Source organism: Pseudophryne corroboree, chromosome 6, assembly GCF_028390025.1.
Source record: "Pseudophryne corroboree isolate aPseCor3 chromosome 6, aPseCor3.hap2, whole genome shotgun sequence".
In the NCBI taxonomy this organism is placed as follows: Eukaryota; Metazoa; Chordata; class Amphibia; order Anura; family Myobatrachidae; genus Pseudophryne; species Pseudophryne corroboree.
This window is the reverse complement of record NC_086449.1, coordinates 21,101,246-21,173,334: the sequence shown is the minus strand read 5'-3', so window position 1 is coordinate 21,173,334 and position 72,089 is coordinate 21,101,246. Positions and strand designations below refer to the sequence as shown.

General features: G+C 48.7%; 1 protein-coding gene across 1 annotated transcript; it reads right to left on the bottom strand.

Annotated features, from left to right (window-relative positions):
- Positions 1-33,248: 33,248 nt before the first annotated feature.
- LOC134935903 (uncharacterized) lies at positions 33,249-70,778 on the bottom strand. The gene is made up of 2 exons (XM_063930755.1): positions 70,672-70,778; positions 33,249-34,824 (listed from the first exon to the last, which is right to left on the bottom strand). The coding sequence occupies exons 1-2, from the start codon at positions 70,772-70,774 to the stop codon at positions 33,407-33,409; spliced, it is 1,521 nt and encodes a 506-aa protein (XP_063786825.1). The 5' UTR covers positions 70,775-70,778; the 3' UTR covers positions 33,249-33,406.
- Positions 70,779-72,089: the final 1,311 nt, after the last annotated feature.

Sequence of the window (72,089 nt, the reverse complement as noted above, 5' to 3'; positions counted from 1 at the left end):
CCGATATATCCTCCACATCAAGCTTTCCTGAGATTTGCAGTGCAGGATTATCATTACCAATTTCAGACATTGCCGTTTGGGCATTCCACGACCCCGAGGGTCTTCACCAAAGTGATGGCGGAAATGATGGTGCTCCTACGCAAGCAAGGTGTCACAATTATCCCGTACTTGGACGATCTCCTGATAAAGGCGAGATCGAAGGAGCAGTTGCTAAGAAACGTGGAACTCTCCCTGACGGTTCTGCAACATCATGGTTGGATTCTAAATTTGCCAAAGTCTTTGTTGATTCCGACAACTCGGCTGCCTTTCTTGGGCATGATCCTGGACACGGAACTGCAAAGAGTGTTTCTTCCAGCGGAAAAAGCTCTGGAAATCCAATGCATGGTCAAGGAGATTCTGAAACCGACAAGAGTGTCGATTCATCAGTGCACTCGAGTGCTAGGGAAGATGGTTGCGGCTTACGAAGCCATTCCGTTTGGCAGGTTTCATGCCCGGGTGTTTCAGTGGGACCTGCTGGACAAATGGTCCGGGTGTCACCTGCACATGCACCGGAAAATAAGTCTATCTTCCAGGACCAGAATTTCTCTCCTGTGGTGGCTGCAAAGTTCTCACCTTCTAGAGGGACGCAGGTTTGGAATCCAGGATTGGGTCCTGCTGACTACGAATGCAAGCCTTCGAGGCTGGGGAGCAGTCACACTAGGAAGAAGTTTCCAGGGAAAATGGTCAAGCCCGGAAACTTGTCTCCACATAAACGTTCTGGAGTTGAGAGCCATTTACAATGGCCTTCTGCATGCGGAACACCTTCTTTGAGGTCTATCTGTCCTGATTCATTCGGACAACGTAACAGCGGTAGCGTACGTAAACCGCCAGGGCGGAACAAAGAGCAGAGCGGCGATGGTGGAGGCCACAAGAGTTTTCCGCTTGCCGGAAAAGCACGTGAGCGCTCTGTCAGCAGTCTTCCTTCTGGGCATGGACAACTGGGAAGCAGACTTCCTCAGCAGACACAATCTCCATCCAGGAGAGTGGGCTCTTCATCAAGAGGTATTTGTAGAAGTGACCAGGCGTTGGGGAATTTCTCAAATAGACATGATGGCGTCTCGCCTCAACAAGAAGATTCCGAGGTATTGTTCCAGGTCAAAGGACCCCCAAGCCAGTGTAGTGGACGCCCTGGTAACTCCGTGGGTGTTTCAGTCGGTATATGTGTTCCCTCTACTTCCTCTTATTCCAAAAGTGTTGCGGATCATAAGACGAACAAGGGTTCCGGCAGTACTCGTCGTTCCAGATTGGCCACGGAGGGCCTGTTATCCGGATCTTCAGGAATTGCTCATAGAAGATCCTTGGCCACTTCCTCTCAGAGAGGACCTGTTACTGCAGGGGCCATGCGTATTTCAAGACTTACCGCGGCTGCGTTTGACGGCGTGGAGGTTGAACGCCAAATCCTAGCTCGAAAGGGTATTCCTGGAGAAGTCATCCCCAATCTCCTTAAGGCTAGAAAGGAGGTCACGGCGAAGCCTTATCACCGTATTTGGAGAAAATATGTGTCGTGGTATGAAGCCAAGAAAGCTCCTACAGAGGATTTTCAGCTGGGTCATTTCCTCCATTTTTTACAGGCAGGCGTGGATGCAGGCCTGAAATTGGGTTCCATCAAAGTGCAGATTTTGGCTTTATCTATTTTCTTTCAAAAAGAATTGGCCGCCCTTCCTGAAGTTCAGACTTTCGTGAAGGGAGTGCTGCATATCCATCCTCCGTTTGTGCCACCCGTGGCACCGTGGGATCTTGACGTGGTGTTACAATTTCTTATGTCTCACTGGTTTTGCGAAAGGTTGAGTTGAAATTTCTCACTTGGAAAGTGGTCATGCTTTTAGCCTTGGCGTCCGCCAGACGGGTGTCGGAATTGGCGGCTTTGTCTCACAAAAGCCCATATTTTATTTTCCATGAGGATAGAGCGGAATTGAGGACTCGTCAACAATTTCTGCTGAAGGTGGTTTCTTCGTTTCCTATTAATCAACCTATTGTGGTTAAAAAATTACACCTGCGTGAAATTGCGCTTTTTAAGCAGCAGAGGAGTGGTTGTCCAAAAAAAAGGGTGTTACCCTCACCCAAAAACAAGTAATCTAAATGAAGGTAATTTTTGGATATCCTCTCTCCTGCGCTCTCCTGATTCCGGGGGGGAAAGGGAGGGGGGTGTTTAAACAAGGATTTTGAAATTAAATGGGTCCTTGATTGAAATTATCCTCCTCATTAAGATCATAAGACATAATCTAATGCTATAGCCAAAAGAATTGGTATGAGTTATCTAACCATGCTTTTTTTATGTTTCCTTTTTCTCTTTTTATGTTTATTAGAAAAGTATCATTTATTGATTCATTGCATTGGACTATTTCATCAATATAGATGAATTGGACTCTATGGAATCGATTGACATTTATGATATATGATGTTATAAACCCATTCCGATTATACAATGTATGGTAAATGAAAATGAGCAAGAGAACGTCTTTTTTCCAGTAACCATCATGGCGATTTCCAAACTTCCGCCCTTCTTTATTTACGTTTTTCTGTAACAAATGGAAAGTACTCTATGCTGTATATTCCCTGCTGGTATTCGAGAAATGGCCGCCGGGGAACTTCCGGGCTGGGAGATCACATGACCGGATCACTGTTAAAGCAATGCGGGCTTCATTTACGTAAAGGACGATGATCACGTGACCGGATGTTGTCACCGGGTGGATCGTCTCTCTTCTGGAATACGGAACCATTAGAGGAGGAAAAACGGAAGAGTGACCAGTACACACAGGGCACTTCCGGCCTCCATTTTTTAAGTTTTATTAATTTTATACAGTTTAATGGATTTTATCATTGGCAATTTTGGTTGAATATGATGTAGGATTTTATATAGTTTAGTACATGGATGTTAAGTTAGGAATTAAAGGACTACTATGTATGTAAACAATTTTAATTGTAAATGAGAGTGGCTCCTTCCAGCAATTAGGAATATCAATTCAGTTGGGTATAAATAACTGGGGAGCTGGACCATGTGAATATGCCTTGACAAAGATCAACGGATTGATCGAAACGCGTTGGATGATAGAGAGGACCAGTGGCAGACTGACCAGACGAGGAGAGGATGGGGTGCATATTGCTGGAGCTGACTTTTCCCCGGGGTTGCAGAACATCTTTACAGCTCTCCATTTGTGCACTTCAGAATTCCAAAATCTGGTAGGATGCCACCCTCATAAATCTTGGATGTTAAATGGATGTATATCATCTTTTTATGTGATGGAGAAATTTTAGCATCGGACAATTTCCTATTAATTAATGAAATTTATTTTTCCTCTTGTTTGAGTGATATTTTCTACACACGAGTAGTGGTTAAATTTCACTGCCAATCTCTCAGTACTAATGAGATAATTATATGTACATATTGCACTAGATGGTTTTTATCTTTCTTTACATGTATCATCATTGGAACTATAATCCATATCATTATTGGCAACAAAACTTACTGTGAAGACGTTGGGACACAAAAAAAGTTTCTGCCTTTGAGATAAGTAGAAATTTCTTGTATTTACCAGTTAGACCAACCTATTGTGGTACCTGTGGCTACGGATGCCGTGACGGTGCCAAAATCTCTCGATGTCGTAAGAGTTTTGAAAAATGATGTCGCCAGAACGGCTCTTGTTAGGAAAACGGAGGCTCTGTTTGTCCTGTATGCTTCCAACAAGATTGGAAATCCTGCTTCCAAGCAGACCATTGCACGCTGGATTTGTAATACGATTCAGCAGGCTCATTCTTCGGCTGGGTTACCGTTGCCGAAGTCAGTAAAAGCCCATTCTACCAGGAAGGTGGGCTCATCTTGGGCGGCTGCCCGAGGGGTCTCGGCACTTCAACTTTGCCGAGCAGCTACGTGGTCGGGTTCAAATACTTTTGCTAAGTTCTACAAGTTTTATACCCTGGCAGAGGAGGACCTCATGTTTGCTCAATCGGTGATGCAGAGTCGTCCGCACTCTCCCGACCGGTCTGGTGCTTTGGTATAGACCCCATGGTCCTTTTGGAGTCCCCAGCATCCTCTAGGACGTAAGAGAAAATAGGATTTTAATACCTACCGGTAAATCCTTTTCTCCTAGTCTGTAGAGGATGCTGGGCGCCAATCCCAGTGCAGACTGTTACTTGCAGTTGTATTGTTAGTTGTTGTTTTCGGTTACACGAAGGTTGTGTATCGGTTATGTTAAGCTTGTTGCTGTTTTTCGTTCATACGGTTATCTGGTATTCCTGGTAATCCAGTTGTACGGTGTGTTGTGGTGTGAGCTGGTATGTATCTCACCCTTAGTGTAACAAAAATCCTTTTCCTCGAAATGTCCGTCTCCCTGGGCACAGTTCCTATAACTGAGGTCTGGAGGAGGGGCATAGAGGGAGGAGCCAGTTCACACCCATTCAAAGTCTTATAGTGTGCCCATGTCTCCTGCGGATCGCGTCTATACCCCATGGTCCTTTTGGAGTCCCCAGCATCCTCTACGGACTAGGAGTAAAGGATTTACTGGTAGGTATTAAAATCCTATTATTACATCCCACAGTAGTATCACTTTACCTTAAACGTTACTCCTCACAGTAGAGCCCCTTATTCACACTATATCACACTGAATTGCTCCTTATTCACATTACACCACACCCTATTGCTCTTTATTCACATTAGACAACACAGTAGTGCCCTTTCTATACGCAACGCCACATAGTAAGGCACCTTATACACATAATGCCACACATTAGTAATGCATTTATACACATAATTCCACACAGTAATGCCCCTTACACATGATACACATTATTAATGTACTTATAAACATAATGCGCCACATTACACATTATGACAACCTTTATTAATGCCCTTTTACACATAATGTCCCTTACACATATGCCACATATTATTAATGCCCTTATACACATTATGACACACATAGTGCCCCTTACACATTTGCTGCACATTATTAGTGCCCCAATATTTATTATTATTTATTTATTAACAGTTTCTTATATAGCGTAGCATATTCCGTTGCGCTTATGTGCACATAATGACACACAAACAGTAGTACCCTGTTACACATATGCCGCACATTATTAATGCCCTTTTACACATAATGACACACATAGTGCCCCTTACACGTATGTTGCACATTATTAATGTATTTTTACATGACACAAATAATGCTCCTTACACATATTCCGAACACTACGGCACAACCAACCCACTCACATGCACACAGCACTCACACTGCAACTAACACTGTGACCTCTGCCTCTGCTTGGATACAGATGTGCCCTCATAAATCTTGCCTCAGTGCTAACATCGGGCACCTTTTTTTATGAAAATGCATCTTATTTGCATTGCTATGTGGCTAGGATGCACAAGCAGCTTCTGCTGATTAAACTGATATGCAGCATGCCTATATACTGTGTGAGCCTGTGGCTGTATCTGCATATGAAATGCTACACACAGGATATAGACATGCGCATATCATTTTAATCAGCAGAAGCTGCTAATGCACCTAGGCATATCAAATGCCATAGGAAATTGCCTAGTTTGCCTATGCCTATGGCCGGCTCTGGCTGGTGCAAACAGGGGGTGCTGGATAAACAGGGGGTGCGGAGACTTGATAAAGTGCAAAAAGCTGCTATTTATTTCAATAAACAGAACCTTTTTGCACTTTTATCAAAACTGAGTGCCTGTATATATATATATATATATATATATATATATATATATAGCATGTGGATGGCGGCACTCCAGGAACTACTTAGTAGCAGTAAGAATAGGTGACGAACACCATATGAAGCAGTTAATGTTTCAGTTTATTTACTAAACTTTCGTCAATACCAGCATCAGAGATCAAGTGCCAGCCTCTTTGCATCTATCTATCTATATATATATATATATATATATATATATATATATATATATATATATATATGTATATATATATATATATATATATATTAGTGATGAGCGGGTTCGGTTCCTCGGAAACCGAACCCCCCCGAACTTCAACCATTTTACACGGGTCCGAGGCATACTCGGATTCTCCTGTATGGCTCGGTTAACCCGAGCGCGCTCGAACGTCATCATCCCGCGGTCGGATTCTGTATAAGGAGCCGCGCGTCGCCGCCATTTTCACTCGTGCATTGGAAATGTTAGGGAGAGGACGTGGCTGGCGTCCTCTCCGTTTATTAATGTTGCTGCAAATATTTGTGCTTATTGCTTAATTGTGGGGACTGGGGAGCAGCTGTATTATATAGGAGGAGTACAGTGCAGAGTTTTGCTGATCAGTGACCACCAGTATTATACGTTCTCTGTCTGAAAAACGCTCCATATCTGTGCTCAGTGTGCTGCAAATATCTGTGCTCACACTGCTTTATTGTGGGGACTGGGGACCAGCAGTATTATATAGGAGGAGTACAGTGCAGAGTTTTGCTGACAGTGACCACCAGTATATATTAGAGATGTGCACTAGAAATTTTTCGGGTTTTGTGATTTGGTTTTGGGTTCGGTTCCGCGGCCGTGTTTTGGGTTCGACCGCGTTTTGGCAAAACCTCACCGAATTTTTTTTGTCGGATTCGGGTGTGTTTTGGATTCGGGTGTTTTTTTCAAAAAACCCTAAAAAACAGCTTAAATCATAGAATTTGGGGGTCATTTTGATCCCAAAGTATTATTAACCTCAAAAACCATAATTTCCACTCATTTTCAGTCTATTCTGAACACCTCACACCTCACAATATTATTTTTAGTCCTAAAATTTCCACCGAGGTCGCTGGATGACTAAGCTAAGCGACCCTAGTGGCCGACACAAACACCTGGCCCATCTAGGAGTGGCACTGCAGTGTCACGCAGGATGGCCCTTCCAAAAAACACTCCCCAGACAGCACATGACGCAAAGAAAAAAAGAGGCGCAATGAGGTAGCTGTGTGAGTAAGCTAAGCGACCCTAGTGGCCGACACAAACACCTGGCCCATCTAGGAGTGGCACTGCAGTGTCACGCAGGATGGCCCTTCCAAAAAACACTCCCCAAACAGCACATGACGCAAAGAAAAAAAGAGGCGCAATGAGGTAGCTGTGTGAGTAAGCTAAGCGACCCTAGTGGCCGACACAAACATCTGGCCCATCTAGGAGTGGCACTGCAGTGTCACGCAGGATGGCCCTACCAAAAAACACTCCCCAAACAGCACATGACACAAAGAAAAATGAAAGAAAAAAGAGGTGCAAGATGGAATTGTCCTTGGGCCCTCCCACCCACCCTTATGTTGTATAAACAGGACATGCACACTTTAACCAACCCATCATTTCAGTGACAGGGTCTGCCACACGACTGTGACTGAAATGACGGGTTGGTTTGGACCCCCACCGAAAAAGAAGCAATTAATCTCTCCTTGCACAAACTGGCTCTACAGAGGCAAGATGTCCACCTCATCATCATCCTCCGATATATCACCGTGTACATCCCGCTCCTCACAGATTATCAATTCGTCCCCACTGGAATCCACCATCTCAGCTCCCTGTGTACTTTGTGGAGGCAATTGCTGCTGGTCAATGTCTCCACGGAGGAATTGATTATAATTCATTTTAATGAACATCATCTTCTCCACATTTTCTGGAAGTAACCTCGTACGCCGATTGCTGACAAGGTGAGCGGTGGCACTAAACACTCTTTCGGAGTACACACTTGTGGGAGGGCAACTTAGGTAGAATAAAGCCAGTTTGTGCAAGGGCCTCCAAATTGCCTCTTTTTCCTGCCAGTATAAGTACGGACTGTCTGACGTGCCTACTTGGATGCGGTCACTCATATAATCCTCCACCATTCTTTCAATGGGGAGAGAATCATATGCAGTGCCAGTAGACGACATGGCCGTAATCGTTGGCAGGTCCTTCAGTCCGGACCAGATGTCAGCATCAGCAGTCGCTCCAGACTGCCCTGCATCACCGCCAGCGGGTGGGCTCGGAATTCTGAGCCTTTTCCTCGCACCCCCAGTTGCGGGAGAATGTGAAGGAGGAGATGTTGACAGGTCGCGTTCCGCTTGACTTGACAATTTTCTCACCAGCAGGTCTTTGAACCCCAGCAGACTTGTGTGTGCCGGAAAGAGAGATCCAAGGTAGGTTTTAAATCTAGGATCGAGCACGGTGGCCAAAATGTAGTGCTCTGATTTCAACAGATTGACCACCCGTGAATCCTTGTTAAGCGAATTAAGGGCTCCATCCACAAGTCCCACATGCCTAGCGGAATCGCTCTGTGTTAGCTCCTCCTTCAATGTCTCCAGCTTCTTCTGCACAAGCCTGATGAGGGGAATGACCTGACTCAAGCTGGCAGTGTCTGAACTGACTTCACGTGTGGCAAGTTCAAAGGGCAGCAGAACCTTGCACAACGTTGAAATCATTCTCCACTGCGCTTGAGACAGGTGCATTCCACCTCCTATATCGTGCTCAATTGTATAGGCTTGAATGGCCTTTTGCTGCTCCTCCAACCTCTGAAGCATATATAGGGTTGAATTCCACCTCGTTACCACTTCTTGCTGCAGATGATGGCAGGGCAGGTTCAGGCGTTTTTGGTGGTGCTCCAGTCTTCTGTACGTGGTGCCTGTACGCCGAAAGTGTCCCGCAATTCTTCTGGCCACCGACAGCTTCTCTTGCACGCCCCTCTCGTTTTTTAAATAATTCTGCACCACCAAATTCAAGGTATGTGCAAAACATGGGACGTGCTGGAATTTGCCCATATTTAATGCACACACAATATTGCTGGCGTTGTCCGATGCCACAAATCCACAGGAGAGTCCAATTGGGGTAAGCCATTCCGCGATGATCTTCCTCAGTTGCCGTAAGAGGTTTTCAGCTGTGTGCGTATTCTGGAAACCGGTGATACAAAGCGTAGCCTGCCTAGGAAAGAGTTGGCGTTTGCGAGATGCTGCTACTGGTGCCACCGCTGCTGTTCTTGCGGCGGGAGTCCATACATCTACCCAGTGGGCTGTCACAGTCATATAGTCCTGACCCTGCCCTGCTCCACTTGTCCACATGTCCGTGGTTAAGTGGACATTGGGTACAGCTGCATTTTTTAGGACACTGGTGACTCTTTTTCTGAGGTCTGTGTACATTTTCGGTATCGCCTGCCTAGAGAAATGGAACCTAGATGGTATTTGGTACCGGGGACACAGTACCTCCAACAAGTCTCTAGTTGGCTCTGCAGTAATGATGGATACCAGAACCACGTTTCTCACCACCCAGGATGCCAAGGCCTCAGTTATCCGCTTTGCAGCAGGATGACTGCTGTGATATTTCATCTTCCTCGCAAAGGACTGTTGGACAGTCAATTGCTTGGTGGAAGTAGTAAAAGTGGTCTTACGACTTCCCCTCTGGGATGACCATCGACTCCCAGCAGCAACAACAGCAGCGCCAGCAGCAGTAGGCGTTACACGCAAGGATGCATCGGAGGAATCCCAGGCAGGAGAGGACTCGTCAGAATTGCCAGTGACATGGCCTGCAGGACTATTGGCATTCCTGGGGAAGGAGGAAATTGACACTGAGGGAGTTGGTGTTGTGGTTTGCGTGAGCTTGGTTACAAGAGGAAGGGATTTACTGGTCAGTGGACTGCTTCCGCTGTCGCCCAAAGTTTTTGAACTTGTCACTGACTTATTATGAATGCGCTGCAGGTGACGTATAAGGGAGGATGTTCCGAGGTGGTTAACGTCCTTACCCCTACTTATTACAGCTTGACAAAGGCAACACACGGCTTGACAAATGTTGTCCGCATTTCTGTTCAAATACTTCCACACCGAAGAGCTGATTTTTTTGGTATTTTCACCAGGCATGTCAATGGCCATATTCCTCCCACGGACAACAGGTGTCTCCCCGGGTGCCTGACTTAAACAAACCACCTCACCATCAGAATCCTCCTTGTCTATTTCCTCCCCAGCGCCAGCAACACCCATATCCTCCTCATCCTGGTGTACTTCAACACTGACATCTTCAATCTGACTATCAGGAACTGGACTGCGGGTGCTCCTTCCAGCACTTGCAGGGGGCGTGCAAATGGTGGAAGGCGCATGCTCTTCACGTCCAGTGTTGGGAAGGTCAGGCATCGCAACCGACACAATTGGACTCTCCTTGTGGATTTGGGATTTCGAAGAACGCACAGTTCTTTGCTGTGCTTTTGCCAGCTTGAGTCTTTTCATTTTTCTAGCGAGAGGCTGAGTGCTTCCATCCTCATGTGAAGCTGAACCACTAGCCATGAACATAGGCCAGGGCCTCAGCCGTTCCTTGCCACTCCGTGTGGTAAATGGCATATTGGCAAGTTTACGCTTCTCCTCCGACAATTTTATTTTAGATTTTTGAGTCCTTTTTTTACTGATATTTGGTGGTTTGGATTTTACATGCTCTGTACTATGACATTGGGCATCGGCCTTGGCAGACGACGTTGATGGCATTTCATCGTCTCGGCCATGACTAGTGGCAGCAGCTTCAGCACGAGGTGGAAGTCGATCTTGATCTTTCCCTATTTTTGGAACCTCAACATTTTTGTTCTCCATATTTTAATAGGCACAACTAAAAGGCACCTCAGGTAAACAATGGAGATGGATGGATACTAGTATACTTATGGATGACGAGCGACTGCCGACACAGAGGTAGCTACAGCCGTGGACTACCGTACTGTGTCTGCTGCTAATATAGACTGGATGATAATGAGATAAAATTAAAAAATATATATATATCACACTAGTACTGCAGCCGGACAGGTATATGTTATGTAATGACGGACCTGCTGGACACTGTCTGTCAGACTCAGCACTGCAGACTCCTAAAGTAAGCTACTAGTATCAAGAAGATAGAAAAAAAAAAACCACGGGTAGGTGGTATACAATTATGGATGGACGAGAGACTGCCGACACAGAGGTAGCTACAGCCGTGGACTACCGTACTGTGTCTGCTGCTAATATAGACTGGATGATAATGAGATAAAATTAAAATATATATATATATATATCACACTAGTACTGCAGCCGGACAGGTATATATTATGTAATGACGGACCTGCTGGACACTGTCTGTCAGCACTGCAGACTCCTAAAGTAAGCTACTAGTATCAAGAAGATAGAAAAGAAAAAAAAAACCACGGGTAGGTGGCATACAATTATGGATGGACGAGCGACTGCCGACACAGAGGTAGCTACAGCCGTGGACTACCGTACTGTGTCTGCTGCTAATATAGACTGGATGATAATGAGATAAAATTAAAATATATATATATATATCACACTAGTACTGCAGCCGGACAGGTATATATTATGTAATGACTGACCTGCTGGACACTGTCTGCAGAATGCGTTTATAAAAACACCACACGACGAGTGTTTAACTTTTTCAGGCAGACAATCACAATATACTGGTGGTCAGCAGACAATCACAATACTGGTGGTCAGTGGTCACTGGTCAGTCACACTGGCAGTGGCAGTCTGGCAGCAAAAGTGTGCACTGTACTTAAAATATGTACTCCTGCTATAACTGCTCCCCAGTCTCCCCCACAATTAAGCTGTGTGAGCAGTGAGCACTCAGCACAGTCAGATAATGATATACAGTATTATATATGATGCAGCACACTGGGCTGAGCACAGATATGGTATGTGACTGTGTCACACTGTGTATCGTTTTTTTTCAGGCAGAGAATGGATTAATTAAACTGGTGGTCACTGGTCACACTATCAGCAGCAAGTAGTACTCCTCCTAATAATATGCTCCCCAAAATTAGTGTCTCTCTCTAGTACTCTAGTCTAAACGGAGAGGACGCCAGCCACGTCCTCTCCCTATCAATCTCAATGCACGTGTGAAAATGGCGGCGACGCGCGGCTCCTTATATAGAATCCGAGTCTCGCGATAGAATCCGAGCCTCGCGAGAATCCGACAGCGGGATGATGACGTTCGGGCGCGCTCGGGTTAACCGAGCAAGGCGGGAAGATCCGAGTCGCTCGGCCCCGTGTAAAAAAACCTGAAGTTCGGGCGGATTCGGATTCCCAGGAACCGAACCCGCTCATCACTAGTATATATAGCAGTACGGTACGGAAGGCCACTGCTCTACCTACCTCTGTGTCGTCAAGTATACTATCCATCCATACCTGTGGTGTATTTCGTTGTGCGCAGTATATATAGTAGTAGGCCATTGCTATTGATACTGGCATATAATTCCACACATTAAAAATTGGAGAACAAAAATGTGGAGGTTAAAATAGGGAAAGATCAAGATCCACTTCCACCTCGTGCTGAAGCTGCTGCCACTAGTCATGGCCGAGACGATGAAATGCCATCAATGTCGTCTGCCAAGGCCGATGCCCAATGTGATAGTAGAGAGCATGTAAAATCCAAAAAACAAAAGTTCAGTAAAATTACCCTAAAATCAAAATTGAAAGCGTCTGATGAGAAGCGTAAACTTGCCAATATGCCATTTACGACACGGAGTGGCAAGGAACGGCTGAGGCCCTGGCCTATGTTCATGGCTAGTGGTTCAGCTTCACATGAGGATGGAAGCACTCATCCTCTCACTAGAAAAATGAAAAGACTTAAGCTGGCAAAAAGCACAGCAAAGAACTGTGCGTTCTTCTAAATCACAAATCCCCAAGGAGAGTCCAATTGTGTCGGTTGCGATGCCTGACCTTCCCAACACTGGACGGGAAGAGCTTGCGCCTTCCACCATTTGCACGCCCCCTGCAAGTGCTGGAAGGAGCACCCGCAGTCCAGTTCCTGATAGTCAAATTGAAGATGTCACTGTTGAAGTACACCAGGATGAGGATATGGGTGTTGCTGGCGCTGGGGAGAAAATTGACATGGAGGATACTGATGGTGAGGTGGTTTGTTTAAGTCAGGCACCCGGGGAGACACCTGTTGTCCGTGGGACGAATATGGCCATTGACATGCCTGGTCAAAATACAAAAAAAAATCACCTCTTCGGTGTGGAATTATTTCAACACAAAGGCGGACAACAGGTGTCAAGCCGTGAGTTGCCTTTGTCAAGCTGTAATAAGTAGGGGTAAGGACGTTAACCACCTAGGAACATCCTCCCTTATACGTCACCTGGACTGCATTCATCAGAAGTCAGTGACAAGTTCAAAAACTTTGGATGACAGCGGAAGCAGTCCACTGACCACTAAATCCCTTCCTCTTGTAACCAAGCTCCTGCAAACTACACCACCAACTCCCTCAGTGTCAATTTCCACCTTACACAGGAAAGCCAGTAGTCCTGCAGGCCATGTCACTGGCAAGTCTGACGAGTCCTCTCCTGACTGGGATTCCTCTGATGCATCCTTGAGTGTAACGCCTACTGCTGCTGGCGCTGCTGTTGTTGCTGCTGGGAGTCGATCGTCATCCCAGAGGGGAAGTCGGAAGACAACTTGTACTACTTCCAGTAAGCAATTGACTGTCTAACAGTCCTTTGCGAGGAAGATGAAATATCACAGCAGTCATCCTGCTGCAAAGCGGATAACTCAGGTCTTGTCAGCATGGGTGGTGAGAAACGTGTGTCCGGTATCCACCATTAATTCACAGGCAACTAGAGACTTGATTGAGGTACTGTGTCCCCGGTACCAAATACCATCTAGGTTCCATTTCTCTAGGCAGGCGATATTGAAAATGTACACAGACGTCAGAAAAAGAGTCACCAGTGTCCTAAAAAATTCAGTTGTACCCAATGTCCACTTAACCACGGACATGTGGACAAGTGGAGCAGGGCAGACTCAGGACTATATGACTGTGACATCCCACTGGGTAGATGTATTGCCTCCCGCAGCAAGAACAGCAGCGGCGGCACCAGTAGCAGCATCTCGCAAACGCCAACTCGTTCCTAGGAAGGCTACGCTTTGTATCACCGCTTTCCATAAGAGGCACACAGCTGACAACCTCTTACGGAAACTGAGGAACATCATCGCAGAATGGCTTACCTCAATTGGACTCTCCTGGGGATTTGTGACATCGGACAACGCCACCAATATTGTGCGTGCATTACATCTGGGCAAATTCCAGCACGTCCCATGTTTTGCACATACATTGAATTTGGTGGTGCAGAATTATTTAAAAAACGAGAGGGGCATGCAAGAGATGCTGTCGGTGGCCCGAAGAATTGCGCGCCACTTTCGGCATTCAGCCACCGCGTGCCGAAGACTGGAGCACCAGCAACCAGTCCTGAACCTGCCCTGCCATCATCTGAAGCAAGAGGTGGTAACGAGGTGGAATTCAACCCTCTATATGCTTCAGAGGATGGAGGAGCAGCAAAAGGCCATTCAAGCCTATACATCTGCCCACGATATAGGCAAAGGAGGGGGAATGCACCTGACTCAAGCGCAGTGGAGAATGATTTCAACGTTTTGCAAGGTTCTGCAACCCTTTGAACTTGCCACACGTGAAGTCAGTTCAGACACTGCCAGCCTGAGTCAGGTCATTCCCCTCATCAGGCTTTTGCAGAAGAAACTGGAGACTTTGAAGGAGGAGCTAAAACAGAGCGATTCTGCTAGGCATGTGGGACTTGTGGATGGAGCCCTTAATTCGCTTAACCAGGATTCACGGGTGGTCAATCTGTTGAAATCAGAGTACTACATTTTGCCCACCGTGCTCGATCCTAGATTTAAAACCTACGTTGTATCTCTCTTTCTGCTGAGGTTCAAAGACATGCTGGTGAGAAAATTGTCAAGTCAAGCGGAAACGTGACCCGTCAACAGTTCCTACTTCACATTCTCCCGCAAAGGCGGACATCTGGTCCGGACTGAAGGACCTGCCAATGATTACTGACATGTCATCTACTGTCACTGCATATGATTCTGTCACCATTGAAAGAATGGTGGAGGATTATATGAGTGACCGCATCCAAGTAGGCACGTCAGACAGCCGTACGTATACTGGCAGGAAAAAGATGCAATTTGGAGGCCCTTGCACAAACAAACTGGCTTTATTCTACCTAAATTGCCATCCCTCCAGTGTGTACTCCGAAAGAGTGTTTAGTGCCGCCGCTCACCTTGTCAGCAATCGGCGTACGAGGTTACTTCCAGAAAATGTGGAGAAGATGATGTTCATCAAAATTAATTATAATCAATTCCTCCGTGGAGACATTCACCAGCAATTGCCTCCAGAAAGTACACAGGGATCTGAGATGGTGGATTCCAGTGGGGACGAATTAATAATCTGTGAGGAGGGGGATGTACACAGTGAAAAGGGTGAGGAATCGGAGGATGATGATGAGGTGGACATCTTGCCTCTGTAGAGCCAGTTTGTGCAAGGAGAGATTGATTGCTTCTTTTTTGTTGGGGGCCCAAACCAACTAGTCATTTCAGTCACAGTCGTGTGGCAGACCCTGTCGCTGAAATGATGGGTTATGTCCTGTTTATACAACATAAGGGTGGGTGGAAGGGCCCAAGGACAATTCCATCTTGCACCTCTTTTTTCTTTCATTTTTCTTTGCATCATGTGCTGTTTGGGGACTATTTTTTTAAGTGCCATCCTGTCTGACACTGCAGTGCCACTCCTAGATGGGCCAGGTGTTTGTGTCGGCCACTTGTGTCGCTTAGCTTAGTCACACAGCGACCTTGGTGCGCCTCTTTTTTTCTTTGCATCATGTGCTGTTTGTGGACTATTTTTTTGAAGTGCCATCCTGCCTGACACTGCAGTGCCACTCCTAGATGGGCCAGGTGTTTGTGTCGGCCACTTGTGTCGCTTAGCTTAGCCATCCAGCGACCTCGGTGCAAATTTTAGGACTAAAAATAATATTGCGAGGTGTGAGGTGTTCAGAATAGACTGAAAATGAGTGTAAATTATGGTTATTGAGGTTAATAATACTATGGGATCAAAATGACCCCCAAATTCTATGATTTAAGCTGTTTTTGTGTTTTTTTTTGTAAAAAAACACCCGAATCCAAAACACACCCGAATCCGACAAAAAATTTTCAGGGAGGTTTTGGCAAAACGCGTCCGAATCCAAAACATGGCCGCGGAACCGAATACAAAACCAAAACACAAAACCCGAAAAATTTCCGGTGCACATCTCTAAATTATATATATATAAAACGCCCTCATAAAATCCTGCATTTGCCCCTGGAGGATGCTCTACCTGCCGTACTGTGTAAAAGGGGGGCTCTGTCTGCCGTCATTGGCGTATCTATAATGGGTGCAGTCTGCAGTGTGTGTGAGGCACACCCTGCACACACTGCACCCATTTGCTTTATACTTACCTCTCTGAAGTCCCCCGTCGAAGCCATCCCTTTTCGGCAGCGTAATAGAGTTTGAACACTAGGGGAACAAACTCTATTGCTCCTGCTGAAAATTCCGGAAAGATGCACGCTACCATTTTTCCAGAGTTTCGCAAATGCGCATTAGCAAAATCTTCGGGAAAATAGCCGCCGCGCCGTGTTCCTGGAGGTTTGTGCATGCGCAATATGGTCTGTTCTCAGACTCTATTGCCGCTGCTGCAGAGAAGGATGGCACCGCCGGGGGCCTCCGGAGAGGTATTACATCCTGTGCGTCAGTCAGAGAGGAGGGGGCCCCTGAAGCAGAAGGCTGCACACGGGCCTCCTCCTCTCTTAAGACGCCCCAGTCTGCCGTACTGTGTAAAATGGAGCTCTGCCTGCTATACTGTGTTAAAGGGGGCTCTGTGTCTCTTACTGTGTTTATGGGGGACTCTGCCTGCCGTACTGTGTAAAATGGGGCTCTGCCTGCCGTACTGTGTAAAAGGGGTCTCTGCCTGCCGTACTGTGTAAAAGGGGTCTCTGCCTGCTATACTGTGTAAAATGGGGCACTGCCTGCCGTACTGTGTAAAAGGGGGCTCTGCCTGCCGTACTGTGTAAAAGGGGTCTCTGCCTGCTATACTTTGTAAAAGAGGGCTCTGCCTGCCATACTGTATAAAAGGGGGCTCTACCTGCCGTACTGTGTAAAAGGTGTCTCTGCCTGCCATACTGTGTAAAAGGGGGCTCTGCCTGCTATACTGTGTAAAAGGGGTCTCTGCCTGCCGTACTTTGTAAAAGGGGGGCTCTGCCTGCCATAATGTATAAAAGGGGGCTCTGCCTGCCGTACTGTGTAAAAGGGGTCTCTGCCTGCCGTACTGTGTAAAAGGGGTCTCTGCCTGCTATACTGTGTAAAAGGGGGCTCTGCCTGCCGTACTGTGTAAAAGGGGTCTCTGCCTGCTATACTATATAAAAGGGGGCTCTGCCTGCCGTACTGTGTAAAAGGGGTCTCTGCCTGCCGTACTGTGTAAAAGGGGTCTCTGCCTGCTATACTGTGTAAAAGGGGGCTCTGCCTGCCATACTGTGTAAAATGGGTCTCTGCCTGCTGTACTGTGTAATAGGGGGGCTCTACCTAGCATAATGCATGATAGGGGCTCTACATGGTGTAGTGTGTGTAAGTGGTGCTACTGTGCGGCATAATTTGAATAATGGAGATTACTGTGCAGCGTAATATGAATGGTATTATTTTGTGACCACGCCCCTTCCCGCAAAATTTTTGGCTCTGGTCCTATTTTAAATATATTGGGGGGGGGGGGGGGGGCGATGCTGTTTCTTGCTAAAATGTATGGACTCATGAGGAGAGTGACAGACAAAGGAAACAAGAAAGCAGAAGGGGCACATGGTAGACATAGGAGAGGCGAGCAAAGGTTGTTCAACATATACTGCTATATTGTGAATAGAATCTAAAATTAGGAGGGGGAGGGCACTGCTGTGGGCATTGTGTGTGTAAGTGGCTCTGCTATTGTGGGCATTGTGTGTGTAAAGGGCACTAGTATGTGGGGCGGGCAATGTGAATAAGATTGTGCTACTGTGAAGCATTATTTTGAATTAAAAAAGTGTAAACTGGCGCTTATGTGTTTCTCCAATGATAATAATGACTGTGGATCAATTTCAATAAAAATAACATAAAATTTATTACCTGTACATCACAAACTAAAAACTAAAAACATACTGGGCATATATATCTAATATAAAATTGAGGCATATCTGGAGCTGCGAAAATGTTTAAAGATGGCTGCTTTCAGTGTCCACAAAAGGATCCCGGACTAAGTGCCTTGTGCAAAGTTCTCTGGTGAGAGGAAGTATATACAGCTGGTATTACCCGTGTGGATGGAGGCTTCCAGAGGTATGGTGATTTTTCAGCAAGCAAGCTGTGGCAATGGAACCACCTGGGTCTCTCTCATCAATGCTGTGTGGATAGACTCCTCAGAGTTCAAAAAAGGCAGGTTTGAAAGTCCATATCTGGATCAGACTTGAAAGTGGAACACTTGTAATGGTCGTCGCAGCTTCAACACTTAACGCGTTTCCCTAGGTAAGGTCACCTAGCTTCATCAGAAGTATGGCTCCAACTGATTTTTGGGATCTATTTATACCCCATTTAATGACCTGATGCCCCACAGGTGTGATGTAAGAATAATCAATCATCTACAGTCATGATAAAAATACAAAAATTCCACAGATAGTATACTCATAATATATATATAAAAGATTGGGAGGCAAACCCACATGAAAAAGAACTTTAAGAAACAACAAATCATTTGGGATGGGGATTCACACTCTGCTACACAGTTCATTCAGTCACTATCACGTAATAAGTATAACCTCACTTTCACTTCCCAGTTTCACACCACCAAAATTAATTTTTTAGATATTGATTTAGAGATTATCAATAATAAAATAGTCACGTCCACATTTAATAAAAAGACTAATACCAACTCCTTTTTGCACTTTAATAGTGCACATCATAAACCTTGGAAGCAAAATATTCCTAAGGGACAACTTATCCGCCTTAGAAGAAACTGCTCCAATTTTACCACTTTCATTGAACAAGCGGAGACCCTACTCACTTCCTTTAGAGAGTGTGGGTATCCGGATAACATTTTACAAAAAGCCTTTACGGAGGTTTCTGACTTGGATAGAAACAGTCTCTTACAACATCATCCTAAAAGAGAAGAAGACCCAACTAAAAAAGATAGGAGTTCTGCATTTATATGTAAATTCAACAGCTGTGCAGGTCAGATACGTAGCATAATAAATAAAAATTATAAAATTTTGAAACAGGACCGCATCTTGGTGGAGACACTTCCTCAAGTTCAAACAAAAAAACACTCTTAGTGCAGCGCCTAACGATAGTATAGATAAAATAATAAACTGCTGAGACACTGCGCTTGCCTTGACCACTATGTGAAGAATGGAGAGAGTAGACTGAAACAACAAGAGAGGCTGCGCTGTGTGTCAGTAGTTAAGTACAAAAAGAGCAAACGTGTACTATAAAGGTATTAAATTTATTAAAAATGACATGTGGTTAATAAAACAAACTTAAAATAAAAGCACACCTGTATCTGTCTCAAAGGTATATGGAGTAGTGATAACTGGTATATGGTATATGGCAATAAAGGTCCAATATAAAGTTCAGAAAAAAGAAACTCAATGCGGTGCAGTCCCAGAGAAATGGTTACCTCGTATATGTCACCCGGCAGATGGTGATGTGTGTGTATAGTACCTCTCCGATTGGGCTGGTATAAATTTCGGCCGAGCGTCCCCGGCCAAAACAATCCTGCTTTGCCCAAATTGTTGCACAGCGGAGGGACGATATCTAGTAGACAGCCTGTCAGTAGTCACTCGTCGCGGTGAGGAGATGGTATAAGCTTGCGGCTGGATGGAAGCAAAGTCCGGTAATGCTCACCAGTTGCAGTGGTGAGATGGACGGCAGCCTGTACGGTGACGAGCCGGTAATAGGCTGAAATTGGAAACCAAGGAGGGTTTGCACGGCAGTGTAACACCTTGGACCAGGTGTGCTAGTTTGGAGGCGGACGAGTGACTACTGACAGGCTGTCTACTAGATATCGTCCCTCCGCTGTGCAACAATTTGGGCAAAGCAGGATTGTTTTGGCCGGGGACGCTCGGCCGAAATTTATACCAGCCCAATCGGAGAGGTACTATACACACACATCACCATCTGCCGGGTGACATATACGAGGTAACCATTTCTCTGGGACTGCACCGCATTGAGTTTCTTTTTTCTGAACTTTATATTGGACCTTTATTGCCATATACCATATACCAGTTATCACTACTCCATATACCTTTGAGACAGATACAGGTGTGCTTTTATTTTAAGTTTGTTTTATTAACCACATGTCATTTTTAATAAATTTAATACCTTTATAGTACACGTTTGCTCTTTTTGTACTTAACTACTGACACACAGCGCAGCCTCTCTTGTTGTTTCACTTCCTCAAGTTCCACTCATTGTCTATCGAAAAAACAGGTCTTTAAAAACTCTTTTAGCTCCAAGCTTTTTGAAAAAAGTAGAGAATAAAGACTGTACTGGAAAACAAGAAGCAGGCTCTGAATGGTTGACAAAAAAACCTCTGGGCTTTTTTCATTGTGGCAAAAATAAATGCCAAGTCTGTCTCCATACATTAAGGAAAACTGTGTCAATCGAATTACCAAATAAAATAGATACTCACTTTATTAAATCATTTATAAACTGTGACTCCTCCTATGTAGTTTACCTCCTCTGGTGCAGTTGCAATCTATACTATGTGGGCCGTACCACCAGGAAACTGCGTACCAGGTTTATGGAGCATAAAAGAAACATTGCAAAAGGTTTTTTTCAACATAGTGTGTCTCGACATTTTTACTCCATACATCAGAAAGATCCCAGCTGTCTCTCAATTTTGGCATTGGAACATATAGCCCCTACGGGGAGAGGGGGTGATAGATTTTCGTTATTATGCAAGAGAGAAATATACTGGATGCTTCAGTTTAATTCAGTGCACCCCTCAGGTCTAAATGAGACAATGGAACTGAATATAGTGGTTTAGTATTTATTGAGTATATTGGACCATCTTCTCATGTGGATCCCATGCTCACGGCCACTCTCGAGACCAATAGGTACAGGTGACAAATCTGTGTCACCTGTGTGTGGTCTGTATGGCCTTGGAGACTCCCACGTAACCCTGGACGGGACAGTGTTTACACCTGTCAGCACGTCTAGGATTAGCGGTCATTCAAAACTTCTTTTTGAGTGTTTAGGAACTCCTGCCAACTGGAGTCACTCCAAGGCTGTACAGCCACCCTAGGTTTTCGACAGGGCTGTGAGGATTTGGGTCTAACATGTTTTAGAAATTCTCTCAGCATTAAATGTATATATAATTGCCTTTTAGACTCAATATGAGTCAGTTTCTTTCATTTATCATATATAAGTAGACATTTATGAATGGGACTACTTTCCCTATAACCATAATGTATATCACCATTACAATATAACCTAGCTATTTCTCATTCTAAGTGATATGAGCACTGTAATGTTTGTCACTATTTGTCATGTAATACCTGGCGGGTACAATGATATTCTAGTACACGATCATGTGGGCGGTATAATGGTATGCTGTTAAGGGACATTGGAATTATTAGAAACGAGCTACTAACCAATGTGGGTACAATGACCCTATTATATTAAATGTTTATATTCATTTATAATTGTTTCTTGATTAGCCCTTCAGTGGGAATATATGTCTGCAGCTATATAAATGGAAAGTTTTTTGGTCACATGACAGCGGGTGGATGGTGACATGCACCACGTCGGTGCACGTTCAGGTTACCTAGCAACCAGCCCTACAAACACGTGCCCTCCGGAGTTCCGATCACGTGACAGCGGCGTCACGTTGTGCACACTACGCGGATACACGCATGAGTTGCCTAGCAACCGGGACGCTCCAGTAAAGCCTATTGCACGTGACGCCGCTTGTCACGTGACCCGGAGGGAACACACAGCGCTATACGGAGCCACGGAGATAAATCTCCCCATTTATATATATAAGTCTGTGGATATTCATGTAAGTTTTATATTCATTATGGGGACACCTTCATCCCAGCAATTGGGGGAGGGAAGTCTCTGGAATTAATGTATCCGATCACAAGTGGCTGTCTATAATAAACAGGGGGTGAGTCATGTGACTACTCTGACCTCTGACCCTCCAGATCATAAAGATTTATTTTATGGATTTGTTGTTTCTTAAAGTTCTTTTTCATGTGGGTTTGCCTCCCAATCTTTTATATATATATTATGAGTATACTATCTGTGGAATTTTTGTATTTTTATCATGACTGTAGATGATTGATTATTCTTACATCACACCTGTGGGGCATCAGGTCATTAAATGGGGTATAAATAGATCCCAAAAATCAGTTGGAGCCATACTTCTGATGAAGCTAGGTGACCTTACCTAGGGAAACGCGTTAAGTGTTGAAGCTGCGACGACCATTACAAGTGTTCCACTTTCAAGTCTGATCCAGATATGGACTTTCAAACCTGCCTTTTTTGAACTCTGAGGAGTCTATCCACACAGCATTGATGAGAGAGACCCAGGTGGTTCCATTGCCACAGCTTGCTTGCTGAAAAATCACCATACCTCTGGAAGCCTCCATCCACACGGGTAATACCAGCTGTATATACTTCCTCTCACCAGAGAACTTTGCACAAGGCACTTAGTCCGGGATCCTTTTGTGGACACTGAAAGCAGCCATCTTTAAACATTTTCGCAGCTCCAGATATGCCTCAATTTTATATTAGATATATATGCCCAGTATGTTTTTAGTTTTTAGTTTGTGATGTACAGGTAATAAATATTATGTTATTTTTATTGAAATTGATCCACAGTCATTATTATCATTGGAGAAACACATAAGCGCCAGTTTACACTTTTTTATTCTGAAATATTTTCAGGGACTGACAATCCCTTCTGGCAGCTGTGACAGCGCGTCTGGGCCATTTTCTTTCCATTATTTTGAATTGGTGGTACTTTTGTGTTGCCACGCCCCTTCGTTGTGAGGCCACACCCCTTTATTCGGTGCGCGCGCCTTTGGCGCTCACTAAGCAGATGAGTTCCCCCACCTCTCCAGGACCACTTTAAGCCCTGATCCTGTTATTGCAAATGCACAAGGAATAGATGTGAGCAGCGGCGTCTCTAGAGAGGAAGGGACCCGTGTGCAGGCTCCGTGTGTGGGTCCCCTCCTCTCCCGTAGCCGTCACGCCGCTGCTAGCGCTCCCAGCACTGAGACTCTGGCACACTCTGGCCACTGCACCATTGTTACGAAGTCCTGCGCATGCGCTGTGACTCTGGCACTGTGCCAAAGTCTCTAGCATGCAGTGCGCTGGCAGCGGCGGTGACGGCTACGGGAGAGGAGGGGGCCCACATACGGTCGCCGATGGATGCCGGAATGGTAAGTATAAAAGAAACGGGTGCAGTGTGTGCGGTGTGAGCCATCCTCTGGATCCAGGGGCCCATGTGCACCTCACACACTGCACCCATTATAGAAATGCCAGTGGATGTGGGCGTATACTGTATTTGGTTCTTCATTGTGTAACCACCTCTCCATGAATATTGCTTTTGATGGAAACTGTAAGGGTTGCAGTGATGGGCCTCTGAGTTTTCCCAACCTATGAAATTCAGTATATTAAAGCTAAATATTGTATTTTTTGGGATTCCATCCTTGGGCTTACCAGTTTGTGGCTGGTTGCTGTTATGGCAGGAGTACCCCTTGCTGTATGTGTCCCCATGCTATAGGGTCAGCTGTTCCAGCTGGTTCAGCCTTGTGCTTATTATTGGAAATTACGGGGGACCCCCGCATACCATTTTACCCCCAATATTTTTCAATACCAGAGAAGGATCGTTGGCCCTGGCTGCAGGGGCGGATTGGCCATATGGATCACCATGAAGAATCCTAGTAGGCTGGTACGCCTGTGGGACCTGTTTTGTGTGTTGTCATGTGGTCGCACCCACCACATGACAGGCGGCCCACCGCATTCAGTGCACTGCATTGTCCCCATTCATTCTGTTATTCCATCTCTGCAGTACAGCAACTCTGCCATCCAGTGATGCCACCATAGCTACATGGTATGTAATACATCTTGTGCTGCCCTTGTCGGGCCACTTCTACAACATTTTACAAGGCCACTTTTAGTTTCCAATCCGCCCCTGGTCTCAGGCACAACTGCAGCAAAAGACGCAGGGAAGGTCAGGCCCTGTGAGGAGCCATCCCACCCCCCTCAACAGACCCCAATCTGCATCAGACCACACCCCCATTTAAAAAAAAATATTTATACAGTACTTTTACAGCATTTTACATAAACAGAGCCTGGAAAGATCATAGAGATCTGTGAATTGCTTTCAGTCCAGCACAGATTGACGATGGATTGTTGTTGAGTTTGTGGTGGCATAGCGGGCTGAAATCCAATGGGTACTGGCAGCGGTTGAAAAATAGCAGTCAAAACCCAGGCATAGTAAATACTGTTTTTTATACGGCAATCTGGCGTCGAAGCTTTCTGACTTCAAATTGACAGCAAAACCAGCGCTTAGTAAATACCCTTTTTTCTTTTGACTCAAGATACAAAATAAAAAATACTCCCCTTGTGGCGCACTCTTTAGGAAGAAAATTGAAGAAAATACAGTAATAGGAAGGCAGGAGGTGATCTAGCCGGTCTTGTGGGTGAAATGCCGCGTTTTCCTGCTATTTGGAATCTTTTAAGCAGGGCGGTCTGTCTCCCTCCAAGACCTGATCAATGAGCTCTCCCAGAGACTGCTACAGATGACAGGGAACTGGGGTTTGTGTATATACACAAGCACTTAGGAGACAGATCTTAAGTGAGTGTTAATGCTTTTTTATATGCTACTATACTTTGACCTCATATAGATTAGTACTATGGGGGTGATTCCGAGTTGTTCGCTCGCTAGCTGCTTTTAGCAGCATTACACACGCTAGGCCGCCGCCCTCTGGGAGTGAATCTTAGCATAGCAGAATAGCGAACGAAAGATTAGCAGAATTGTGAATAGAAATTTTTTAGCAGTTTCTGAGTAGCTCGAGACCTACTCCTACACTGCGATCAGTTCAGTCAGTTTCGTTCCTGGTTTGACGTCACAAACACACCCAGCGTTCGGCCAGCCACTCCTCCGTTTCTCCAGACACTCCCGCATTTTTGTTATGCACACCAGTGCCTGCAGGAAAGTACTGGTGTCAGGACTGTTATGCACTCCAGTGCCTGCAGGAATGTACTGGTGTTTGAACTGTTATGCAAAACAAATGGACTTACAGACAGACTGGGGAATATGACATAACGTACACAGAAGGTGATAGGGTAACAAAATACACACAAAGTGAACAGAGAAGCCCAGAGGCTAAGGAACTGGGTATCTCCCTTGTATTAGAACTGCTCAGATGAGAAAAGCAAGATGTTGTGTTTTAATACGTAGAGAACCCGAAATGCTGTTGCTAAGGGCAACAGCAAAACCCTAAAGGGTTACCAACGGGTTTGGCAGTAAACTCCTTGGTCAGAGATGGAATGATAGACACAAGGAGAGTCTCCACAATCCTAATTCTCACTTGCAGTGCACAGGTTCAGCTTACTGCCACTAAACTGACCCCTGACACCTAGCAAAGTGAGACAGGATTAGACAGGCAAGTCTTAGAATACAGCCGCAAACTTGCTAAGTTCACAGAGTAGTAACAGAACCCCAGCAAGCTAAACGACTGACTCCAGTCTTACTGCTAGGTCTGGATTGGCAGAGTGTAATACCAAATCCCCAGGCCTATTTGCAGTAAGCAACAAACAAATACAAAGCTACACAGTACTGGCTAACTTTCAGAAACTGACTAACCAACAAAGATTCAGCAGCATCTGCTTACCCTGAGAAGAGGCCTTATAAAGCAGGTGCTGTCCACGCCCCACTCAGACCTCACAGACTGTGAGCACAAAAACCAGCACCGGATCCCCTGCCATGCACAGAGCCTATAACCACTGCACAGCAAAAGACCCGAACCGGAGTATCAGCTGCGCTCAGGTCACTCCGCTAGCACTTGTCTCCCGGTTGCCATGACGACGTGGCAGCACAGGGCAGGAGACCCTAACAGTACCCCCCCTCTGACGAGGGGTCAAAGAACCCCTACCACCGGGTTTATCGGGGAACTGCGAGAAGAAAGAGCGTATCAGTCTGGGGGCATGAAGATCACAACTGCGCACCCACGACCGCTCCTCCGGGCCATACCCCTTCCAGTGCACCAAAAATGACAGCCGACCCCGAACCACCTTGAAGTCAAGAATCCTTTCAACAACAAACTCCCTCTGGCCACGTATCAGAAGAGGGGAAGGTCTTCCACTGGAAGAAGGATTACTAATCGCCCGTTTTAAAAGGGAACAATGAAATGTTTTATTGATACCCAAAGAACGGGGCAGATCTAACTGAAATGCCACCGGATTGATAACCCTGGTGATCTTATAAGGGCCGATGAACCGGGGGCCTAACTTATGAGATGGCTGTCTCAACTTCAAATTCTTGGTAGACAACCAGACGAAGTCTCCTAATTTGAAGCTGCAGGGTCTTTTCCGCTTATCAAAAACCCTTTTGGTCACTAATGACACAGACACAAGGGCTTTCTTCACTTTCCGCCAAATACCTCTAAGGACCGAAACCACAGAGGAACCACCAGGCGTGGAGTCCAGGGGGTCAAAAGAATTGGCCTTAGGATGATGCCCATACACACAAAGGAAGGGAGAGATCCCTGTAGCAGAGTGAGCCGCGTTGTTATAGGCAAACTCCGCCATGGACAGATGAGCAACCCAGTCAGTCTGACACTTGGAGACATAACACCTGAGGAACTGCTCCAAGGACTGGTTCACCCTTTCAGTCTGCCCATTAGACTGCGGATGGTAGCCCGACGACAAGCTGACAGAAATCTGGAGATCGGAACAAAATGCCCTCCAGAATTTGGCCACAAACTGGGATCCGCGGTCAGAGACCACATCAAGTGGCAACCCGTGGAGACGCACAACATGCAGCATAAATAATTCAGACAGGCGTCTGGCCGATGGCAGCCCAACCAGTGGAACGAAGTGCGCCATCTTCGAAAACCTGTCAACGACAACCCAGATGGCTGTCATCCCCGAGGATTTGGGCAAGTCCACCACAAAATCCATTGAAATGTGGGTCCATGGCTTAGATGGGATAGAGAGTGGATGTAATGGGCCAACAGGAACCCCTCTAGGAGTCTTATTTCGGGCACAGATGTCACATGCCCGAACCCACTGATCCACATCCTTAGCCACCGAGGGCCACCACACCGCCCTAGATAGCAACTCCCGAGTTCTGGCAATACCCGGGTGACCTGCAGACTTCTTGGCATGGAATTCCAGGAACACTCGCTGTCTTAACCTAGGAGGCACAAACAAAAGACCTACCGGAAGGTCTGGAGGAGCCTGCTCCTGTGCTCTAAGGACTAATGATAAGAGGTCCTGGGTAATGCCCACTTTAATACATCATGGGGAAACAATGGGCAACGGCTCCTCGGTGGTCTCCTGGATTGGAGCAAAACTCCGCGAGAGCGCATCAGCCTTGATGTTTTTTGACCCAGGGCGATATGTTATCAAAAAATTAAAGCGAGCAAAAAACAAAGCCCATCGTGCCTGCCTGGCATTGAGACGCTTCGCTGACTCTAAATATGCCAGATTCTTATGGTCAGTGAGAATTGAGACCACAAACTTAGCCCCCTCAAGCCAGTGTCTCCACTCCTCGAGTGCATCCTTAATAGCCAACAATTCCCGGTTACCCACGTCATAATTCATCTCGGCAGGCGAAAATTTACGGGAAAAGTAAGCACAGGGATGAAGGCGATTATCAGACACTCCCATCTGAGAAAGCACTGCCCCAATACCCATCTCAGAGGCATCCACCTCCACCACAAAAGGACGCTCTGGATCTGGGTGTCGCAGCACCTTGGCCGAAACAAATGCCCTTTTGAGACGGGCAAAAGCCGCTTTAGCCTCACAAGACCAGTGAGCAACATCCGCCCCTTTCTTAGTGAGTGCCACCAAGGGCGCCACTATAGACGAAAATCCAGCGATAAATCGTCTATAAAAATTCGCAAAGCCCAGGAAACGCTGAAGCGCCTTCAAACTAGTGGGCTGCACCCAATCCAGGACTGCCTGTACCTTGGAACCCTCCATTTGGAAACCTTCTGGGGAGATAATATATCCTAGAAATGCGATTTGCTGAACTTCAAATTCGCACTTCTCCAGCTTCGCCCCAAGCCGGTGGTCTCTGAGTTTCTGGAGGACTAAGCGTACATGCTTCCGATGTTCCTCCAGGGAATGGGAGAAGATTAGGATGTCATCTAAGTATACAACTAAGAATCTATCCAAATATTCCCTGAGCACATCATTCATGAAATCCTGGAAGACTGCCGGGGCATTACAGAGCCCAAAAGGCATCACCAAATATTCATAATGCCCTGAGTGGGTATTAAAGGCAGTCTTCCATTCATCCCCCTCTCTTATTCGGATTAGATTGTACGCACCGCGTAGGTCAATCTTAGAAAAAATGGTGGCAGTACGAAGCTGGTCAAACAAGACCGAAATGAGAGGCAGTGGGTATGAGTTTTTAATCGTGATACGGTTCAATTCCCTGAAGTCGATGCAGGGTCACAACGAACCGTCCTTTTTACCCACGAAGAAGAACCCCGACCCAACTGGAGACTGTGAAGGTCTGATAAATCCCTTAGCCAAGTTCTCCTGAATGTACTCTGCCATAGCCTGAGTCTCAGGACGTGACAGGGAGTACAACCTGCTCTTGGGAAGCTTAGCATTTGGCAACAAATCAATGGCACAGTCATAGGGGCGATGGGGAGGTAGTACCTCTGCAACTTTTTTGGAGAACACGTCCGCAAAATCTGCATAACACCCTGGCAATCCTGGCAAACTTAGCTGCGAGAGCCTGACTGGAAGGCTCAAGCAACTCCTGAAACAATCAGTACCCTAACTAAGAATCTCCCCAGAGACCCAGTCAAATTGAGGATTGTGGGCCCTTAACCAGGGTAACCCCAACACCAATGGGGCAAAAGTACAGACAGTCACATAAAAGGACAATTTTTCAGAGTGTGTGGCTCCAATAAACAAAGAAATCTGGCTAGTGCAAGAGGTAATTTTACCTTGGGATAATGGTTCCCCGTTTAACCCACAAATCTCAATTTCCGATGCCAAGGGTACTAAGGGAACAGAGTGTTTCAGGGCGAATTGGCAGTCCATAAAAACCCCGTCGGCCCCACTGTCCACAAAGGCCTCAGTCTTGACAGTTTGACCGAGGATCTTCAAGGTCACCGGAATGATAAAAGTCTTCTTGGGAAATTCTGACTTCTGGCCTGACAGGATATTTCCCATCACCCTCAGGCCCTGAAGTTTTCCGGCTTTTCTGGGCATGATACTACCACATGACCTTTATTCCCACAGTACAAACACAACCCCTGCTGTCTCCTCCGCGTCTTCTCACGCGAGGAGAGGCGGGTAGCCCCAATCTGCATAGGCTCCTCGGAAAATTCCTCAGAGTCTGAGGATCCCTTGGGAAGGAAGGAAATCTCAGTCTCCCTTTCAAGCCTACGCTCTCTCAGCCGTCTATCCACCCGGATGGATAACTGCATGAGCTGATCCAAGCTATCAGGCAAGGGATATTGTACCAGTTGGTCCTTTATCTGGTTAGAAAGACCTCTTCGGTACTGGTGTCTCAGGGCTGGGTCATTCCACTGGGTATCATGGGCCAACCTCCGAAACTCCGTACAGTAAACCTCAACTGGCCTTCGCCCTTGCTTAAGGATCGAAATCTGAGCCTCGACTGAGGCCGTCTTGTCAGGGTCATCATACAACATGCCCAGTGCCGTAAAAAAAGCATCAACACTTTTAAGCGACGGACAGTCAGGCTGCAACCCATATGCCCAGACCTGTGGGTCTCCTTGTAGCAAGGAAATCACTATGCCCACCCGCTGAATCTCCGACCCAGAAGACTGAGGCCTAAGCCGGAAGTATAGCTTGCAGCTCTCCTTGAAACAAAAGAACTGCGAGCGATCTCCAGAAAAACGATCCGGGAGATTTACTTTCGGCTCCTTAACCCCTGCAGGTGCTGCTGCTGCGGGAGCTCCACCAGCAGCCTGGGAGGTGTGCATTTTAATGGACAAATCATTAAATTGTCGAGTCAGGACCTGCACCTGATCGACCACCTGTTGCAACGTATTTTGAGGGGTATGCTCCATATTCCCACAAAATTTCAACAGGAGTATTAGGCTGCTGAATATGTTATGCACACCAGTGCCTGCAGGAAAGTACTGGTGTCAGGACTGTTATGCACTCCAGTGCCTGCAGGAATGTACTGGTGTTTGAACTGTTATGCAAAACAAATGGACTTACAGACAGACTGGGGAATATGACATAACGTACACAGAAGGTGATAGGGTAACAAAATACACACAAAGTGAACAGAGAAGCCCAGAGGCTAAGGAACTGGGTATCTCCCTTGTATTAGAACTGCTCAGATGAGAAAAGCAAGATGTTGTGTTTTAATACGTAGAGAACCCGAAATGCTGTTGCTAAGGGCAACAGCAAAACCCTAAAGGGTTACCAACGGGTGTGGCAGTAAACTCCTTGGTCAGAGATGGAATGATAGACACAAGCAGAGTCCCCACAATCCTAATTCTCACTTGCAGTGCACAGGTTCAGCTTACTGCCACTAAACTGACCCCTGACACCTAGCAAAGTGAGACAGGATTAGACAGGCAAGTCTTAGAATACAGCCGCAAACTTGCTAAGTTCACAGAGTAGTAACAGAACCCCAGCAAGCTAAACGACTGACTCCAGTCTTACTGCTAGGTCTGGATTGGCAGAGTGTAATACCAAATCCCCAGGCCTATTTGCAGTAAGCAACAAACAAATACAAAGCTACACAGTACTGGCTAACTTTCAGAAACTGACTAACCAACAAAGATTCAGCAGCATCTGCTTACCCTGAGAAGAGGGTTTATAAAGCAGGTGCTGTCCACGCCCCACTCAGACCTCACAGACTGTGAGCACAAAAACCAGCACCGGATCCCCTGCCATGCACAGAGCCTATAACCACTGCACAGCAAAAGACCCGAACCGGAGTAGCAGCTGCGCTCAGGTCACTCCGCTAGCACTTGTCTCCCGGTTGCCATGACGACGTGGCAGCACAGGGCAGGAGACCCTAACAATTTTTCCTTGACACGCCTGCGTTTTTCCGCACACTCCCAGATAATGGCCAGTTTCCGCCAAGAAACACCCACTTCCTGTCAATCACACTCCGATCACTTCAACGATTAAAAATCTTCATTCGGGCGTGAGTAAATTTACTAAGTTAAGTGTTAAAATACTAACCGCATGCGCACTGCGTACCATGCGCATGCGCATTTTTGCCTTAATCGCTCCATTGCGAAAATCGGCAACGAGCGAACAACTCGGAATGACCCCCTATGTATGTTTTACATCTGTACAGTATACACTTTCTATTGTGACCTGACATAATTTTTTCCATTTTTTATGTACGTATGTGCTATGCACCGCAAGATACCTGGCTTGAGTGTGACGGCAGTTCCCGGGCAGCTCTGCGAATGTCGGGAGTCTTTATTTGCTCAAAACCATTTTATTTGTATCGCCATGAAAATAAGACGCACAAGCAGACACTGCAGAGCTAAATTATATGCGGCACACAATCAAAAATATTCATCATTCAATGTTATCATAAAATGAGTACTGTAATATTACTCTATTAAAATCTCTGCATATTCATTTTCAAGTAGCCTCTCATTTGTGTTTCAGAGGGGGGGTAAAATTTGAAAGGGTGTGTGACCAGACGGTTCCATACGAAAGCCCTCATCGCCTCGCGTCCCGCCCCCAGTCACAGAATGGAGTTTTAGGTCACGCGGGACCTGGCCAATTTGGGGATTCCCGCTCACCGTCACTAACCGCCTGTTACTGACTCCACCCATTGCGCAGTGGGCGGGTACTATGCTGTCACCATCAGACTCCTCCAAGCCGTGGCGTCTGGAACCACGTTTCTGCTCTGAATGCGTCGACATAATGTCTTACAACCCCTGTGTGGTGTTGACGAATCCCAATCGTCGCTTGCCTAAGCACAGCATGGTAGCAGGTGGAGGGCGGAGCTTGGAGACACTGGGTGTACCCTGGACAGCCGGAAAACGGAGCTAGGTTTCGCCTAGCCCTGCAGGTCACAAGATGAAGCGGTCATCTTTCCTAAAATAATTCTGAAAATAACTCAGTAATACAGCAAGACGTTTACAGCAGAGAGCAAATGGTATAATACACCAGGAGGCTCACAGGCCTCCTTTTTTTATCTCAATTCTACACAGTACCACAGGGGGTATGACCACCCTGTTGTTCTCAACCGATCATTGTTTACTCATTTGCTGTGCATGCCTTGGCCACATGCACAGCTACCATTGTCCCCTCTGGACAGTGGGGAGTGGTCACTCTCCTTTGACCATCCCATACTGGAGGAATGGTATCCACACTGGTGACGTTCAGTCTGGGCTGGGGGAAGTTTTGCCACCTAAACTCACTTCCAGTAATCTGCCAGGGACTGAGCTCACCAATGGCAGCCTGAATTCGGGCTCCAGAGATGGACAGCCTAGATCCCTGGTCAGGGTTTCCTGCTCGCTGAGGGTGATCCCGATGGAGATCCAGAAAACCAATCAGCTTGTTGGGAAGCTGAGCTACCCCTCCCCATACTATTTTCATGTGGGAGGCTAGAGGGGAAGGCATTCCATTTTTGGGGAAAAGGTCTGGAGGAACCCAACAGCCTGCACAAATAAAATACATTACAAAACATTTTTAAAACACTCGGCGCATAGTACCTATACACTTTAAAGATGGTGCCCAGAGCCAGTGCATTTTAAGACTGGTGCCAAGTGTCCATTGTTCTCTGAAATGGCGCAGGGAACATAAGGGTTAACCCCTTAAGTGCCGTGGCCGCCTTTGTCCATGTGGCCACCAGGGTCCCCGGCCACAGGGTGATTTTGCCAAAATAAATAAATAAGTAAATAATATTGTGTGATTTTTTTTTTTTCACTAGAAATGAGTTTGGGGGATTTTCTATTATGTATATGTCACAGTTAGTCAATCTCTAGTATTTACATTGCTGCTGTGTTATAATTACTGTATTTCCCTGGTCATTATCTATAAATATATTCACTGTATTTTAAGAATAGCACTCTGCAGGGGATCAGTATGAGATCCCATCTGGCGGTCAATGAACTGCCTCCCCTCTCGAGTATCACACTAATCTCAGTGAATGAACTGTGCGTTACTTGTAAATTGTGTTTAAAAAATATCAGAATTTTTTTTATTTTTTTTTAATTCCTCAAGTGAATCTTTGAATGAAATGAAACAGTTTATTTTTCCCCACACATTTATTTTTATATTCACTAGTAATTGTGACAATTTTCATATTTCTTTGGAAAAACATCTTGCTGATACAAAGCACAACTTTCATATTCTTGATTGGAAATTACAGGACAATTGGCCGTATGATTCAATACATGGCAGCGATCAATTTGTCTCTTCCAGTATTGAACGGTATTTAAAATTCTCACTGGCAAGATCCACATGGTATCGATGACCTGTGTCAAATTGAGAAGGTCTGGCAGGATAGGCTTTATAATCTAACTCAATCTGATACAATGCAGGATCACATCCACCTCCTGACAAACGAGCATTGTATAGTCCATAGAGGTCTATCCCTCCTGTGTTAACACACTCCACCCTCCATCCACCACGGTTTCCAAGACGCCCAGTAGATTCCCCATTGGAGAATCCTATGGTTACTTCAATCATATCACAGTTATTAGCACAGAATTTTAGGGATTTGGCACGTTTGTTATTTAATCGGACCTCATGGAGGGCACCACCCCCCCTGTTTCCTATAAATGCCCCGCTATGGGTACTGTAAAGAACCTGGAAACCATCTAAAATGTTCCATTCACGAACATTGAAGCCAGTAACTTCACCATTCCTTGTGTTGTCATCTCCTGGTGTAAACAGGCGAAACTTATCATTCCGTAGAACCTGAACACTGGGTGAGATAGGACCAAACGATGCTTTAGACATCGATGCAGGTATGACTGAGGGATTATCTTCGTTCCCAGGGATGAAGTTATCCAGGTAAAAACTTGTTACCAAGATCTGTAGGATTTCTCCATTCTGAACACTAAACATGTTTTTCTTTACTGCCTCACATATCTTTCTAAAATAATTCTTATCATTAGGGCCATTCAGACCAGAATGCAAATAATTAGCTGATTCTTTGGTCAGCTCATCATAGACATTCCCATATGGCTCAAATCTAAAAAACGGTGGGATGGTAGTGGGAGGTGTATGTAGTCCTATATCTAGAGTGATTTTTGCCTTTCTCCACTCTACCCATTTCAAATAAATTGTGTTTATGGAATCTTTGTATGTAGAAATTTGGTACTCCAGATCACTTTTCCAGACCTGACTGTTGTCCTGACAATACATTTCCTTTCCATGAAGAAGCCTCTCCTTTAATATTGTAAGGTGTTGAGTACTATGTGTGACTAACAGAGGGATAAGTTGCACAGAGTTCTTAGAGTCAGTGAGCTTGAAGAATAGCTCATTGCTGGCATGGACCATGGTTGACATTAATGAACCCTTTTCTCTGATTTGAGCTTCTACGTACATCTGCATCGTCTTTTGTAGAGCACGAATCTCATTATTTCTCTCCTGAAGCTCAAATTCGAGGATCTTCTGATCTACCAATCCTTCCACTTGATCTTTTATGAGGCTCCAGATATCTGGTTCAGACGATGGCCAGAAAACCTTTAAAAGCATACTAATTATTTGTCCAACTGGTATGCCCTCTACAGGGGGAATCTTGCCGGTGATGCTGATCATAGCGTCTTTTATCCTGTCATTCCATGTAGAACCCAAACCACTTTTGCAGTGGCTGCCTACAAAAAAATGGAAGTATTGCATTAGTCTATTTTTAAAGAATAGAATAGTCAAATTGGAGACTCCCCCCCGCCTCCCAAAGAAAAAAAGAAAACCGCTGAAGCCTTCACACAAATATGCACATACTGACATTATTGCCCTCCATCCTGATTTTGGTTTGGCTTTCCGTTTACAGTTTTTAGTGAAATTTCCAGCAATGTGACCAGTGGCAGATTTTACCAAGGGTCAACAGGGCCAGTCAATTTTTTCACCCAAGTTACAGGCTGCCTGGCAATGACAGTGGTATCCCATTGGTAGCACTCCTTGCTGGAATGGGAGTTTTTTTTCCACCTGGGACTCCCAGTCCAGGACTACAAACAGCAGAAAGTTTGCTTCTATGGGGATTATGGCAGCCCTAGTTGGCTTCTCTGGGCCACAGTAAGCCTGGTGATTCTGGACTTGTGCTCATTTCAGACCAGTGCCAGACCCCCCGGGACATAAAGGTAGGATCTGCCGCTAACTGTGATCCATCATTGTGAACTGAATTTTTTGTGGATAGTTGTAAGTTTCCACAAATACTGGTACAATGGGGGTTTTAAGGGTCAAATCCCAATCTGCTGGTGATGTGCAATGGATTTAAATCATACTTGATGACATTCTTGCTGCCCCATCTGGAAGGAGGCAGTTAGCTTGGCATGGATGGGGGCGTGGTGCGGCATTTTGGGTGCTTGGTGGAAAGGGAGGGGTGGTGGTGCTGGTAGGGGCAGAGCAGGGAGCGTGTCCGCCAAATAGTGTAATTGCAGACCAGACCCCGCTACACAAGGCCAAGATTACAGGTATTGTGAGTCAGGGGGGTGGGGCCACGATGACACAATTCACTGACACTGGACCACCCAGGCTGCAGGAGGTTGTGTGCAGCTGTGGGGGTTAAAGGCAGTTTGCGGCTGTCCTGGAGACTTACCACTCTTCCGGGTGGGGGCGGGAGTGCCACCTGATAGTCAGGAGCCTCCCCGAGCTGTTCTGGGAGAGTAGACAAGTATGGTTTAAATCCTACACATCTCCAGAAGATTTTAGTATCTCTCATGGCAAATAAAAGAAGAAGAAAAACAATGAAAAAAATATGGAGCGCCCCCATTCCCTTCGGCAACAATCTCGAGTTATTCAGCATCATGCCCTGCTCTCTTGCGGAGGATGTGATGACATCATGAATATCAAAAGTCGGCATGTTGACAATACATTTTTCACTGACTTGTCAACTAAAACAAACCTCAGCCTAACCCTAACCCTAAAAGTAGCTGTTGACAGTCGGCCTGTAGACATTCACAATGTTGAAATACTGCTCATGTCAACATTTTGAATGTTGACATGCTGAATATCTGGATGTGATGCAGTATACCGACGGTCGGGAAGCCGGCGTTCATATGACCGACAGGGGCAAGGTAATTATTTTACCCATCCCCTGCCCCTTACTCTTACCCGCCTGCGGTGGCAGCTAGGGCTAAGATTTGGGGGTTGTGGCTAGGGTTATGTCTCGGGGGGTGGCGGCTAGGGCTAACCTCCCCCACACTAGTTCCTAACACCCCCCCCCCCCCTCACCTCAGGTCCTAACCCTAATCATCACCCTGATACTTGCCTTTGGGATATCGGCATTCGGTGTTACGGCACCATGATTCCAAGTGGTGTTGGGATTCTGGCGTCTATCACATGACCACCGGCATCCCAACTGTCATGATGCTAACAGCATCCCAAATATATATACGGTCTTGTTCTCTCTGTTTTCCAAGACTAGGTATTCATGCTGATTGACAGACAAAGGCGTTCACATTTTCTGCGGGCGCCCGCTCCCTTTTAACAATTTTTGCAGTTGGATCACTTATTGCGATCCAACCTGAAGCAGGACCATAATTTGCAATATATAGAGCACATGATTTCTCAAAGCAAAATATAATATTCTCCAAATACATAGAATCAGCACATTCATTCATTATAAATAATTTTCGTTTTTCAGATACTATACGACTGATAAGTCTGATTAGCAAACTTGTAGCAGTACAATGCAACAGAATATACACTATCTATATTATATCTTCTACTATTATTATTATCCTTTATTTATGTGGCACCACAAGGGTTCTGCAGTGCCAAATTACTGAGTATATAGACAGATAATCAAAATAGGAAACAGTGACTTACAGTTGAAGACAATATAGGACAAGTACAGGGTAACTAAACATAGCGGCATCAGCAGACAACACAGACGTGAGTATCAGTTGGCAGAAAACTGAGGGATTTGGTGCAGTTGAAGATTATTAAAGTAAGAGAAGAATAAGCACATGAGGGAAAAGGGTCCAACTCATGAGAGGAGGGGCAGACAGACAGGGGTGACCCAGATGGGGTATACAGAGAGCATGGGACTGAGGATTAGGATTAGATTTGGCTGGGTTTGGTGAAGAAGTGGAGAGTGTGAGGGTGATAGGTAGGGAATTCCAGAGAAAGGGAGCAGCACGGGAAAAATCTTGGAGGTAGGAGTGGGAGAAAGTCATCAGTAGGCAGGAGAGGTGGCGTGCATTAGCGGAGCCAAGAGGATGGGTGGGAGTGTAAAGGGAGAGAAGGTCAGAGAGGTAACTGGGAGAGGAGTGGGTGAGGGCTTTGTAGGCTAGTGTGAGAAGCTTGAATTGAATTCTGAAGTGGAAGGGAAGCCAGTGAAGGGCTTGTAGGAGAGAGGAGGCGGATGTAGTGCATTTGGTGAGGAAGATAAGTCGGGTTGCAGCATTGAGGATAGATTGGAGTGGAGATACGTTTATGTCATGGATGCCAGTCAGGAGGATATTATAGTAGTCTAGTCTGGAGATGACAAGGGAGTGGAAAATGGTCTTAGTTGCATCCTGGTTCAGGGTCTGATCCTGGAAATATTTTTAGATCACAATGGCAGGTTTATCAGAGGTGCTGAATGTGTGGTTTGAAGGAGAGGGAGGAGTCAAGGATTACTCCAAGACAGCGCATTTGGGAGGCCAGAGGAGATAGTTGTTGCATCAATTGATAATTAAATTGTGGGAGGTGAGGTTGTGCGGGAGGGAGGGAAGATGATCAGCTCAGTCTTACACATGTTAAGTATAAGAAAGCGCTGGGACATCCAGGAAGAGATAGCAGAGAAACAATTGGAGATACGATCATCAGCATAGAGATGATATTGGAAGTCAAAACAACTGAGTTCACCTAAAGAGGACGTATAGAGAGAGAAAAGCAGAGGACCAAGGACAGAACCTTAGGGGACACCTACAGTTAGTGGAAGTTGGGTGGAGATGGAGTCATGAGAGGAGACAGAGAATGAATGGTCAGTGAGGTAGGAAGACATCCAAGAGAGGGTAGTATCACGTAGACCAATGGAGTGTAGGATTTGCAGAAGGAGAGGGTGGTCCACTGTGTCAAACCCAGCAGAAGCAGAGAGGTCAAGAAGAATAAGCAGAGAGTAGTGTCCTTTAGATTTGGCAGCATGGAGGTCATTGAAGACTTTTGTGAGGGCAGTTTCAGTGGAGTGGAGAGAACGGAAACCATACTGGAATGGGTCAAGCAGTGCGTGGGAGGAAAGAAAGGAAGTAAGGCGATTATAGACAATACGCTCAAGGAGTTTGGAGGCAAAAAGGGAGGAGAGAGATGGGTCGGTAGTTGGAGAGAGTGTTTGGATCAATGGTAGGTTTTTTAAGAATAGGAGAGATGAGTGTATGTTTCAAGGCAGAGGGGACAGTGCCTGATGAGAGGGAGAGAATGAGGAGGTGGGCAAGGTGGGAACAGGCAGAAGGAGAGAGGTAGCGGAGGAGGTGGGAGGGGATAGGGTCAAGTTGGGAGGTGGTGGTTGTGGGGGAAACAGATGAGGGGCATGACTTCCTCACCAGAAACGTGGGAGAAAGATGTCAGAGTTGGAAAGAGGAGTGGGGAGGGGTGATAAGGGATAGGAGTTGGCTGGTTGCTGAAGGTCTGGTGTGATATGATGTGCTGACTTATGGAGTAAATTTTGGATGTACACACTATGCTATATTATAAACAATTCATCATCATGAGACGATTCGCCACCAGAGGCGGAACTACCATTGGTGCAGCAGGTGCATTACACCGGGGCCCTGAGGACTATGACCGCAGACCATTGTGAGCAATGTCAGATGAGTGGTCCAGTGCATAGAGAGCAAGGTGGGACTGAGGGACCTGCCCTTTACCTTAGGTAGGCAAGGCTGACTATATCTTTGGGGTAGCCCTGCATTCTTCTAAAGTGTGAAATATGTTGTTTAATGCTAATGTGTTTACAAAGCCGGAAGTTATTCTAAAGGAATTCTTATAAACTGGACATTTGGGCAGCTGCTGTAAATGGAGAATGAGGTTTAATATAAAAAAAATGTAAAGTTATGCACTTTGGGACTAAAAACAATCAAGCAACATACAAATTAAATGGGGGAAATGTAGGGGAAACGGTAGGTGAAAGAGATTTGTGGGTGATCATTGATAATAGACTTAGTAGCAGTACACAATGGCCCTCATACCGAGTTGATTGCTCACAATGCGTATTTTTGCAGCGCAGCGATTAAGGCAGAACGGGGCTAATCTGCGCATGCACCTCAATGCACACGCGCATCATACGGGTACAACGAGCATCGTGGTTTTGCACAGTTTCTAGCGACGCTTTCAGTTGCACTGGCGTACGCAAGGAGATTGAAAGGAAGTGGGAGTTTCTGGGTGTCAACTGACCATTTTCTGGGAGTGTTTGCAAAAACGTCGGCGTGGCCGGGCGTTTGCTGGCCGGGTGTCTGACATCATTACTGTGTCACTCATCGCAGCCATCATTGCACAGGATAAGTAACTACAGGGCTGGTCTTGTTCTGCACAAAATGTGTTTGCATGCGCTCAGCTGCACAGGTGTTCCCACTCCTGCAGAGTGAAAATACACTCCCTGGTGGGCGGCGACTATACGTTTGCAGGGCTGCATACCTCCTAACATTGCTGGTACCGAAGGAGGGACATCAGTGCGCGCCGGAGGCGCTCTGTCGAAATTAGGTGGCGTTGCCTAACGGAAAGTGGGCGTGGCAAGCAAGTGCCACGATCGCATGCCATGCCCCGTTTTCATCATTATGGGGAATGGACAGTGCTGTGAGTGCATACGCACAGCGTCTATTCACCCCTGCTCTCCTCAGAGCAGCGAGTGACGGGGGGGGGGATCTCCCAACTTCCCCCCCACCCACGGGACACTGCGACCCGCATCTGGGATAGCGGGACAGACCATGAAAAACGGTACTGTCCCGCCAAAATCGGGACAGTTGGGAGGTATGCGGCTGCTAAAAGTAGCTAGTGAGTGATCAACTCGGAATCAGGGCCATTGTCATAGTGCAGCATCAAAGGTAAGGGGTTCACTACGGCTGGCCGGTGGTCGGGCTCCCGGTGACCAGCATACCGGCGCCGGGAGCCCGACCGTCGGCTTACCGACAGTGTGGCGAGCGCAAATGAGCCCCTTGCGGGCTCGCTGCACTCGCCACGCTACGCGCGCCACACTATTTTATTCTCCCTCTATGGGGGTCGTGGACCCCCATGAGGGAAAATAAGTGTCTATATGCCGGCTGTCGGGATCCCGGCGCCGGTATACTGAGCGTCGGGAGCCCGACCGCCGGCATACAGAAGACCACCCAAGGTAAGAAAGGTATTAGGATGCATAGACCGGGGAATGGAGATAAGTGATGAGAGTGTAATCCTGCCGCTGTATAAATCATTGATACGGCTGCATCTTGAATATTGGGGGTAAAACAGAGTAGAAAGCAGCAGCAAATGTGTTTGCAGATGGGTAAAACCATGGCCCTCATTCCTAGTTGTTCGCTCGCTAGCTAGTTTTTAGCAGCAGTGCACACGCATAGTCGTCACCCATGGAGGAGTGTATTACAGCATAGCAGGAGTGCCATTGCCTGTGCAGCTGAGCGCCTGCAAACACATTTTGTGCAAAACAAGACCAGCACTGTAGTTACTTATCCTGTGCGATGATTGCTGCAACGAGTGACACGGTAATGACGTCAGACATCCGCCCTGCAAACGCCCGGCCACGTCTGCGTTTTTCCAAACACTCACAGAAAGCGGTCAGTTGACACCAAGAAACTCCCACTTCCTGTCAATCTTCTTGCGACCGCCAGTGCGACTCAAAGCGTCGCTAGATCCTGTGTAAAAGCACGTCAGAAAACATTGAACAACACACATTAAAAATTAACAACATCATTCAAGCCTAAAGTAGAAAAATAAAACACTTTAAAAACGAATAAAAATCAATGTAAAGTAGATTACAATAAAAAAAAAATCAATCACATATAGTTTTAATTCCATAATAAAAAAAAAACTCAATCTCATTTTTTTTAATTAGGTGATTCAAAAAAATTATTAAAAAAAGGCAATCAATTTTTTTTTTTCATTCCACGATAAAAATTATATTTTAAAATACATACATTTTCTAGTGCGGCGGCCGCCGTGCTTATCACTCCAGGCTCGCTGGGTGTCCTGGGCGGCTTCCCCCTCCGGTGGGCTCCGGTCCTCGGTGTGCGGACGCGCTGTGGCCAGCGGACTCCCGGCTGGTGGGTGCCGTCAATAGGGCACAGAGGCTCAGTGACGCGATCTACTCCTCCCGCCAATCAGAGGAAGGCAGGAGGTTTAAAAGGAGATGACGGGCAAAGCCTGGCCGCCTGAGTATCGTCGCTACAGATTCAGAACTACCCCCTGGCTCACGCTGCAGGACTGTAAGGAGTGTTCCCAGCCCTCTGAGTTCCAGTCTCTCCAGCGATACATTGTCTTCCAGCACTGCAAATGTGTTCCAATCTCCCAGGACTACAAGTGTGTTCCCGTCTCCCAGCACTGCAAGTGTGTACCAATCTCCCAGCACTGCAAGTGTACCCCCGTCTCCCAGCACTGCAAGTGTGTTCCCGTATCCCAGCACTGCAAGTGTGTTCCCGCCTCCCAGCACTGCAAGTGTGGTCCCGTCTCCCTGCACTGCAAGTGTGTTCCAGTCTCCCAGCACTGCAAATGTGCTCCAATCTTCCAGCACTGCAAGTATGTATCAATCTCCCAACATTTCAAGTGTGCTCCCGTCTCCCAGCACTTGCTAGTTCCAATCTCCCAGCATTGCAAGTGTGCTCCAGTCTCCCAGCACTGCAAGTATGTATCAATCTCCAAGCATTGCAAGTGTGTTCCCGCCTCCCAGCATTGCAAGCGTGTTCCCGCCTCCCAGCACTGCAAGTGTGTTCCAATCTACCAGCACTACAAGTGTGTTCCAGTCTCCCAGCACTGCAAATGTGCTCCAATCTTCCAGCACTGCAAGTATTTATCAATCTCCCAACATTGCAAGTGTGCTCCCGTCTCCTAGCACTGCAAGTGTGGTCCAATCTCCCAGCACTGCAGGTTTGCTCCCATCTCCCAGCACTGCAAGTGTGCTCCAATCTCCCAGCACTGCAAGTCTGTTCCAATCACCCAGCACTGCAAGTGTGCTCCCGTCTCCCAGCACTGCAAGAGTGTTCCAATCTACCAGCACTACAAGTGTGTTCCCGTCTCCCAGCATTGCAAGTGTGTTCCAGTCTCCCAGCACTGCAAGTGTGTTCCAATCTCCCAGCACTGAAGGTTTGCTCACGTCTCCCAGCACTGCAAGTGTGTTCCAGTCACCCAGCATTGCAAGTGTGTTCCAGTCACCCAGCATTGCAAGTGTGTTCCAGTCACCCAGCATTGCAAGTGTGTTCCAGTCTCCCAGCATTGCAAGTGTGTTCCAGTCACCCAGCATTGCAAGTGTGTTCCAGTCACCCAGCATTGCAAGTGTGTTCCAGTCACCCAGCATTGCAAGTGTGTTCCAGTCACCCAGCATTGCAAGTGTGTTCCAGTCACCCAGCATTGCAAGTGTGTTCCAGTCACCCAGCATTGCAAGTGTGTTCCAATCTCCCAGCACTGCAAGTTTGATACAATCTCCCAGCACTCTAACTGTGCTCCATACATGCCGACATTCTGGCTGCTCTCTGCGGGAGAGAGCAGCCAGGTCGGCTTAGCAGCGGGGCAGGGGAGAGCTGTGACGCGGGGAAGAGGTGGGGAGGAGGCGGACCGGAGGCTGGACGGGGCGGAGCTTGGGCGGGACGGGGCGGAGTTACGGCGTGACATCATTTAAGCCACGCCCCGCTATGTAATGCCGCGATCCCCGGCATTACACTGCAGGGGGCGTGGCTATGATGACGCGATTCAGCGAGAATCGCGTCATCAACTGCCCGTACCGCCCACTTTACACACTAAGTGGGCGGACGGGCAGGGGGGACTTCTGATTCCGGGAGACTTGCCTGCTCTTCCGGGGGGCCGGGAGGGTCACCCGATTTTCGGGAGCCTCCCGGCCATTCCGGGAGAGTAGGCAAGTATGCTGTGCTCCCATCTCCCAGCACTGCATGTGTGTTCCAGTCTCCCAGCACTGCAAGTGTGTTCCAATCTCACAGCACTGCATGTTCCAGTCTCCCAGCATTGCAAGTGTTTTCCAGTCTCCCAGCACTACAAGTTTGCACCAATCTCCCAGCATTGCAGGTGCGCTTGGAGTTTCCCAGCACTGCAAGCGTGACTTCAGTTCTCACAGACATTCAGAATTCTTCAACATCGATCTCAAATCATCATTAATTTCTTCATTCAGAGTTCCCACCCTATCCGTAGTCTAAAGCTACAACCCCCCCCCGCCCCACACCCCAGCCTAACACTAACCGTCCCCGCCCGGAAGTGGCTAAACCTAACCTCCCCTTCCCTCAGCCTTAACCTAACCACCCCAGGGCGCAACCTAACCCTCCCCACGCAGCATAACCCCTTTCCCCATGGCTTACCTCTCCAGGGTGGCACTGGATGATAGTTCAGGATCCTGCTGTCAGGAATCCAGTGCCGGGCTGGAGACCCTATTTGGGATGCCAGTGTCGGCATTCCGAATAGTGTTGAATTTACGGCGTCAGTATTCTGAATGCCAGGATCCCAATTGACACCCTTTCTCTCACCCTGACACTCTCTCTCTCTCGCTCCTCTCTTTCTCCCTGTTACCCTTATTCTCCCCTCTCTCCCACACTACCCCTCTCTCCGTCCCTGATACCCTCTCATACTCCCCTCTCTCTCCCTCCCTAATACTTTCTCATTCTCCCCTCTCTCTCCCTCACGACCCCTCTTTCCCTCCCTGATATCCTCTCTATCTCTCTCTCTATCTCTACCTCATTACCCCTCTCTCCCTCCCTAATAACCTCTCAATCTCCCCTCTCTCTCCCTCACTCACCCTCCCCCTCCCTGATACCCTCTCTCTCATTCTCCCCTCTCTCTTGATCACTACCCCTCTCTCCCTCCCTGATACCCTCTCATTCCCCTTTCTTTGTCTCCCTCACTCACCCTCTCTCCCTTCCTGATACCCTCTCACTCTCCCCTCTCTCTCTCTCCCTCCCTGATACCCTCTCATTCTCCCCTCTCTCTCTCCCTGATATCCTCTCATTCCCCCTCTCTCCCTCACTACCCCTCTCTCCCTCCATGACACCCTCTCATTCTCCCCTCTCTCTCTCCCTTCCTGATACTCTCTCATTCTCCCCTCTCTCTCTCTCTCCCTTCCTGATATCCTCTCTCTGTCTCTCTATTTCTCTCTCTCCCTCATTACCCCTCTCTCCCTCCCTGATACCCTCTCATTCCCCTTTCTTTGTCTCCCTCACTCCCCCTCTCTCCCTTCCTGATACCCTCTCATTCTCCCCTCTCTCTCTCTCCCTCCCTGATACCCTCTCATTCTCCCCTCTCTCTCTCCCTGATATCCTCTCATTCCCCCTCTCTCCCTCACTACCCCTCTCTCCCTCCCTGACACCCTCTCATTCTCCCCTCTCTCTCTCCCTTCCTGATACTCTCTCATTCTCCCCTCTCTCTCTCCCTTCCTGATACTCTCTCATTCTCCCCTCTCTCTCTCTCTCTCTCACTCCCTTCCTGATATCCTCTCTCTGTCTCTCTCTTTCTCTCTCTCCCTCATTACCCCTCTCTCCCTCCCTGATACCCTCTCATTCCCCTTTCTTTGTCTCCCTCACTCCCCCTCTCTCCCTTCCTGATACCCTCTCATTCTCCCCTCTCTCTCTCCCTCCCTGATACCCTCTCATGCTCCCCTCTCTCTCTCCCTTCCTGATACTCTCTCATTCTCCCCCCTCTCTCTCTCTCCCTTCCTGATATCCTCTCATTCCCCCTCTCTCCCTCACTACCCCTCTCTCCCTCCCTGATACCCTCTCATTCTCCCCTCTCTATTGCTTCCTGATAGCCTCTCATTCTCCCTTCTCTCTCCCTTACTCCCCCTCTCCCTCCCTGATACCCTCTCTCATTCTCCCCTCTCTCTCTCTCTCTCTCTCTCTCTCTCCTTCACTGATATCCTCTCTCTCATATTCTCCTCTCTCTCTCTCTCTCTCTATCCATCACTCCTCCTCTCTCCCTGCCTAATACCCTCTCTCTCATTCTCCCCTCTCTCTCTCCCTCACTACCCCTCTCTCCCTCCCTGATATCCTCTCTCTCTCTCATTCTCCCCTCTCTCTCCCTCAATAGCCCCTCTCCCTCCCTAATACCCTCTCATTCTTCTCTCTCTCTCTCTCTCTCTCTCTCTCTCTCTCTCTCTCCCCTTCTCTCCCTTCCTGATAACCTCTCATTCTCCCCTCTCTCTCCCTCACTACCCCTCTCTCCCTCCCTGATACCCTCTCATTCTCCCCTCTCTCTCTCCCTCCCTGATAGCCTCTAATTATCCCCTCTCTCCATCACTACCCCTCTCTTCTTCCCTGATACACTCTCTCTCATTCTCCACTCTCTCTCTCTCCCTCACTCCCTCTCTCTCCCTCCCTAATATCCTATCTCTCATTCTACACTCTCTCATTACACCTCTCTCCTTCCCTGATACCCTCTAATTCTCCCCTCTCTCCCTCCCTGATAACCTCTCATTCTCCCTCCCTGATAGCTTCTCATTCTCCCCTCTCTCTCCCTCACTACCCCTCTCTCCCTCCATGATACCCTCTCTTTCATTCTCCCCTCTCTCTCTCCCTCAATACCCCTCTCCTTCCCTCCTTGATACTCTCTCATTCTCCCCTCCCTCCCTCCCTGATATGCTCTCATTCGCCCCTCTCTCTCCCTCACTACCCCCATCTCCCCCCATGATACCCTCTCTCATTGTCCCCTCTCTCTCTCCCTCACTACCCCTCTCTCCCTCCCTGATACACTCTCATTCTCCCCTCCCTCTCTCCCTCCCTGATAACCTCCAATTCTCCACTCTCTCTCCCTCCATGATACCCTCTATTGTCTCCCCTCTTTCTCCCTCACTCCCCCTCTAACTCCCTGATACCCTCTCTCTCATTCTACCCCTCTCTCTCTCCCTCACGACCCCACTCTCTCTCCCTGATATACTCTCTCTCTCCCTCATTACCCCTCTCTTCCTCCCTGATACCCTCTCATTCTCCATTCTTTCTCACCCTCACTCCCCCTTTCTCCCTTCCTGATACCCTCTCTTTCTCCACTCTCTCTCCCTCCGTGATACCCTATCATTCTCCGATCTCTCTCCCTCACTACCCCTCTCTCCCTCCCTGATAACCTCTCATTCTCCCCTCACTTTCTCCCTCACTGATAGCCACTCATTCTCCCCTCTCCCTCCCTCACTACCCTCTCTCCCTACCTGATACCCTCTCTCTCATTCTCATCTCTCTCTCTCCCTCACTACCACTTTCTACCTTCATGAAACCCTCTCATTCCCTCTCTCTCTCCCTCACTACCCCTCTCTCCCTCCCTGATACCCTCTCATTCTCCCCTCACTATCTCCCTCACTGATAGCCACTCATTCTCCCCTCTCCCTCCCTCACTACCCTCTCTCCCTACCTGATACCCTCTCTCTCATTCTCCCCTCTCTCTCCCTCACTACCACTTTCTACCTTCCTGAAACCCTCTCATTCCCCCTCTCTCTCCCTCACTACCCCGCTCTCCCTCCCTGATACCCTCTCAGTCTCCCCTCTATTTCTCCCTCCTTGATAGCCTCTCATTCTTCCCTCTCTCTCCCTTCTTGATACACTCTCATTCTCCCCTCTCTCTCTCTCTCACTCCTCCTCTCCCTCCCTGATACCCTCTCTCATTCTCCCCTCTCTCTCTCCTTCACTACCCCTCTCTCCCTCCCTGATATCCTCTCTCTCATATTCTCCTCTCCCTCTCTCAACCCTCACTCCTCCTCTCTCCCTCCCTGATACCCTCTCTCTCTCTTTCTCCTCTATCTCTCACTCCCCCTCTCTCCCTTCCTGATACCCTCTCATTCTACCCTCTCTCTCTCCCTCCCCGATACCCTCTCATTCTCCCCTCTCCCTCACTACCCCTCTTTCCCTCCCTGATAACCTCTCATTATCCCCTCTCTCTATCCCTCCCTGATAGCCTCTAATTATCCCCTCTCTCTCTCCCTCAATACCCCTCTCTCCCTCCCTGATGCCCTCTCTTTCATTCTCCCATATCTCTCTCCCTCAATACCCCTCTCTCCCTTCCTGATAGCCTCTCATTCTCCCCTCTCTCTCTCACTCACTGATAGCCTCTCATTCTCCCCTCTCCCTCCCTCACTACCCTCTCTCCCTCCCGGAAACCCTCTCTCTCATTTTCCCCTTTCTCTACCCCTCACTACCCCTTTCTCTCTTCCTGATACCCTCTCATTCCCCCTCTCTCTCCCTCACTACCCCTCTCTCCCTCCCTGACTACCCCTCTCTACCTCCCTGATACCCTCTCAGTCTCCCCCCTCTCTCTCCCTCCCTGATAGCATCTCATTCTACAATCTCTCTCCCTCCCTGATACCCTCTCCTTCTCCTCTCTCTCTCCCTCACTCCCACTCTCCCTCCCTGATACCCTCTCTCCTTCACTACCCCTCTCCACCTCCCTGATATCCTCTCTCTCATATTCTCCTCTCTCCCTCACTCCTCCTCTCTCCCTCCATGATACCCTCTCTAACATTCTCCCATCTCTCCCTCACTACCCCTCTCTCCCTTCCTGATACCTTCTCTCTCATTCCCCCCTACTCTCTCTCCCTCACTGCCCCTCTCTCCCTCCCTGATATACTCTCATTTTAACCCCTCTCTCTCTCTCTCTCTCCCTCTCACCCCCCTCTCTCCCTTCCTGATACCCTCTCATCCCCCCCCCTCTCTCTCTCCCTCCCTGATACCCTCTCATTCTCCCCTCTCCCTCACTACCCCTATCTCCCTCCTTGATACCCTCTTATTATCCTCTCTCTCTCTCCCTCCCTGATAGCCTCTAATTATCCCCCTTCTCTCTCTCTCCCTCACTATCCTCTCTCCCTCACTGATACCCTCTCTCTCATTCTCCAATATCTCTCTCCCTCAATACCCCTCTCTCCCTTCCTGATAGCCTTTAATTCTCCCCTCTCTCTCTGCCTCCCTGATAGCCTATCATTCTACCCTTTCTCCCTCAATACCCCTCTCTACCTCTCTGATACCCTCTCTCTCATTCACCCCTCTCTCTCTCACTACCCTCTCTCCATCCTTGATATACTCTCTCTCATTCTCCCCTCTCTTTCTCTCCCTCACTACCCCTCTATCCCTTCCTGATATCCTCTATCTTATTCAACACTCTGTGTCTCATTGCACCTCTCTCCTTCCCTGTTACCCTCTCATTCTCTACTCTCTCTCTCCCTCCCTGATACCCTCTCATTCTCCCATCTCTCTCCCTTACTACTCCTCTCTCCCTCCCTGATAGCCTCTCATTCTCCCTCTCTCTCCCTCACTACCCCTCTCTCCCTCCCTGACACTCTCTCATTATCCCCTCTCTCTCTCCCTCAATACCCCTCTCTCCCTCTCTGATACTCTCTCATTCTCCCTCCCTGATAACCTCTCATTCTCCCCTCTCTCTCTCCATGATACCCTCTCATTCTCCCCTCTCTCTCCCTCACTCCCCCTTACCCTCCATGATACCCTCTCTCTTTCTCCCCTCTCTCTCTCCTTCACTACCACTCTCTCCCTCCCTGATATCCTCTCTCATATTCTCCCCTCTCTCTCTCTCCCTCACTACCCCTCTCTCCCTCCCTGATATCCTCTCTATCATCCCCCCTCTCTCTCTCCCTCATTACAACCTCTCCCTCCCTGATACCCTCTCATTCTCACCTCTCTCTCTCTCACTCCCCATCTCTCCCTTCCTGATACCCTCTCATTCTCCCCCTCTCTCTCACTCCCTTAAACCCTCTCATTCTCCCCTCTCTCTCCCTCACTACCCCTCTCTCCCTCCCTGATACTCTCTCATTCTCCCCTCTCTCTCTCTCCCTCCCTGATACCCTCTCTCTCATTCTTCCCTCTCTCTCTTTCCCTCAATACCCCTATCTCCCTTCCTGATACCCTCTCATTCTCCCCTCTTTGTCTCTCCCTCTCTTATAACCTCTCATTCTACCATCTCTCTCTCCTTCACTAACTTCTCTCCATCCCTGATACCCTCTCACTGATTCTCCTCTCTCTCACTCTCTCCCTCACTCCCAGTCTCTCCCTCCATGATACCATCTCATTCTCCCCTCTCTCTCTCCCTCCCTGATACCCTCTCATTCTCCCCTCTCTCTCTTCCTCCCTAATACCCTCTCATTTTCTTCTCTCTCTCTCTCTCTCTCTCTCTCCCTGATAGCCTCTCATTTCCCCCCCCTCTCTCTCTCCCTCACTACCTCTCTATCCCTCTCTGATATCCTATCTCTCATTCTACACTCTCTCATTACACCTCTCTCCTTCCCTGATACTCTCTAATTCTCCCCTCTCTCTCTCTCTCTCCCTCCCTGATAACCTCTCATTCTCCCCTCTCTATCTCCCTCCCTGATAGCCTCTCATTCTCCCCTCTCTCTCCCTCACTACCCCTCTCTCCCTCCATGATACCCTCTCTCTCATTATCCCCTCTCTCTCTCCCTCAATACCCCTCTCTCCTTCCCTCCCTGATATTCTCTTATTCACCCCTCTCACTCTCCCTCCCTGATATCCTCTCATTCGCCCCTCTCTCTCCCTCACTACCCCCCTCTCCCCCCAAGATACCCTCTCTCATTGTCCCCTCTCTCCCTCACTATCCCTCTCTCCCTCCCTGATACACTCTCATTCTCCCCTCTCTCTCTCCCTCCTTGATAACCTCCAATTCTCCACTCTCTCTCCCTCCATGATACCCTCTATTTTCTCCCCTCTTTCTCCCTCACTCCCTCTCTAACTCCCTGATACCCTCTCTCTCATTCTACCCCTCTCTCTCCCTCACAACCCCTCTCTCTCTCCCTGATATCCTCTCTCTCTCCCTCATTACCCCTCTCTTCCTCCCTGATACCCTCTCATTCTCCTTTCTTTCTCTCCCTCACTCCCCCTTTCTCCCTTCCTGATACACTCTCATTCTCCCCTCTCTCTCCCTCCCTGATACCCTATCATTCTCCCCTCTCTCTCACTCACTACCCCTTTCTCCCTCCCTGATAACCTCTCATTCTCCCCTCACTTTCACCCTCACTACCACTTTCTCCCTACCTGAAATCCTCTCATTCCCCCTCTCTCTCCATTACTACCCCACTATCCCTCCCTGATACCCTCTCAATCTCCCCTTTCTCTCCCTCCCTGATACCCTCTCATTCTCCCCTCTCTCTCTCTCCCTCACTCCCACTCTCCCTCTCTGATACCCTCTCTCCTTCACTACCCCTCTCCACCTCCCTGATATTTTCTCTCTCATATTCTTCTCTATCTCTCCCTCACTCCTCCTCTCTCCCTCCATAATACCCTTTCTAACATTCTCCCATCTCTCCCTCACTACCCCTCTCTCCCTCCCTGATACCTTCTCTCTCATTCCCCCCTTCTCTCTCTCCCTCACTGCCCCTCTTTCCCTTCCTGATATCCTCTCATTTTAACCCCTCTCTCTCTCTCTCTCTCTCTCCCTCTCACTCCCCCTCTCTCCCTTCCTGATACCCTCTCATTCTCCCCCCCTCTCTCTCTCCCTCCCTGATACCCTCTCATTCTCCCCTCTCCCTCACTACCCCTATCTCCCTCCCTGATACCCTCTTATTATCCTCTCTCTCTCTCCCTCCCTGATAGCCTCTAATTATCCACCCCTCTCTCTCTCCCTCACTACCCTCTCTCCCTCACTGATACCCTCTCTCTCATTCTCCAATATCTTTCTCCCTCAATACCCCTCTCTCCCTTCCTGATAGCCTCTAATTCTCCCCTCTCTCTCTCTGCCTCCCTGATAGCCTCTCATTCTACCCTCTCTCCCTCACTACCCCTCTCTACCTCTCTGATACTCTCTCTCTCATTCTCCCCTCTCTTTCTCTCCCTCACTACCCCTCTATCCCTTCCTGATATCCTCTATCTTATTCAACACTCTGTATCTCATTGCACCTCTCTCCTTCCCTGTTACCCTCTCATTCTCCACTCTCTCTCTCCCTCCCTGATAAGCTCTCATTCTCCCCTCTCTACCTCCTGACCTGATAGCCGCTCATTCTCAATCTCTCTCCCTCACTACCCCTCTCTCCCTCCCTGATACCCTTTCTCTTATTATCCCCTCTCTCTCTCCCTCAATACCCCTCTCTCCCTCTCTGATACTCTCTCATTCTCCTCCCTGATAACCTCTCATTCTCCCCTCTCTCTCTCCCTGATACCCTCTCATTCTCCCCTCTCTCTCCCTCACTCCCCCTCTCCCTCCATGATACCCTCTCTCTTTCTCCCCTCTCTCTCTCCTTCACTACCACTCTCTCCCTCCCTGATATCCTCTCTCATATTTCCCCCTCTCTCTCTCCCTCACTACCCCTCTCTCCCTCCCTGATATCCTCTCTATCATCCCCCCTCTCTCTCTCCCTCATTACAACCTCTCCCTCCCTGATACCCTCTCATTCCCACCTCTCTCTCTCTCTCTCACTCCCCATCTCTCCCTTCCTGATACCCTCTCATTCTCCCCCCTGTCTCTCACTCCCTGATACCCTCTAATTCTCCCCTCTCTCCCTCACTACCCCTCTCTCTCTCTCTCTCTCTCTCACTCTCTCCCTCACTCCCACTCTCTCCCTCCATGATACCATCTCATTCTCCCCTCTCTCTCCCCCTGATACCCTCTCATTCTTCCCTTTCTGTCTATCTCCCTGATACCCTCTCATTTTCTTCTCTCTCTCTCTCTCTCTCTCTCCCTGATAACCTCTCATTCCCCCCCCTCTCTCTCTCCCTCACTACCCCTCTATCCCTCCCTGATATCCTATCTCTCATTCTACACTCTCTCATTACACCTCTCTCCTTCCCTGATACCCTCTAATTCTCCCCTCTCTCTCTCCCTCCCTGATAACCTCTCATTCTCCCCTCTCTATCTCCCTCCCTGATAGCCTCTCATTCTCCCCTCTCTCTCCATCACTACCTCTCTCTCCCTCCATGATACCCTCTCTCTCATTATCCCCTCTCTCTCTCCCTCAATACCCCTCTCTCCTTCCCTCCCTGATACTCTCTTATTCACCCCTCTCACTTTCCCTCCCTGATAGCCTCTCATTCTCCCCTCCCTCCCTCCCTGATATCCTCTCATTCGCCCCTCTCTCTCCCTCACTACCCCCCTCTCCCCCCATGATACCCTCTCTCATTGTCCCCTCTCTCTCTCCCTCACTACCCCTCTCTCCCTCCCTGATACCCTCTCATTTTCCCCTCTCTCTCCCTCTCTGATAACCTCCAATTCTCCACTCTCTCTCCCTCCATGATACCCTCTATTTTCTCCCACCTTTTTTCCTCACTCCCCCTCTAACTCCCTGATACCCTCTCTCTCATTCTACCCCTCTCTCTCCCTCACAACCCCTCTCTCTCTTCCTGATATCCTCTCTCTCTCCCTCATTACCCCTTCCTCCCTGATACCCTCTCATTCTCCTTTCTTTCTCTCCCTCACTCCCCCTTTCTCCCTTCCTGATACACTCTCATTCTCCCCTCTCTCTCCCTCCCTGATACCCTATCATTCTCCCCTCTCTCTCCCTCACTACCCCTCTCTCCCTCCCAGATAACCTCTCATTCTACCCTCACTTTCTCCCTCACTTATAGCCTCTCATTCTCCCCTCTCCCTCACTACCCTCTCTCCCTACCTTATACCCTCTCTCTCATTCTCCCCTCTCTCCCTCACTACCACTTTCTCCCTACCTGAAACCCTCTCATTCCCCCTCTCTCTCCCTCACTACCCCACTCTCCCTCCTTGATACCCTCTCAATCTCCCCTCTCTCTCTCTCTCTCCCTCCCTGATAGCCTCTCATTCACCCCTCTCTCTCTCTCTCTCTCCCCCTCTCCCTCCCTGATACCCTCTCTCATTCTCCCCTCTCTTTCTCCTTCACTACCACTCTATCCCTCCCTGATATCCTCTCTCTCATATTCTCCTCTCCCTCTCTCTCCCTCACTCCTCCTGTCTCCCTCCCTGATACCCTCTCTCTCTCATTCTCCTCTCTCTCTCTCTCACTCCCTGATAGCCTCTAATTATCCCCTCTCCCTCTCCCTCAATACCCGTCTCTCCCTCCCTGTTACCCTCTCTCTCATTCTCCCATATCTCTATCCCTCAATACCCCTCTCTCCCTTCCTGATAGCCTCTCATTCTCCCCTCTCTCTCTCCCTCACTGATAGCCTCTCATTCTCCCCTTTCTCTTCCTCACTCCCACTCTCCCTCCCTGATACCCTCTCTCCTTCACTACCCCTCTCTCCCTCCCTGATATCTTCTCTCTCATATTCTCCTCTCCCTCACTCTTCCTCTCTCCCTCCCTGATACCCTCTCTCTCATTCTCCCCTCTCTCTCTCCCTCACTACCCCTCTCTCCCTCCCTGATACCTTCTCTCTTATTCTCCCCTCTCTCTCTCTCACTACCCCTCTCTCCCTCCCTGATATCCTCTCATTCTCCCTCCTCTCTCTCTCTCTCTCTCTCTCTCTCTCTCTCTCTCCCTCTCACTTCCTGATACCCTCTCATTCTCCCCCCTCTCTCTCTCTCTCTCTCCCTCCCTGATACTCTCTCATTCTCCCCTCTCCCTCACTACCCCTCTCTAACTCCCTGATACCCTCTCATTATCCCCTCTCTCTCTCCCTCCCTGGTAGCCTCTAATTATCCCCTCTCTCTCTCTCCCTCACTACCCCTCTCTCCCTCACTGATACCCTCTCTCTCTCATTCTCCCATATCTCTCTCCCTCAATACCCCTCTCTCCCTTTCTGATAGCCTCTAATTCTCCCCTCTCTCTCTCCCTCCCTGAAAGCCTCTCATTCTACCCTCTCTCCCTCACTACCCCTCTCTCCCTCACTGATACCCTCTCTCTCTCATTCTCCCATATCTCTCTCCCTCAATACCCCTCTCTCCCTTTCTGATAGCCTCTAATTCTCCCCTCTCTCTCTCCCTCCCTGAAAGCCTCTCATTCTACCCTCTCTCCCTCACTACCCCTCTCTCCATCCTTGATATTCTCTCTCTCATTCTGCCCTCTCTTTCTCTCCCTCACTACCCCTCTATCCCTTCCTGATATCCTCTATCTTATTCTACACTCTGTATCTCATTGCACCTCTCTCCTTCCCTGTTACCCTCTCATTCTCCACTCTCTCTCTCCCTCCCTGATACCCTCTCATTCTCCCATCTCTCTCCCTCACTACCCCACTCTCCTTCCCTGATAACCTTTAATTTTCCCCTCTCTACCTCCTGACCTGATAGCCTCTCATTCTCCCTCTCTCTCCCTCACTACCCCTCTCTCCCTCCCTGATACCCTCTCTCTCATTATCCCCTCTCTCTCCCTCACTATTCCTCTCTCCCTCCATGATACCCTCTCTCTTTCTCCCCTCTCTCTCCTTCACTACCACTCTCTCCCTCCCTGATATCCTCTCTATCATCCCCCCTCTCTCTCTCCCTCATTACAACCTCTCCCTCGCTGATACCCTCTCATTCTGACCTCTCTCTCTCTCTCACTCCCCATCTCTCCCTTCCTGATACCCTCTCATTCTCCCCCCTCTCTCTCACTCTCTGATACCCTCTCATTCTCCCCTCTCTCTCCCTCACTAACCCTATCTCCCTCCCTGATACCCTCTCTCTCATTCTTCCATCTCTCTCTTTCCCTCAATACCCCTATCTCCCTTCCTGATACCCTCTCATTCTCCCCTCTCTGTCTCTCCCTCTCTTATAACCTCTCATTCTACCCTCTCTCTCTCTTTCACTAACCTCTCTCCATCCCTGATACCCTCTCTCTGATTCTCCTCTCTCTCTCTCTCTCTCTCTCTCTCTCTTACTCTCTCCCTCCATGATACTATCTCATTCTCCCCTCTCTCTCTCCCTCACTGATACCCTCTCATTCTCCCCTCTCTCTCTTCCTCCCTGATACCCTCTAATTTTCTTCTCTCTCTCTCTCTCTCTCTCTCTCTCTCTCTCTCTCTCTCTCTCCCTCCCTGATAGCCTCTCATTTTCCCCCCTCTCTCTCTCCCTCACTTTCTTCCTCACTCCCCCTCTAACTCCCTGATACCCTCTCTCTCATTCTACCCCTCTCTCTCCCTCACAACCCCTCTCTCTCTCCCTGATATCCTCTCTCTCTCCCTCACTACCACTTTCTCCCTACCTGAAACCATCTCATTCCCCCTCTCTTTCCCTCACTACCCCACTCTCCCTCCCTGATACCCTCTCAAACTCCCCTCTCTCTCTCTCCCTCCCTGATAGCCTCTCATTCTCCCCTCTCTCTCTCTCTCTCTCTCACTCCCCCTCTCCCTCCCTGATACCCTCTCTCATTCTCCCCTCTCTTTCTCCTTCACTACCACTCTATCCCTCCCTGATACCCTCTCTCTCTCATTCTCCTCTCTCTCCCTATCTCACTCACTGATAGCCTCTAATTATCCCCTCTCCCTCTCCCTCAATACCCCTCTCTCCCTCCCTGTTACCCTCTCTCTCATTCTCCCATATCTCTCTCCCTCAATACCCCTCTCTCCCTTCCTGATAGCCTCTCATTCTCCCCTCTCTCTCTCCCTCACTGGTAGCCTCTCATTATCCCCTCTCCCTCCCTCACTACCCTCTCTCCCTACCTGATACCCTCTCTCTCATTTTCCCCTCTCTCTTGGTCACTACCCCTTTCTCCCTTCCTGATACCCTGTCATTTCCCGTCTCTCTCCCTCACTACCCCTCTCTACCTCCCTGATACCATCTCAGTCTCCCCTCTCTCACTCCCTCCCTGATAGCCTCTCATTATCCCCTCTCTCTCCCTTCCTGATACCCTCTCATTCTCTCCGCTCTCTTCCTCACTCCCACTCTCCCTCCCTGATACCCTTTCTCCTTCACTACCCCTCTCTCCCTCCCTGATATCCTCTCTCTCATATTCTCCTCTCCCTCTCTCTCCCTCACTCCTCCTCTCTCCCTCCCTGATACCCTCTCTCTCATTCTCCCCTCTCTCCCTCACTACCCCTCTCTGCCTCCCTGATACCTTCTCTCTCATTCTCCCCTCTATCTCCCTCACTACCCCTCTCTCCCTCCCTGATACCTTCTCTCTCATTCTCCCCTCTATCTCCCTCATTACCCCTCTCTCCCTACCTGATATCCTCTCATTCTCCCTCCTCTCTCTCTCTCTCTCCCTCTCACTCCCCCTTCCTGATACCCTCTCATTCTCCCCTCTCTCTCTCTCTCTCTCTCCCTCCCTGATACCCTCTCTCTCATTCTCCCATATCTCTCTCCCTCAATATCCCTCTCTCCCTTCCTGATAGCCTCTAATTCTCCCCTCTCTCTCTCCCTCCCTGAAAGCCTCTCATTCTACCCTCTCTCCCTCACTACCCATCTCTCCATCCTTGATATCCTCTCTCTCATTCTGCCCTCTCTTTCTCTCCCTCACTACCCCTCTATCCCTTCCTGATATCCTCTATCTTATTCTACACTCTGTATCTCATTGCACCTCTCTCCTTCCCTGTTACCCTCTCATTCTCCACTCTCTCTCTCCCTCCCTGATACCCTCTCATTCTCCCATCTCTCTCCCTCACTACTCCTCTTTCCCTCCCTGATAACCTCTCTCTCATTCTCCCCTCTAGCTCTCCCTCACTCCCCCTCTCCCTCCATGATACCCTCTCTCTTTCTCCCCTCTCTCTCTCCTTCACTACCACTCTCTCCCTCCCTGATATCCTCTCTCATCTTATTCTCCTCTCCCTCTCTCTCTCCCTCACTCCTCCTCTCTCCCTCCCTGATACCCTCTCTCTCATTCTCCCCTCTCTCCCTCACTACCCCTCTCTGCCTCCCTGATACCTTCTCTCTAATTATCCCCTCTCTCTCTCTCCCTCACTACCCACCTCTCCCTCCCTGATACCCTCTCTCTCATTCTCCCATATCTCTCTTCTTCAATACCCCTCTCTCCCTTCGTGATAGCTTCTAATTCTCCCCTCTCTCTCTCCCTCCCTGAAAGCCTCTCATTCTACCCTGTCTCCATCACTACCCATCTCTCCATCCTTGATATCCTCTCTCTCATTGTGCCCTCTCTTTCTCTCCCTCACTACCCCTCTACCCCGTCCTGATATCCTCTATCTTATTCTACACTCTGTATCTCATTGCACCTCTCTCCTTCCCTGTTACCCTCTCATTCTCCACTCTCTCTCTCCCTCCCTGATACCCTCTCATTCTCCCATCTCTCTCCCTCACTACCCCACTCTCCTTCCCTGATACCCTCTCATTCTCCCCTCTCGCTCTCCCTCACTCCCCCTCTCCCTCCATGATACCCTCTCTCTTTCTCCCCTCTCTCTCTCCTTCACTACCACTCTCTCCCTCCCTGATATCCTCTTTCATATTCTCCCCTCTCTCTCTCCCTCACTACCCCTCTCTCCCTCCCTGATATCCTCTCTATCATCCCCCCTCTCTCCCTCATTACAACCTCTCCCTCCCTGATACCCTCTCATTCTCTCCCCTCTCTCTCACTCTATGATACCCTCTCATTCTCCCCTCTCTCTCCCTCACTAACCCTATCTCCCTCCCTGATATCCTCTATCTTATTCTACACTCTGTATCTCATTGCACCTCTCTCCTTCCCTGTTACCCTCTCATTCTCCACTCTCTCTCTCCCTCCCTGATACCCTCTCATTCTCCCATCTCTCTCCCTCACTACTCCTCTTTCCCTCCCTGATAACCTCTCTCTCATTCTCCCCTCTAGCTCTCCCTCACTCCCCCTCTCCCTCCATGATACCCTCTCTCTTTCTCCCCTCTCTCTCTCCTTCACTACCACTCTCTCCCTCCCTGATATCCTCTCTCATCTTATTCTCCTCTCCCTCTCTCTCTCCCTCACTCCTCCTCTCTCCCTCCCTGATACCCTCTCTCTCATTCTCCCCTCTCTCCCTCACTACCCCTCTCTGCCTCCCTGATACCTTCTCTCTAATTATCCCCTCTCTCTCTCTCCCTCACTACCCATCTCTCCCTCCCTGATACCCTCTCTCTCATTCTCCCATATCTCTCTTCTTCAATACCCCTCTCTCCCTTCGTGATAGCTTCTAATTCTCCCCTCTCTCTCTCCCTCCCTGAAAGCCTCTCATTCTACCCTGTCTCCATCACTACCCATCTCTCCATCCTTGATATCCTCTCTCTCATTGTGCCCTCTCTTTCTCTCCCTCACTACCCCTCTACCCCGTCCTGATATCCTCTATCTTATTCTACACTCTGTATCTCATTGCACCTCTCTCCTTCCCTGTTACCCTCTCATTCTCCACTCTCTCTCTCCCTCCCTGATACCCTCTCATTCTCCCATCTCTCTCCCTCACTACCCCACTCTCCTTCCCTGATACCCTCTCATTCTCCCCTCTCGCTCTCCCTCACTCCCCCTCTCCCTCCATGATACCCTCTCTCTTTCTCCCCTCTCTCTCTCCTTCACTACCACTCTCTCCCTCCCTGATATCCTCTTTCATATTCTCCCCTCTCTCTCTCCCTCACTACCCCTCTCTCCCTCCCTGATATCCTCTCTATCATCCCCCCTCTCTCCCTCATTACAACCTCTCCCTCCCTGATACCCTCTCATTCTCTCCCCTCTCTCTCACTCTATGATACCCTCTCATTCTCCCCTCTCTCTCCCTCACTAACCCTATCTCCCTCCCTGATACCCTCTCTCTCATTCTTCCATCTCTCTCTTTCCCTCAATATCCCTATCTCCCTTCCTGATACCGTCTCATTCTCCCCTCTCTGTCTCTCCCTCTCTTATAACCTCTCATTCTACCCTCTCTCTCTCCTTCACTAACCTCTCTCCATCCCTGATACCCTCTCTCTGATTCTCCTCTCTCTCTCTCTCTCTCACTCTCTCCCTCACTCCCAGTCTCTCCCTCCATGATACCATCTCATTCTCCCCTCTCTCTCTCCCTCCCTGATACCCTCTCATTCTCCCCTCTCTCTCTTCCCCACTGATACCCTCTCATTTTCTTCTCTTTCTCTCTCTCTCTCTCTCTCTCTCTCTCTCTCTCTCCCTGATAGCCTCTCATTCCCCCCCCTCTCTCTCTCCCTCACTACCCCTCTATCCCTCCCTGATATCCTATCTCTCATTCTACACTCTCTCATTACACCTTTCTCCTTCCCTGATACCCTCTAATTCTCCCCTCTCTCTCTCCCTCCCTGATAACCTCCAATTCTCCACTCTCTCTCCCTCCATGATACCCTCTATTTTCTCCCCTCTTTCTCCCTCACTCCCCCTCTAACTCCCTGATACCCTCTCACTCATTCTACCCCTCTCTCTCCCTCACAACCCCTCTCTCTCTCCCTGATATCCTCTCTCTCTCCCTCACTACCACTTTCTCCCTACCTGAAACCCTCTCATTCCCCCTCTCTTTCCCTCACTACCCCACTCTCCCTCCCTGATACCCTCTCAAACTCCCCTCTCTCTCTCCCTCCCTGATAGCCTCTCATTTTCCCCTCTCTCTCTCTCTCTCTCTCTCACTCCCCCTCTCCCTCCCTGATACCCTCTCTCATTATCCCCTCTCTTTCTCCTTCACTACCACTCTCTCCCTCCCTGATATCCTCTTTCTCATATTCTCCTCTACCTCACTCCTCCTCTCTCCCTCCCTGATACCCTCTCTCTCTCATTCTCCTCTCTCTCTCTCTCACTCACTGATAGCCTCTAATTATCCCCTCTCCCTCAATACCCCTCTCTCCCTCCCTGTTACCCTCTCTCTCATTCTCCCATATCTCTCTCCCTCAATACCCCTCTCTCCCTTCCTGATAGCCTCTCATTCTCCCCTCTCTCTATCCCTCACTGATAGCCTCTCATTATCCCCTCTCCCTCCCTCACTACCCTTTCTCCCTCCCTGATACCCTCTCTCTCATTTTCCCCTCTCTCTCGGTCACTACCCCTTTCTCCCTTCCTGATACCCTGTCATTCCCCCTCTCTCTCCCTCACTACCCCTCTCTACCTCCCTGATACCATCTCAGTCTCCCCTCTCTCTCTCCCTCCCTGAAAGCCTCTCATTCTACCCTCTCTCCCTCACTACCCATCTCTCCATCCTTGATATCCTCTCTCTCATTCTGCCCTCTCTTTCTCTCCCTCACTACCCCTCTATCCCTTCCTGATATCCTCGATCTTATTCTACACTCTGTATCTCATTGCACCTCTCTCCTTCCCTGTTACCCTCTCATTCTCCACTCTCTCTCTCCCTCCCTGATACCCTCTCATTCTCCCATCTCTCTCCCTCACTACTCCTCTTTCCCTCCCTGATAACCTCTCTCTCATTCTCCCCTCTTGCTTTCCCTCACTCCCCCTCTCCCTCCATGATACCCTCTCTCTTTCTCCCCTCTCTCTCTCCTTCACTACCACTCTCTCCCTCCCTGATATCCTCTCTCATCTTATTCTCCTCTCCCTCTCTCTCTCCCTCACTCCTCCTCTCTCCCTCCCTAATACCCTCTCTCTCATTCTCCCCTCTCTCCCTCACTACCCCTCTCTGCCTCCCTGATACCTTCTCTCTAATTATCCCCTCTCTCTCTCTCCCTCACTATCCCTCTCTCCCTCCCTGATACCCTCTCTCTCATTCTCCCATATCTCTCTTCCTCAATACCCCTCTCTCCCTTCCTGATAGCTTCTAATTCTCCCCTCTCTCTCTCCCTCCCTGAAAGCCTCTCATTCTACCCTCTCTCCATCACTACCCATCTCTCCATCCTTGATATCCTCTCTCTCATTGTGCCCTCTCTTTCTCTCCCTCACTACCCCTCTACCCCGTCCTGATATCCTCTATCTTATTCTACACTCTGTATCTCATTGCACCTCTCTCCTTCCCTGTTACCCTCTAATTCTTCACTCTCTCTCTCCCTCCCTGATACCCTCTCATTCTCCCATCTCTCTCCCTCACTACCCCACTCTCCTTCCCTGATACCCTCTCATTCTCCCCTCTCGCTCTCCCTCACTCCCCCTCTCCCTCCATGATACCCTCTCTCTTTCTCCCCTCTCTCTCTCCTTCACTACCACTCTCTCTCTCCCTGATATCCTCTCTCATATTCTCCCCTCTCTCTCTCCCTCACTACCCCTCTCTCCCTCCCTGATATCCTCTCTATCATCCCCCCTCTCTCTTCCTCATTACAACCTCTTCCTCCCTGATACCCTCTCATTCTCTCCCCTCTCTCTCACTCTATGATACCCTCTCATTCTCCATTCTCTCTCCCTCACTAACCCTATCTCCCTCCCTGATACCCTCTCTCTCATTCTTCCATCTCTCTCTTTCCCTCAATACCCCTATCTCCCTTCCTGATACCGTCTCATTCTCCCCTCTCTGTCTCTCCCTCTCTTATAACCTCTCATTCTACCCTCTCTCTCTCATTCACTAACCTCTCTCCATCCCTGATACCCTCTCTCTGATTCTCCCCTCTCTCTCTCTCTCTCTCTCTCTCTCTCACTCTCTCCCTCACTCCCAGTCTCTCCCTCCATGATACCATCTCATTCTCCCCTCTCTCTCTCCCTCCCTGATACCCTCTCATTCTCCCCTCTCTCTCTTCCCCACTGATACCCTCTCATTTTCTTCTCTTTCTCTCTCTCTCTCTCTCTCTCTCTCTCTCTCTCTCCCTGATAGCCTCTCATTTCCCCCCTCTCTCTCTCCCTCACTACCCCTCTATCCCTCCCTGATATCCTATCTCTCATTCTACACTCTCTCATTACACCTCTCTCCTTCCCTGATACCCTCTAATTCTCCCCTCTCTCTCTCCCTCCCTGATAACCTCCAATTCTCCACTCTCTCTCCCTCCATGATACCCTCTATTTTCTCCCCTCTTTCTCCCTCACTCCCCCTCTAACTCCCTGATACCCTCTCACTCATTCTACCCCTCTCTCTCCCTCACAACCCCTCTCTCTCTCCCTGATATCCTCTCTCTCTCCCTCACTACCACTTTCTCCCTACCTGAAACCCTCTCATTCCCCCTCTCTTTCCCTCACTACCCCACTCTCCCTCCCTGATACCCTCTCAAACTCCCCTCTCTCTCTCCCTCCCTGATAGCCTCTCATTTTCCCCTCTCTCTCTCTCTCTCACTCCCCCTCTCCCTCCCTGATACCCTCTCTCATTATCCCCTCTCTTTCTCCTTCACTACCACTCTCTCCCTCCCTGATATCCTCTTTCTCATATTCTCCTCTACCTCTCTCCCTCACTCCTCCTCTCTCCCTCCCTGATACCCTCTCTCATTCTCCTCTCTCTCTCTCTCTCTCACTCACTGATAGCCTCTAATTATCCCCTCTCCCTCTCCCTCAATACCCCTCTCTCCCTCCCTGTTACCCTCTCTCTCATTCTCCCAAATCTCTCTCCCTCAATACCCCTCTCTCCCTTCCTGATAGCCTCTCATTCTCCCCTCTCTCTCTCCCTCACTGATAGCCTCTCATTATCCCCTTTCCCTCCCTCACTACCCTCTCTCCCTCCCTGATACCCTCTCTCTCATTTTCCCCTCTCTCTCGGTCACTACCCCTTTCTCCCTTCCTGATACCCTGTCATTCCCCCTCTCTCTCCCTCACTACCCCTCTCTACCTCCCTGATACCATCTCAGTCTCCCCTCTCTCTCTCCCTCGCTGATAGCCTCTCATTATCCCCTCTTTCTCCCTTCCTGATACCCTCTCATTCTCTCCTCTCTCTTCCTCACTCCCACTCTCCCTTCCTGATACCCTCTCTCCTTCACTACCCCTCTCTCCCTCCCTGATATCCCCTCTCTCATATTCTCCTCTCCCTCTCTCTACCTCACTCCTCCTCTCTCCCTCCCTGATACCCTCTCTCTCATTCTCCCCTCTCTCCCTCACTACCCCTCTCTGCCTCCCTGATACCTTCTCTCTCATTCTCCCCCCTCTCTCTCTCTCTCTCTCTCTCTCTCTCTCCCTCACTACCCCTCTCTCCCTCCCTGATATCTTCTCATTCTCCCTCCTCTCTCTCTCTCTTTCTCTCTCTCCCTCTCACTCCCCCTTCCTGATACCCTCTCATTCTCCCCTCTCTCTCTCTCCCTCCCTGATACCCTCTCATTCTCCCCTCTCCCTCACTACCCCTCTCTCCCTCCCTGATACCCCTCTCTCCATCCTTGATATCCTCTCTCTCATTCTGCCCTCTCTTTCTCTCCCTCACTACCCCTCTATCCCTTCCTGATATCCTCTATCTTATTCTACACTCTGTATCTCATTGCACCTTTCTCCTTCCCTGTTACCCTCTCATTCTCCACTCTCTCTCTCCCTCCCTGATACCCTCTCATTCTCCCATCTCTCTCCCTTACTACCCCTCTCTCCCTCCCTGATACCCTCTCTCTCATTCTCCCCTCTCGCTCTCCCTCACTCCCCCTCTCCCTCCATGATACCCTCTCTCTTTCTCCCCTCTCTCTCTCCTTCACTACCACTCTCTCCCTCCCTGATATCCTCTCTCATATTCTCCCCTCTCTCTCTCCCTCACTACCCCTCTCTCCCTCCCTAATATCCTCTCTATCATCCCCCCTCTCTCTCTCTCCCTCATTACAACCTCTCCCTCCCTGATACCCTCTCATTCTCACCTCTCTCTCTCACTCCCCATCTCTCCCTTCATGATACCCTCTCATTCTCCCCCTCTCTCTCACTCCCTGATACCCTCTCATTCTCCTCTCTCTCTCCCTCACTACCCCTCTCTCCTTTCCTGATACACTCTCATTCTCCCCTCTCTCTCTCTCCCTCACTAACCCTCTCTCCCTCCCTGATACCCTCTCTCTCATTCTTCCCTCTCTCTCTTTCCCTCAATACCCCTATCTCCCTTCCTGATACCCTCTCATTCTCCCCTCTCTGTCTCACCCTCTCTTATAACCTCTCATTCTACCCTCTCTCTCTCCTTCACTAACCTCTCTCCATCCCTGATACCCTGTCTCTGATTCTCCTCTCTCTCTCTCTCTTTCTCTCTCTCTCTCTCTCTCACTCTCTCCCTCACTCCCAGTCTCTCCCTCCATAATACCATCTCATTCTCCCCTCTCTCTCTCCCTCCCTGATACCCTCTCATTTTCTTCTCTCTCTCTCTCTCTCTCTCTCTCCCTGATAGCCTCTCATTTTCCCCCCTCTCTCTCTCCCTCACTACCCCTCTATGCCTCCCGGATATCCTATCTCTCATTCTACACTCTCTCATTACATCTCTCTCCTTCCCTGATACCCTCTAATTCTCCCCTCTCTCTCTCCCTCCCTGATAGCCTCTCATTCTCCCCTCTCTCTCCCTCACTACCCCTCTCTCCCTCCATGATACCCTCTCTCTCATTATCCCCTCTCTCTCTCCCTCAATACCCCTCTCTCCTTCCCTCCCTGATACTCTCTTAGTCACCCTTCTCACTCTCCCTCCCTGATAGCCTCTCATTCTCCCCTCCCTCCCTCCCTGATATCCTCTCATTCGCCCCTCTCTCTCCCTCACTACACCCCTCTCCCCCCATGATACTCTCTCTCATTGTCCCCTCTCTCTCTCCCTCATTACCCTCTCTCCCTCCCTGATACACTCTCATTCTCCCCTCTCTGTCTCCCTCCCTGATTACCTCCAATTCTCCACTCTCTCTCCCTCCATGATACCCTCTATTTTCTCCCCTCTTTCTCCCTTACTCCCCCTCTAACTCCCTGATACCCTCTCTCTCATTCTACCCCTCTCTCTCACTCACAACCCCTCTCTCTCTCCCTGACATCCTCTCTCTCTCCCTCATTACCCCTCTCTTCCTCCCTGATACCCTCTCATTCTCCTTTCTTTCTCTCCCTCACTCCCCCTTTCTCCCTTCCTGATACACTCTCATTCTCCCCTCTCTCTCCCTCCCTGATACCCTATCATTCTCCCCTCTCTCTCCCTCACTACCTCTCTCTCCATCCCTGATAACCTCTCATTCTCCCCTCACTTTCTCCCTCTCTTATAGCCTCTCATTCTCCCCCTCCCTCACTACCCTCTCTCCCTACCTGATACCCTCTCTCTCATTCTCCCCTCTCTCTCTTCCTCACTAGCACTTTCTCCCTACCTGAAACCCTCTCATTCCCCCTCTCTCTCCCTCACTACCCCTGATACCCTCTCTCTCCCTGATACCCTTTCAATCCCCCCTCTCTCTCTCTCTCTCTCTCTCTCTCTCCCTCCCTGATAGCCTCTCATTCTCCCCTCTCTATCTCTCTCTCACTACCACTCTCTCCCTCCCTGATATCCTCTCTCTCATATTCTCCTCTCCCTCTCTCTCCCTCACTCCTCCTCTCTCCCTCCCTGATACCCTCTCTCTCATTCTCCTCTCTCTCTCTCTCTCTCTCTCTCTCACTCCCTGATAGCCTGTAATTATCCCCTCTCCCTCTCCCTCAATACCCTCTCTCCCTCCCTGTTACCCTCTCTCTCATTCTCCCCTCTCTCTCTCCCTCACTGATAACCTCTCATTATCCCCTCTTCCTCCCTCAAAACCTTCTCTCCCTCCCTGATACCCTCTCTCTCATTTTCCCCTCTCTCTCTCCGTCACTTCCCCTTTCTCCCTTCCTGATACCCTGTCATTCCCCCTCTCTCTCCCTCACTACCCCTCTCTACCTCCCTGTTACCCTCTCAGTCTCCCCTCTCTCTCTCCCTCCCTGATAGCCTCTCATTATCCCTTCTCTCTCCCTTCCTGATACCCTCTCATTCTCCCCTCTCTCTTCCTCACTCCAACTCTCCCTCCCTGATACCCTCTCTCCTTCACTACCCCTCTCTCCCTCCCTGATATCCTCTCTCTCATATTCTCCTCTCCCTCTCTCTCTCCCTCACTCCTCCTCTCACCCTCCCTGATACCCTCTCTCTCATTCTCCCCTCTTTCCCTCACTAACCCTCTCTGCCTCCCTGATACCTTCTCTCTCATTCTCCCCTCTCTCTCTCCCTCACTACCCCTCTCTCCCTCCCTGATACCCTCTCATTCTCCCTCCTCTCTCTCTCTCTCTCCCTCTCACTCCCCCTTCCTTATACCCTCTCATTCTCCCCTCTCCCTCACTACCCCTCTCTCCCTCCCTGATACCCTCTCATTATCCCCTCTCTCTCTCCCTCACTGATAGCCTCTAATTATCCCCTCACTCTCTCTCTCCCTCACTCCCCCTCTCTCCCTTCCTGATAGCCTCTAATTCTCCCCTATCTCCCTCACTACCCTCTCTCCATCCTTGATATCCTCTCTCTCATTCTGCCCTCTCTTTCTCTCCCTCACTATCCCTCTATCCCTTCCTGATATCCTCTATCTTATTCTACACTCTGTATCTCATTGCACCTCTCTCCTTCCCTATTACCCTCTCATTCTCCACTCTCTCTCTCCCTCCCTGATACCCTCTCATTCTCCCATATCTCTTCCTCACTATTCCTCTCTCCCTCCCTGATAACCTCTCATTCTCCCCTCTCTACCTCCCGACCTGATAGCCTCTCATTCTCAATCTCTCTCCCTCACTACCCTTCTCTCCCTTCCTTATACCCTCTCTCTCATTCTCCCCTCTCTCTCTCCCTCAATACCCCTTTCTCCCTCTCTGATACTCTCTCATTCTCCCTCCCTGATAACCTCTCATTCTCCCCTCTCTCTCTCTCTCTCCCTGATACCCTCTCATTCTCCCCTCTCTCTCCCTCCCTCACTCCCCCTCTCCCTCCATGATACCCTCTCTCTTTCTCCCCTCTCTCTCTCCTTCACTACCACTCTCTCCCTCCCTGATATCCTCTCTCATATTCTCCCCTCTCTCTCTTCCTCAATACCCCCCTCTCCCTCCCTGATATCCTCTCTATCATCCCCCCTCTCTCTCTCCCTCATTACAACCTCTCCCTCCCTGATACCCTCTCATTCTCCCCTCTCTCTCTCTCACTCCCCATCTCTCCCTTCCTGATACTCTCTCATTCTCCCCCCTCTCTCTCACTCCCTGATACCCTGTCATTCTCCCCTCTCTCTCCCTCACTACCCCTCTCTCCCTCCCTGATACCCTCTCATTCTCCCCTCTCTCTCTCCCTCACTAACCCTCTCTCCCTCCCTGATACCCTCTCTCTCATTCTTCCCTCTCTCTCTTTCCCTCAATACCCCTATCTCCCTTCCTGATACCCTCTCATTCTCCCCTCTCTGTCTATCCCTCTCTTATAACCTCTCATTCTACCCTCTCTCTCTCCTTCACTAACCTCTCTCCATCCCTGATACCCTCTCTCTGATTGTCCTCTCTCTCTCTCCCTCACTCCCACTCTCTCCCTCCATGATACCGTCTCATTCTCCCCTCTCTCTCTCCCTCCCTGATACCCTCTCATTCTCCCCTCTCTCTCTTCCTCCCTGATACCCTCTCATTTTCTTCTCTCTCTCTCTCTCTCTCTCTCCCTGATAGCCTCTCATTTCCCCCCCTCTCTCTCTCCCTCACTACCCCTCTATCCCTCCCTGATATCCTATCTCTCATTCTACACTCTCTCATTACACCTCTCTCCTTCCCTGATACCCTCAAATTCTCCCCTCTCTTTCTCCCTCCCTGATAGCCTCTCATTCTCCCCTCTCTCTCCCTCACTACCCCTCTCTCCCTCCATGATATCCTCTCTCTCATTATCCCCTCTGTCTCTCCCTCAATACCCCTCTCTCCTTCCCTCCCTGATACTCTCTTATTCACCCCTCTCACTCTCCCTCCCTGATAGCCTCTCATTCTCCCCTCCCTCCCTGATATCCTCTCATTCGCCCCTCTCTCTCCCTCACTACCCCCCTCTCCCCCATGATTCCCTCTCTCATTGTCCCCTCTCTCTCTCTCCCTCACTACCCCTCTCTCCCTCCCTGATACCCTCTCATTCTCCCCTCTCTCTCTCCCTCAAAACCCCTCTCGCTATTCCTGATACCCTCTTATTCTCCCCTCTCTCTCTTTCTCTCTCTCTATCTCCCTCCCTGATAGCCTCTTATTCTACCCTGTCTGTCTCTCCCTCACAAGCCCTCTATCCATCCCTGATATCCTCTCTCTCTTTCTACACTCTACCTCTCTCTTTCTCTCTCTCTCTCTCTCATTTCCCCTCTCTCTTCCTGATACCCTCTCATTCTCCCCTCTCTCTCTCCCTCCCTGATAGCCTCTCATTCTATCCCCTCTCTCTCTCTCTCTCTCTCTCTCTCTCTCTCACTAACCTCTCTCCATCCTTGATATCCTCTCTCTTATTCTTCCCTCTCTCTCTCCCTTACAAGCCCCCTATCCATCCCTGATATCCTCTCTTTCTTTCTACACTCTCCCTCTCTCTCTCCCTCACTTCTCCTCTCACCCTCCCTGATACCCTCTCTCTGATTTTACCCTCTCTCTCTTCCTTCCTGATACCCTCTTATTCTCCTCTCTCTCTCTACCTCCCTAATACCCGATCATCCTCCCCTCTCTCCCTCACTCCCCCTCTCACCCTTCCTGATACCCTCTCTCTGATTCTCCCCCTCTCTCTCTCTCCCTCACTCCCACTCTTTCCCTCCATGATACCGTCTCATTCTCCCCTCTCTCTCTCCCTCCCTGATACCCTCTCATTCTCCCCTCTCTCTCTCTTCATCTTTGATACCCTCTCATTCTCCCCCCTCTCTCTCTCTTTCTCCCTCCCTGATTCCCTCTCATTCTCCCCCTCTCTCTCCCTCACTACCCTTCTCTCCCTCCCTAATATCCTCTCTCTCATTCTCCCCTCTCTCTCTCTCCCTCATTACCCCTCACTCCCTCCATGATACCCTCTCATTCTCCCCTCTCTCTTTCCCTCACTCACCCTCTCACCCTCCCTGATACCCTCTCTCTAATTTTTCCCTCTCTCTCTCCCTCACTCCCCCTCTCTCCCTTCCTTATAACCTCTCATTCTCCCCTCTCTCCCTCCCTGATACCCTTTCTCTCATTCTTCCCTCTCTCTCATTCTCCCCTCTCTCTCATTCTCCCCTCTTTCCCTCCCTGATACCCTCTCTTGTTCTCCCATCTCTCTCCCTCACTTACCCTCTCTCCATCCCTGATACCCTCTCCCTCATTCTCCCCTCTCTCTCTCCCTCACTCCACCTCTCTCCATTCCTGGTACCCTCTCTCATTCTCCCCTCTCTCACTCCCTCCCTCCCCCTGTCTCCCTCCCTTATACCCTCTCTCTCATTCTCCCCTCTCTCTCTCCCTGATACCCTCTCTCTCATTCTCCCCTCTCTCTCTCCCTGATACTCTCTCTCTCTCTCATTCTCTCCTCTCTCTCATTGTCCCCTCTCTACCTCCCTGATACCCTCTCTCTCATTCTCCCCTCTGTCTCTCCCTCACTCCCCCTCTCTCCCTCCCTTATACCCTCTTTGTTTCTCTCTCCTGCTCAAGGTTATTATAGTGACAGTGGCATGGAGTGATGTGTGGGTGGATGATGAAGGGGACCGGGAACTGCTGCTCAAACCAGCCTAGGAGAAACAGCAACGCAAGGTGAGCGCACATCTGCCCCATCCTGCACCACTCTGTGTGACACCTCGTAGTAACACACCCATTATATAGACCTACAGTCTAACTCTATATCACTCTGCTGCATACACCTGGCCCATCAGTGTGTGTGTATGTATATATATATATATATTTATATGTGTGTGTGTGTGTGTGTGTGTGTGTGTATGTGTGTGTATAAATATATATATATATTCAATTGAATTAGAAAGTGTGTCCAAACTTTTATATATATATATATATATATATATATATACACTGCCCCTTCCCCACCCACAGTGCCTCTGGAACCCCTCCCCGATCCGCGACAGCTCCGCACCTGCCCCTCCCCCACCTGCAGCACCCCCACCCCTCCCCCACCTGCAATGCCTTCATACTCCCTCTCCCATCCAAAGCCCCCATTTCCCCGCAAACTCCGCGTCGCAAGGGGCTACGCCCCCTTTACCATCGGACGCCCTTTTGTCGTGCAATATTTACCACTAACAAAACTAGGAATGCAGGTAATACTCCATATAATACAAATATTGGATTCCAGAAAGGCAAGCAGGGGTTAAGGGGGCGTAGCCCCTTGCAACGGTGTGAAGAGCGCCCGTAGGGCCTTATGATTCACCTAGTAATATACAATAGCTCTGAGGAGCGGGACTGTGCAGACTGGTATTAGTATTCACTATCCCCCCTTTTTTCTTATGTCTGTTTTATGTATGAATTAAAATTTTAAGTTACACATCTGTATGTGACTATTGTTACTTAGATTTTATTGTTTACTGGGATAATAAACATATTATATTTTCATCCTTTTGCGCTCATCTCTCCCATGTAGATTTACTCATTTAGATCTCGGTCTGGGTTGCAGCCGCCCGAAATCTGAAAGAGCAGCAGCTGCAGATAATCAGCCCCATTTAGAGGCGCCTAGTTTTTGTTTTGTGTATAAATAACATGGGAAGAAGTTTTTACAACACCTACTGTACGTAATAATTAGGCTTTTACCTTTAACCAGTGGTTGAAAATAGAACCGTGAGAAGATTCCGTCACCTTACAGGGAGTAACGACCATAGTCTTCCTCTAACATACATGCAGGCTGAGGTATATAAAGTACAGGACAAGAACTTACCATTCAGAAACAGGAAGAGAACCAGGAAGGTGGTCACGCAAGGTCTAGAGCACTTGGACATCCCTCTGATGTTGAGAAACCATCCTATAACCCAGTGATGCATGCACTTAGTATATAAGGGGATCTGATGTTTTAATATTAGTTGCCAACTTAGTTAATGAATGTCTAAGTTCACCGGATCTCATATTTACCAGACCTTTCTCATGTTTACTTTGTGTTTTAAAATCGACTGTTTTGTAATATCCAGACTCTGGGGTCTGATTCTGAGTCCTGCGCAATCTGCTAGCAATGACAGTGTTCACGCAGCTGAGAGTTTGCAACTGCACATGCATGAAAAAATCTGTCGTCCCCCCATAGCATAGAGTATACCCACAAAAGTGCTGTTGCATTCAGGTCTAGAGGCCGACACAAACACCTGGCCCATCTAGGAGTAGCACTGCAGTGTCAGACAGGATGGCACTTCAAAAAATTGTCCCCAAACAGCACATGATCTAAAGAAAAAAAGAGGCGCAATGAGGTAGCTGTGTGACTAAGCTAAGCGACCCAAGTGGCCGACACAAACACCTGGCCCATCTAGAAGTTGTACTGCAGTTATCTAGCGAGAGGATGAGTGCTTCCATCCTCATGTGAAGCTGAACCACTAGCCATGAACATAGGCCAGGGCCTCTGCCGTTCCTCGCCACTCCGTGTCGTAAATGGCATATTGGCAAGTTTACACTTCTCATCAGACGCTGTCAATTTTGATTTTTGGGTAAATTTACTGAACTTTTGTTTTTTGGATTTTACATTATCTCTACTATGACATTGGGCATCGGCCTTGGCAGATGACGTTGATGGCATTTCATCCTCTCGACCATGACTAGTGGCAGCAGCTTCAGCACGAGGTGGAAGTGGATCTTGATCTTTCTCTATTTTAACCTCCATATTTTTGTTCTCCACTTTTTAATGTGTGGAATTATATGCCAGTATCAATAGCAATGGCCTACTACTATATATACTGCGCACAACTGAAATGCACCACAGGTATGGATGGATAGTATACTTGACGACACAGAGGTAGGTAGAGCAGTGGCCTTCCATACCGTACTGCTATATATACTGGTGGTCACTGTCAGCAAACTGCAAAACTAAAATGCACCACAGGTATAGAATCTAGATGGATAGTATACTTGACGACACAGAGGTAGGTAGAGCAGTGGCCTTCCGTACCGTACTGCTATATATACTAGTGGTCACTGTCAGCAAACTGCAAAACTAAAATGCACCACAGGTATAGAATATAGATGGATAGTATACTTGACGACACAGAGGTAGGTAGAGCAGTGGCCTTCCGTACCGTACTGCTATATATACTGGTGGTCACTGTCAGCAAAACACTGCACTGTACTCCTCCTATATAATACTAGTGATGAGCGGGT

What these genes read in the sequence shown, in the direction of transcription:
- LOC134935903 (XM_063930755.1), bottom strand. Translation starts at nt 70,774, where the DNA reads ATGCATCACTGGGTTATAGGATGGTTTCTCAACATCAGAGGGATGTCC. An exon ending in TCTCTTCCTGTTTCTGAATG is followed by an intron (nt 34,825 to 70,671) that starts GTAAGTTCTTGT and finishes ATTTTTTTGTAG; the next exon opens with GCAGCCACTGCAAAAGTGGT.